The 72,089-nt window shown below is 44.2% G+C and overlaps 1 protein-coding gene across 2 annotated transcripts; it reads left to right on the top strand.

The window, feature by feature from the left end:
• Positions 1-15,877: 15,877 nt before the first annotated feature.
• LOC147609643 (uncharacterized) lies at positions 15,878-69,572 on the top strand. Of its 2 annotated transcripts, none has more exons than XM_086787433.1 (7): positions 15,878-16,068; positions 27,020-27,085; positions 27,262-27,391; positions 27,530-27,641; positions 67,722-68,880; positions 69,013-69,066; positions 69,152-69,572. In XM_086787433.1, the coding sequence occupies exons 1-7, from the start codon at positions 15,999-16,001 to the stop codon at positions 69,367-69,369; spliced, it is 1,809 nt and encodes a 602-aa protein (XP_086643559.1). In that variant the 5' UTR covers positions 15,878-15,998; the 3' UTR covers positions 69,370-69,572. The 2 variants fall into 2 exon arrangements, with proteins under 2 accessions (XP_086643559.1, XP_086643560.1); XM_086787434.1 differs by having other exon boundaries at positions 15,990-16,123.
• The last annotated feature ends 2,517 nt before the right edge of the window (positions 69,573-72,089 follow it).

Here is a 72,089-nt window from a genome sequence, read left to right as displayed (position 1 = left end):
TCATTTCTCTTACAATCTAGATTGTTAAAATTGCTATTAGTTTTCATTGTATTTAAAATTATAATAGTGCATAACCTCAAGACTCTCTCACTAAAACCAAAATTAATTGTACAACATCACACCAACTACATTCAACAAGTCCTCATGTCAAATTTTTTGGATGATTATAGCATTATGACTCGGTCATCGCCTCATGATCCTCATATGCTTTCGGAACTCATATGACTCATGACACAATGTACCCGCTTAGCATATATGTCTGAATGAAATCATGCTATTTTTCAACAACTACTATAGATATTCAACAACCGGCAACAAGATGAATAGTCAAAGATCTGGACACATGATCACGCCTCTCTATAAATCCATCATCAGTGATACTCATCATGAAGTGATCTCTGTAGCATCTTCGGTGGAAGAGGCTGTGTAGGTGATATCCATGTCTCTCGTGTATAGAGCTGCCATAGGTCATGTCTCAATACTTTGTTCCTCTCACTATGAGAGACGGATATGTGGTGCATCCCTGTCATACTGGAATGGTGGGTAGATGATCCATGTCTAGGCCATGCTGTGAGAACCAATGTGTGACCTATGCATACCATGATCCTCTGTCTCCTGCCTCAGCCCGCTGTTTAAATGCCTCAAAAGCTCTGTATGACAATCTGTCGTGTGGCATCTCTCTGAATCTGTCTAGCAAGCATATAGTCTGGAATATGGCCTCTACCATCATAGGAGGTGCAACAAACTCTGCTCGGATAATGTCATGAGGTACTGACAGTTTGCTGCATATCATGTGTGCCATCATGATGAGGACCTGTGGTCTCTCTATCTGTGTCCACCAATGGGTAGCAAGTCCTGGCGCCCATACCGCTGCTCCATACATCAATGCCGGTGTGACTAATGTGTCAAATAGCCACCCTTTCGTCCGGGGCTCCTGAAAATGCGCCTGGTGGCACTGTCTCTCTAGCATAGCCAATGCTGCATATCCCCGTGTCAATCTGGCTCTGGCTCTGCTGAACCCATGGTGAAGCGCGTGGCTGCCTGCTGCTATAGAGAAGGTAACCCCTAAGTACACGTATGATGTCACCACCTCCACCTGGCATCCTTCGAGAGTGAATGTCAGCTGACTCTTGCCCTGTTTCGATGTATGAAAGACCATAACCTTGGTTTTCCCAAGGTTCACAGTAAGACCCCTCTGTGTGCAGAAATCATCAATGAGTGCATGTAGATGCTGCTGTAGACCTCTTGGAGACTCAGACACTAATACAATATCATCAGCATAAAGCATAATATGTACTGAGGTACCTGCTAGATCAACTCCATCTCCACCTCCCCGTGTAATGAAGTCAGCCACCTCATCAATGTATAACCCAAATAGCGTGGGGGAAAGTGGACATCCTTGCTTCACACCAATGGTGCTAGCAATAGTCTCGGACATACCTCGTGGGCATCTGACTCACCCAAAAACCTGCTCATATAATGCATAGATGCCCCATGTCATATCTGCTGGTATGCCTCCTTTAGGTGAATGTGTTGAGTTCCCTCTTGGAGGTGTGGTAGCCCATAACATTTTTGGCGCCGCTGGCCGGGGAAACACCTTTGTTTCTTCCATCCTCTTGGAGTTTGAGCTCCCATTGCTGCATAAGATTCATGATTGCCCTTGCATTCTGGTAGTGCATTGTGTAGAAAATGAATGGATAAGATTTGTGTGGTAGGAAGAAATCGTGAGAAACTGGTTGTGATGTTGAGTATATTTGTGGTGGAGTGGTCTTAGGATAGAGCTTCACTATTTTTTCCTGTGACTCATGGTCAAAAAACTACGTAAGAAACATTGGTTCGACAAAACCTTAAGCAAAAAGAACTAGAAACGGGGGACCTTGTCCTCATGTATGATGTCGGAAGCACTAGGAAAAAGAAACTCAAATATTGAGGCCTAGGACCATTCCGAGTATCGAAGATCACACCTCAAGGGTCTGCTCGAATTGAGACAATTGACGGCATCCAAATGGAGGGTTATGTCAATGGAAGTAAATTAAAAAAATATTTTGGACCACTAACCCAAGAGATGCTCTTGTAAGAACATCTCTTAAAACAATAGAAATAGCTTGCAAAGGAAAAAATCTAGCAAGCTCAAGAAGAAGCTAAGGCTAGGGAAACCAAATTCAAACAATTACTGGGGACAATAGATTAATACATGTCAACATGGCTTCTATGACTCTCTTGGATGAAGAGGAACTAAACATTGAGCTAGCACGACTCAAGGTTGGACTTACTACAGCTAAAGGCCATGCAACAAGCATTGCATTAATAGATATGGGGTCAAGTCATAACTTGATCTCATATGAAACCTGGGTAGCATTAGATAGACCACACCTTGAACCCACTGATGTGCAAGTACGTAGTGTTCACTTAATAACCATAAAAGACGAGGGATTTTTAAATGTTAATCCATCAGAAATAATTCCTTGGTCGGGAAGGTGTTTGGCATGCCTGGTTCTATGGGAGAAGAAATGATTCTAGGACGATCTTGGATTTGTGCAAGTAAATGCAATATCCAATGGGAAGAAAGGACAACATTGTTAAGCACGGGTGACAAAGTCATGTCCATACCCTTATGGAGCTTAACAAACTGAGGAAAACACAAGCTTGCCCACACAATACCCAACATCGAAGGGTACACAGAAGTGGGTACCCAAGATTCAACTTAAAGATCAACCAAACAAAAAGGACACCATGAATGATATGAAGACCATAAGAAGAATCTGTAAAAAATTCAAATGTTAGACCTTGTTGACACAAACCAATTGGCAGGACTCCAAGCATCCCAAAGGACCTCAAAGGTTCCATAAGCAATGGATCCGAAAGGACTTGCTGAGCACAAGGATACTACCAAGGCAATACGACAATATGGGTGCCCAAACCCCACTCAGTGGGCTAATACCACAAGCAGTTCGAATCATAAAAAAGAGGGTGGTAAGAGCATACAACATCAACTCCCAACTCCAGCAAGAACCTCGCTAACCCTTGTGTGGAGAAAAAAGACAACTCGGCCAAATGGGTTGGGAATTGCCAAAGCAACAAAAGTACCCACTCCGGTTATTACAGAATTGAACAAGGAACCTAAAGGTAGAAACAAAGAAGTTTAGCAAGGAGACACAGATAGAAGCCCTCCACCACAAGGCACACTGACAACATTGTTCAGTTGGGTGGAAGGAATAATAAAAAACTCCCACATAGAGCTAAAACGACTGCATCATCAACAAATGCCCAAAAGTACCCAAGTGACCCCTTGGTTCTCAAGCAAAAAAAGGGTGTCCAGTGGTTGCATAATGGGTACGAGGTAAGCAAGGTATCATTCACTCATCATGTGCATGTTTGACTGCTTGAGCATGAAGGAAAAAATGAGAAGTATTCGATCTTATGCATTCAAATTTCACAAACGTTCACACCGTGAACAAATTTATAAACGTTTACGCCGTTGAACAAATTTAAAAACATTCATGCCGTGAACAAAATCACAAAGGTTCATGCTGTGAAAAATTCAAAAAAATGTTCACATCATAAAACGATAATTTCTCACGGGCCAATCACGTAGCGCCACGTGGTATTCTTCATTAAGGGTATGATAGATCTAGACATAAGGAGGTTATGACCATCTCTACATGATGTTGATGCCGTGAACAAACGTTCATGCCGTGAAAAAATTTAAAAACATTCATGCCGTGAACAAAATCACAAAGGTTCATGCCGTGAAAAATTCAAAAAAATGTTCACACCATAAAACGATAATTTCTCACGGGCCAATCACGTAGCGCCACGTGGTATTCTTCATTAAGGGTATAATAGATCTAGACATAAGGAGGTTATGACCATCTCTACATGATGTTGATGAGTGTTGGGTCACAAGGCAGTGGACCTAGTAGACAATATGCAAGATACGGATGTATAAGTCATCCACCCAAACCAAGAGATAGGGGATGCACCATCTAAAGCCTCTACAACTAACAAAGTCCAATCACCATAAAAAAAAGGGCTCTATTCAAGGACATGAACATCAAAATATGCTCAACCAAGGATAGCATTGGCAAGGTTGGGGCGACCTAAGGGCAACCTTAAGGCCATCCCCACTAGCAGTTTTGCGAACACCCACAAATATAACCATGATAGATATGATTTGGTTTCACAGTTTGCCACCAAAACTATACAATTTTGGAGCTAAGGCTAAGGTGGTAACAGATTTATACTCATTTCTAATGCTAACAATGCTAAGGCTAAGGCTAAGGTGGTAACATATTTGTACTCATTGCCAATGTTGCACAATGGAAAGAGTCACGATATATAGCTCATTTACCATTGTACACGAACCATGATATATACTCACTATTAGTACCAGGTCACATAATGGATTTTAGCCCCACAATAGATGCTCTTTGCATGATAAATTTGAAAGAGTGGATCCCAACACCACAAATTAATTATCTTGGCACCAAACCTAACATAGTGGATTCCAACACCACAACAGATGCTCTCGGTGTGCTAAGACAACCATTAGCCTTACCCCAACAAATTCTGTCAATGCTAAGGCAACCATTAGCCTTATCCAGCCTCTCAACCGACATAGGTTCCAATTTACTAATTTTGGTCATCTTGTACCTTTGGGCTCCATCAATGGAGATTTGGCCTTCCATGGTCAAGTTCATGGGGGCTAACTTGAAAGCCATCCTCTTGGTGAGAGGTTAAACACACTTAGGCTATTTGTGCATCTTCTCTTGCTACATGCACTTATAGATTTTCTCTCTCTTGTATATTCATGTGATGAGCCATTTGATAACTAATCTCATTAATGGATACTAGATTCTTGCTTTGATGTGTTTGATTCAATATTTTACTCTAGATCCATTTTATTTGGTATCAGAGCCTTGATTTTGATCCATTATCAAGGTTTTGGACATGAGATTAGTCATTTTCTTAATAATTTTTTGAATTTTCTCTTGATTTCTTGGAGTTTTGGCTTAATCTTGCTTAATTTCTACTTAATCTTTTGAGATTAGTGGAGGAGAGGTATCACTTCATGTGATTTCATGGAGATTTAGCTCAATTGGACCTAATTTGGGTACCTTGGACCAATTATTTGGGGCGGGGTACAAAAATTAGAAAAAAATTGAATTAATCACCTGTTAATCTCTCTGTTAATCATGTTTATCTTTTGTGCTTCTACTCCAAGCTTTCCATAGCCATTACTTCTCATCTTTCCCCTGTTTTGCTTCCATTTGCTAGGGCTTTTTGTTGATCTTGAGGAGAGGAACACATAGAGTACCAATTTACATGCATTTTTCCGAAAATTTCTGAAATTTTTTTTCCCTTTTCCTTCCCTTTGCTCCAAACCAATCTCTCTCACATAGCTCACCATTGTCCATCTCCACTCACTCTAAATGGCTGCAAATGTATTCTATTGCTAATGAGGGCTAAACATGGTGTTGATTTTGCTCCTTTTTACCCGTGAGGCTAGGTGTAGCTGCGCCATTTTCCCATGCATCCTCACGGCCTAAAATCATAAGGAGATGGTCAAGTGCATCAAACCTAAGCTAAGGTTTATGAAGTTTGGTTGTTAGATATGATGTTTGGCATCTTTTTGGTGGATTTTGGGGAGTTCTTCATTGCTATTGGAGAGGGAGAAGAGGAGGTTTGAGCAGCCCTTAGAAATTGCAAAAATCTTCAAGATTTGGATCCATTGGAGGCTCTATCAAGCAACAATCCAACCATTGAAGCTTTCGGAATACCATTGGTGAGTTGCTATGGCCATTTTCTCAAGCAATGGTGAATAATCCTCATGCTATAGACAAATTGGGGTTATTCATGAAAGGAAACCCTAATTTACAGAATTTTAACATTCCTACATAACTCATGATCCATTGGAAAGTGATTACATGCTCTTATTGCACACATCTTTCTTTAATCACACCCATTTGGATGTCATGTGGCCATTTGTGAGACAAATGCAAGATTCTTTGATGAATCCATGCATAAATGGATGAAGGAATGCATATGCTTAGATGCATTGATTGAGCCACATGCATGGAGTGGATGTTGGGTAATAATGAGAAGGTTTTTGCTATGGACATGATGCTTTTATGCATTGGTATGATGCTATTGAGCATTGGAAGAGCTTGATGTGTGATTGGAATCAATTGGTAATGCTACATTCAAATGTAAGTTGATGCCCTTGAATGCCATTTGATGCCAATTACTCATAAGCAATGCTTTTGGGAGTGATACCAATTGGATATTGATGTCATTGGTATATGGTATTACCTCACTTATGCTTATTGATTGATGTTGGATCTTTGGATGAATGGTGGACATTTGGAGCTATGTGGATAAGCATGAGTTCATGCATAATGGTTTATGAGTATATTGTAATGGGCATGAGTCATGCCACATCCTTGTAAGTGATCCGCCTCATTTTCATATTCAAGCTATATGCACCTCACAATTGTTTGCACTCACTTCAATTTCTAGAAACTAGATATGTTGGTGAGGGTACCTCGGGTGTTGGCAGAGAGGCTCGGGGGGGGGGGGGGGCAGCATGGCTTGAATCCACCGTGCCGTGAGTGCCGTGGTAAAGCGGTACGGTGAAGGATTAGGTGTGGAGGTGAAGACTTGGCCTCAACCCGTGCCTTGGTTCGGACTAGGTACGAGGGTGAGAAGAGCTTGGCCGGGAGATCGGCAAGCTTCAACGTGCTACACCGACGATCTTCTTCGCACAATCATCCTCTTGGTTTATGTACATGGCAATGGAGCCTTAATATGGACATCTCATGGGAATTGATCTTGCATTATGCCATGGGAAACGTATGGTGAATGCTTGGAATTGCAAGCAATTTGTATGTCTTTGGGTGATGCAAGTTGAGGCACATGCTATGTAATGGATGGGAATTGATAAGAGGATTATGGATTTTTGCATTGCTACTTGAGAAAAATTGAGATTTAGCTCCTAAAACAAAGGAGACTATGTCAAAATTTTCTCAAAATTCTGGTCATACATGGACAATTGAAGCTTGTGGAGCATAATTTGCAGACCTTGGGATGCAATGAGGTGCGAGAGGTGTTGACATTGGTTTAGGAGCAAACAAAGATCCATTGGGCACAAAAAGGGTCACTTTGGCAAAAATCTACAGATTCACAAAAACCCTAATTCAGTCCCAAGCCTTTTAGACTGAATTAAAAGGGACCATATGAGCTCTTAGTGCTTCCTTAGAGCTACCCAACGAGCCCTTAACCTCCGCATTTCGATATCTCTTTAGGGTAGAATTTAGGTTTTTTACAGAAACAGTAAACCCTAATTCAATCATCACAGGGGTTTGAAGGTCTTCTAGATCTAATTACATACGCTTGTAGTACTCATCGAAGACTTCCATTTGAGCTAAAAAGTTTTGCATTTGGATATCTCTAGCTCAAGTTGTACCCAAAATATCGTTTGAGCCTATAACCCTGTAAACCCTAAAACAGAGAATAGTAGCACATCTCATCTCTTATGGGTCTTTGCATAGTGGTCTAGTACACTTCATTAGCTCTCCAACAAGCTTTAGATCACTTCAATTGGACATCCCTACCTCAATTTAGAGTCAAATTTCTGAAACCGAAGGTTTCCATGGGGCTGAAGCCAAAAGGGCGACCGAGGCGCAACACTTTGGCTTCCGACAAGGTAGAGGGTGAAGAGGCAATGATGGAACAAGGAATTTTGGATGCTCCGGAGGATACTCTTGGGCACACTTCAAGAGAAGGGGATACTTTTAGGCATACTTCAAGAGAAGGGAATGAGGAGTTGAATGTCGGAAGTGCCCATAAGCACACCCCACAATCTTCGCATGCCATTCCCATCGATTCGATCATTCAAATGCTTATGAAAATGAATGCTAAGATGGACACGATGGCTACAAGGGTGGAAGTTAATGGTAGGCTTGACACTATGGCTACAAGGATGGAAGTTTTGGAAGAGAGGGTCGCTCGGCCAATGAGCCAACCTTCTTATGATAGTGGTCATGGTGCTTTACATGAAGGCAAGCAATTTGGGACAGCTTTTGAAGGCCGTAGGGAAGGCAAGCTACCCATGGTACAAGAGGTTTCTCCCAAGGTAACACATGAGCATTCCACCAAGAATGTCACTTTCGGATTCATGGCGGACGCTAGGAGGCCTTCTATGCGGGAGATGAAGCCTACTACATTCCAAGCGGGTTCTTCTCAATTGGATGGAAAGCAACATGCACCTACATTCAGACATGAGGAGTCAAATCTTGGGGATCCGAGGAGAGTACCTTTGCATCCCAAAGCAAATCAGTTCTCCATACTTGAAGAGGAGGTGTATGATATGGATGATGTGGTTGAGCTTGATTGGGAACATATGTCATTCATTAAGAGACAAAGAGAAGCTCATGATAGGTGGATGGAAATGCCAAATTTCCTCAAGAGGGAGTACAAGGATTTTGCACAATTCCTTGGATCTTTTGTGCAAATGCAAAAGCACAAGCCCTTGCACCATCATGAGAATGCATCGTCAACTGTGTCAAAGGATATTAAGGACAAGATTTCACTGTCTAAGTTCAAGGGTGATGGTTCAACCCCACATGAGTTGGAAGAATGGATGAATAAGTTGGATACATACTTTCAGCTCTATTCGAAGAGTGAAAGGGACAAAGTGCATTTTGCATCCTTGCATATGGAAGACTATGCACATCAATGGTGGAGACATATGCTCAAGGAAGGAGTTATGCCATATACTTGGGAAGAACTCAAGCATGAAATGAATATGACATTTGTGTCGCCTTTGGTTCTTGACCGATACCATGAAGAATGGTATGAACTCACACAAAAGGGCATGTCGGTTAGAGAGTACATCAAGAGGTTCATGAAGCTCTCTATGTTTGTGGATGGACTCAATGAAGGCATGCGATTGAAGAAGTTTGTGCATGGTCTAGATTCATACATCAAAGCGGATGTCTCGGCACAAAGACCAAGCACTATCAAAGAGGCTATGAGGTTGGCGGAGCTATATGAGCCAAAGTATAAGAGGGTTTAGCCCAATGTACCTTTTCATAAGCCATTTCACACTTCTTCAAATGTGGGGAAAAGTCTACCTTCTTCTACATCCACTTACACATCCAAATTCCATACATCTTTTGGAAGTGGACAATCCACAAGTGGAGTTTATAATGATACTAAGAAGAGCAATGGGTTTGTCAAGAAGCCTCCTCAACCATTCAAGAAGACTCAACAGATGGATGATCCTAAGATTGAGGAATTGAGGAGCAAAGGCCTATGTTTTAAATGCAAAGAGAAGTGGTCACCCGGGCACATTTGCAAATCAAATAAAGTGGTGGCTACTATGATCATTATGGATGAGGATGACGATTCCAAGTCATCTCATGATGTGGAAGAGTTTGAAGATTGCAGTGAGGAGACACATGAAGAAGACTTGGAGGGTCATTCTTTTGTCAAAGAAGAGACACATGAAGAAGACTTGGAGGGTCATTCTTTTGTCAAAGAATGAGACACATGAAGAAGACTTGGAGGGTCATTCTTTTGTCAAAGAAGAGGATGAGTTTCCTTTCGACCCCGGTAGAAGGGATCATGCATGCATTTTGAGGGACAATATGCTAAAAGATGCAGAAAATGTAGCCCATGTATGTTCCATTTCACAAGAGCTTTTGGCGGGTTACAAGAGTCCGAACACCTTGAGGTTGGTGGGCACCATTAATGGGAGAGTTGCACACATCTTGGTGGATTCAGGGAGTACTCATAGTTTTGTTAACTCCAAATCCCTCAACTCTCTCAAACTATCTCCGACGGAGCTACCCATAACCTTCCAAGTACAAGTAGCAAATGGAGAGAATGAAAAAGTCAAACTATTTTGCCCTTCAACAAGAGTGAGTTTATCCTCTTCATATGCTTGGGAAGGTGACTTGATAGTATTGGGCATGGGGCCCATTGATGTGATTATGGGATGTGATTGGTTGGCTTCTCTTGGTGATTTTCACATGAACCTTCAACAAGGTGTTATGAGCTTCTCACATGACAGCTTGTGGTATTGGCTAGAAATACACCAAAAGAGCTTTCTTTGATCACTCCAAAGAGACTCAAGAAGGAACTCAAAACTCTTGGTACAGTCTATGTGTTGCATGTCACTCAAGAAGGGATGGATAGCAAGGACAGCACATAGACAAGGATATGGCATCTCTTCTCAAGGATTATGAGGACATTTTCCAAGTGCCAAAGAGTTTGCCACCAAAGAGGGAAATCGACCATGCCATTGTACTTGAGCCGAATGCAAAGGTTGTGAACAAACCTCCTTACCAATTATCAAAGGTGGAAAGGGAAGAAGTGGCAAAGCAAGTGCAAGAATTGCTTTCCATGGGTCTCATTCAACCCTCACAATCTCCGTTTGCATCTCCCGTTCTATTGGTGAAGAAGAAGGATGGTTCCTTTCGTATGTGCATAGATTACCGTGATTTGAATAAGGTAACCATCAAGAATAGATACCCCATACCTCGCATCGATGATCTTCTTGATGAGCTAAAAGGGGCAAAGCTCTTCACCAAGATTGACTTGAGATCGGGATACCATCAAATAAGAATGAAGGAGGGTGATGAAGAGAAGACGGCATTTAGGACCGAAAGAGGATTGTTTCATTTCATGGTTATGCCTTTTGGTCTCACGAATGCCCCGACCACCTTCCAAGCACTCATGAATAGGGTGTTGGCTCCTTTCTTGTTCAAATTTGTACTTGTGTTCTTTGATGACATATTGGTCTATAGCAAGAGCAAAAAAGAGCATTTGGTACATGTGAAGCAAGTTTTTGAGGTCATGAGGGAGCATAGATTGTTTGCAAAGGAGATCAAGTGCACTTTCATGGTGAATGAGGTTGAATACCTTGGACACTTGGTGGGAGAAAATGGCATTAGGGCTGATCCAAAGAAGGTGGCATGTGTCAAAGAATGGCCAACCCCTACTAATACAACTCAATTGAGAGAATTTTTGGATCTATCTTCTTTCTATAGAAGATTTATGGAGCACTATGCATCAATTGCGGCACCTCTTACCGATCTACTACTTAAGAGGGAAGCTTTCTTTTGGGATGCCATTGCCGATAAGAGTTTCAATGAGCTCAAGGCTTTACTTACATCAGCTCCTATTCTTGTTTGTCCGGATTTCTTAAAGACATTCTATGTGAGAGTGAATGCAAGTGGAAGAGGTCTTGGGGCAGTTTTGTATCAAGAGCATGGTGTCATTGCATTTGAGAGTAGGAAGCTTTCCGAGAAGGAGATGGAATTGCATGTGTATGAACAAGAGATGTTGGCTATACTTCATGCAATCAAGAAATGGCATCACTATCTTTATGGTGCTCATTTCAAGGTGAGAAGTAATCATAGGGTACTGAAATTTTTCCTCTCTCAACCCAATCTTTCTCCCAAGCAAAAGAGATGGTTGGCTAAGCTTCAAGGATATGACTTTGAGATATCCTATACTCCGGGAAAGGATAATGTAGTAGCGGATGCATTGTCTAGAATGTGGGCTTGCACCTTGACATCAATTATGGAAGTGTATAGTGAAAGGGATACAAGAGGAGTATCTTGTCAATGAGAGTGTTGCCCATATTTACAGAAAAATTACAGCAAGGAGATGGTGAAGAATTTCCTCATTTAGAATGGTCTACTATGGCACAAAGGATAAGGTGTATTTGGTTCCAACCTCATCCTACATTCCCAAGGTGCTTCATAAGATGCATTCTTCACCGCTTTCAGGTCATCTTGCTCAAGACATTTGACAAAGTGAGCAAAAGCTTCTATTGGAAAGGCATGTGGAGGGATGTCAAGAAGTTTGTTTTGGAATGTGTGTCATGCCAAAGGAATAAGGATAGTCACCAATTGCCAAGTGGTTTACTTCATCCTTTGCCTATTCTGGATAGAAAATGGACTCACATTTCCATGGACTTCACGGGCTTACCAAAGACGAAGCATGGATGGGATCAAGTATTTGTGGTGGTGGATAGACTCACCAAATCAGCTCATTTTATTGCTTCCAAGACTACTTATGGGGCCTCTCACATTGCCAAGCAATTTATGGAGCATGTATTCAAGATACATGGTTTGCCACTCAACATAGTTTGTGATAGAGATACCAAGTTCATGGGCACTTTTTGGAGGACATTGTATGAGAACTTGGGGACTCAAATCACTCCTTCTACAGCCTATCACCCTCAAACGGATGGGCAAACGGAGTGCACAAACAAATGGCTCGAAGTGTACTTGAGGCACTATTGTCATCATGACATGCAAGCATCATGGGATGAATGGCTTTACCTTGCTGAATTTTGTCATAATTCAAGCAAGCATTTGAGTATTGGGATGTCACCTTTCGAGGCTCTTTATGGGTATCAAGTGCATGTGCCATCTATTGCCTTCCATGAGGATAAAATGGTTAATTCTTTAGCCAAGGAAGAGTTGGAAAGGATGAGACAGCTTCTTTAATTATGCAAGGATAATATGAAGAAGGCACAAGAAGTCATGAAGGCAAATGCGGAAAAATGGCGTTCAAGGAAGGTGATTATGTGTTGCTCAAGCTTCCCAAGAGCCGTCACAATATTCTCAAAGGGTCTTCCAATTCCAAGTTGGCACATAGATACTATGGACCATATTCGGTAGTCAAGAAAGTGGGTGATTTGGCTTATAAGCTTGACCTACCTCCTTCTACAAGGATTCATAATGTGTTTCATGTATCCAACCTTAAGAGGTTTGTGGGCTCTCTTCCTCAAGAGATTGAAGAGTTACCACCGATGGATGAAGAAGGAGAGATATGAGCCGGAGAAGATTGTGGACAAGAGGACAAGGGTTTTGAGGAACCAAAACATTGATGAATTCCTTGTGAAATGGAAGCGCTTGCCCATAGATGAGGCTACTTGGCAATCAATGGAGTATGTTCAACAACATGGTTTACTTGATGGAAGTATTCCTTGATCAAGTGGCATGGTTATTATGTGAAGAATGGGCATATCATGAGGTTTTATATGTGCTGTAATTTCTGGACAGCTTTGGTTGGATCTATTGTTGGGGTTACCAATCTACTCCAACACACTTGGAAGATCATTTGGTTCGATGACAAATATGTGGGACCCTTTTTGGGTGCGGCTACGCATCATTTGCAGCTCATTTTTATGGAGGTTTCATGAAGAATTTCAAGGGAAGCTTCATCGACAACATGGCTGCCATAACAGTCCTACATGCTATTTTTGGAGAAGGAGTTTGCCGGCTTCACTACATTTGGTTTCCCTATTCCAAATGTATTCGAGGCGCATTTTTGAAGACCTCTTTACTTCCCGTGGGTTTACATTGAGATTGCGATTTAATTGTAAATATCTTGTATGATTTTGAGGACAAAATCTTTAGGAAGGGATGGTTTGTCATGAACCATAGAGCCTGATTTCCACATGTACATAGGGGCCCATGGGCAAAAGGAGAAAGTGACTATAAATAGGGCTTGGGGTACATTGGTAGGATCTTTTGACACTTTTACTAATTTTGGTCATCTTGTACCTTTGGGGTCCATCAATGGAGATTTGGCCTTCCATGGTCAAGTTTATGGCTAACTTGAAAGCCATCCTCTTGGTGAGAGGTTAAACACACTTAGGCTATTTGTGTATCTTCTCTTGCTACATGCACTTATAGATTTTCTCTCTCTTGTATATTCATGTGATGAGCCATTTGATAACTAATCTCATGATTAATGGATACTAGATTCTTGCTTTGATGTGTTTGATTCAATATTTTACTCTAGATCCATTTCAATTATGGATGCTTTGTTGCCACGTAGAGGGCGCTTATTGTCTTTTCAAAAAATTGTCAATATTTTTGGGTTCCACGTGGATATGTACAGTTATGGGAGAAGGTGAGGGCAGGACTTACACCGTTTGGTAATATTCCTTAGTTGGAGGATTAGAACCTTGGTTAGATTGGGCATTTAGAAAGCTTGAGGACATTATCTAGTGTACAACAAATCAAGTGTGATGATGGAAGATGTTGAAATATACAAGTGAATAGGGTGTGTGCGGGAACAAGCCCTTGGCTAGAGGCTGTAAAAGAGAATTTGTAAATGTGAGAGAACCTGTGAAAAGGTGAGAAGAATCTACTGGGAGAGAATAAAGGGTAGCATGAGGAGATTTAGGAGGTGTGGAGATATTTTGGGAGAGGTGGAGAGAATCAAGCAAAAGAGGTGGAGTGAATCAAGGAGAAATCAGTGGGATTGGATGCTTGGATGTAAACTCTATAAATTGAGGCATTGGCCTAATGAGAATTTGCTGGTTTTTGACTATCCATGCCTACATTAAGCTATCAGTTAATTGCTCACTAATCACGTCTTAATTATCATCTAATCTCTTTGTTAATGATATTGATTCTAGCATTTGATTCACCATAGCTCATCACATTGCTGTAATTTTAACAAAAGATAAGCGCTAGATCATTGAATAGGCTAATAGGGTATGGAATATCAGGAAAAGTAGAACCTGGTGGAAGGAAGTAATCTTACAGGGCTAGTTGTCTAAGATTCCATATCAAGGGAAGGTGTTCCTATGGCACATGCTAGTTGGAGGCGTACCATTGGGGAACCAGTTGTGAAAGCGGCGGATTGCTTCTGGTAATTGTGTGTTTTGTACTACATGCTTGGAAACATGCCCATATCTTTTCATTTCGTGTCTGGTGGCAAAGAAGATGTGGGATTTCCTTTCTCACATATGGATTTTGTTGACAGATAGGCCCGTAAAGATTAAAGACTGTATTTTTTGCAAGATTTCGAATGGGCTGGATAACGCAAAACATTCAGTTTTCTTTCATTTTTTCAGGTGGATAAGTTTGTGGCATATTTGGTTAACTAGGAATGCCTTCATATTTGATGCAAAAGTTGGTATTACAGCTCACATAGGTCATATAAAAGGGCTACTATTGTGGCAAGTCTCTTTCTTGTAGTCAGCTTATTTGGTGGATAATGACACAGCTATATATTGGATGAGGGTACTCTAAGATACATCTATGGTTCGGAGTTAATTGGTTTTGAAAGCATTCCGCCAGTTGAGTTGACGCCTTTGACTTTCAACCTGATTTAGTGCCCTTTACGCCAAGTCATTCTGAATAACACTTGCCCCCCGTCTCACTGTGGCTGCTTGCATGGAGTTAGCAGAGGCTTCTTCTTTCGAGTCTTGTCATAATTGCGCACTCGACGAAAAAGCTTTACAAGCGGCATTGCCCTTCAACACGTTAGCGACGTGAAAGCTAGTATATCACATGGCGGCCATGTGGAAGTAATTTTGGAAATATATCTTCTATTAAGAGAGAGAGAGAGAGAGAGAGAGAGAGAGAGAGAGAGAGAGAGAGAGAGAGAGAGAGAGGTGTTTACTTCAGTTCATCAAAGAGAATGCTCCGTTTCCCTTCTATAGAGAGAGAAAGATCGTTTGTTCTCACATATGAGAGAGAGAAAGAGATGCATGGCAAAGAAACAAATACCACACTTGGCAAGATTTAATGTTACATTAAGTAGACCTTACAAAAACAAAATTTTCGGTTGGAATATTTGTAGCTACTTATTTATTGAAGTCGCGGAGGTGGGGTGGTTATATTAGTCTGGACGTTTTTGCATGAGGATCCGTTGTGCTCTCTTTTATTCTACACAACCTTTTCACACCTCAACCTTGCGGGCGGGTAGGTACCCTCTTGTGATGCCCATTGCCAACAACCTCATGTGAACGTGGCAAGAGAGGCTTTCCTCCATGTAAGAAGACGCGTTATTCAGAATCAATCCTTGACTATATATAGGCCCATTTGCTATACTTCTTAGGAATATAGGCCCATTTGCTCTTTTGCTTTGAACGTGTAAGAAGACGCGTTATTCAGAATAACCCTGAACACAAGCTCTTTCCAAAACACATCGTATATGTCATGTGAGGGAACCTTGCAATGTCGACTGGAACCTTGGAAGTAACCCTGATTTCTGCTTCTATCTCTCCTCATACTGGCTTTGATCCTGGTAATCTCCCTCTCTCTCTCTCTCTCCCGCGTCCCCGCGAGCGCGCGTGTGTAAGGTAAAATCACAATTTCCGTATTTTATTTTCAGCTCTAATCAGGTTGTATACGTGACCAAATAGGGTATAATCCATGGTCATCTCATATTAGGGTTTGAAGCTTTTAGCAACCGAATCAGGGCTTTTTTGATCCGGAAATTTAGCGATCTGGCAATCAATTCCGTGATCTCATTCCTTTGTTAAATGTGAGGCTGCAACTTGCAATTACATTTGAACAGCAATAATCATACCAAATCAGCATCCTCACATAAGTCTCTGCAAGACTAATGCATAATACAGACATCGCCTATGTGTTGAATATGTTCTAGCAATCAGTACACCAGCACGCCTTCCGAAGCTGAAATCTACGTTGCCCATTAGACTCGGGTGAAGAGGCAGTATGTGATAACTCTGCATGATGGGGCCTTGGAGCAGATGGTGCTGCAATAAAAGTAGGTAGAGGAGGTGTGTGCACAGAGGAATCGGAGTCAGTACACGAATTTATAATGAAGGAATTAGTAAATAATATATCATAACTCTCACTCTGTCTCTCTTTTTTTATAGTTTTTCAAGCCAGGAAGCCTGCAATTTTGCAAGCCAGTAAGCCTGCAACTGCCAACTTGTGAGCCCATAAGCCGCAAACCTGCTGCCAGGTCCGCAAGCTAGAAAGCTCGCAAGCCCATGAACCCATAAGTCCATCCGTGTCCGCGAGAAGCTGATAAGCATGCCAGTCTGAAGATCGTAAATTGGTAAGCTGATAAGCCTGCAAGTGAGCAAGTCCGCAGCTGGCAAGCTCACAATTTTACAAGCTGACAAGCTTGTATACCCACAATTTTGCATGTTGGTAAGCCTGCAAGCCTATAATTCCAAGCCTATAATTGTGGAAGCCGGCAAGCTTGCAAGTCCACAACCCCTTAATGCCGGCAAGCCTGCAAAGCCTTATAGTCCATGCCGGCAAAGTCGGCAAGTCTATAACCCGTCGCAAGCCGGCAAGCTCGCAATTCTCCAAGCGAGTAAGCCCACAAGCTGGCAAGCTCGCAATTCCGCAAGCGAGCCCACAAGCCGGCAAGCTTGCAATTCCACAAGTGAGTAAGCCCACAAGCTGGTAAGCTGGTAACCACCCGCAGTTCTGTGCAGAGCATTACGAACGCCTACCCAACTCATTACAAGGGAGGACAAGGGGGGAAGGGGGGTGCGATTATGTAGTCTGAACATTTCCATATGCTTTTCACACCTCGACCTTGCGGGCGAAGGCGGGTGCTTTCTTGTGATGCCAACAACCTTATATCCATACTTCTTAAGAATATAGGCACATTTGCTCTTTTGCTTTGAATGTGGCACCAAAGGCTTTCCTCCATGTAAGAAGACGTGTTATTCAGATTCAACACTGAACACACGGCTCCAAGCTCTTTCTTAATCCATTTTCGAAGTGTCAAAACATATAATACAGAGGGAACCTTACAATGTTGATTGGAACCTTGGAAGTATTTTTGTTCCATCTCTCCTCATGGTGGCTTTGATATTGGTACTCTCTCTCTCTCTCTCTCTCTCTCTCTCTCTTTGATACTGGCTGATACACTAGTACCCATCCTCCTCTATGCGGATGACATTGTCCTATTTCATATTCAATGGAGGGATTGTAGAGGCATTTGGATGCTTTGGGGGATTTTTGTGATGAGCATGATCTCAAGGTGAACGTGGGAAAAACCAAAGTCGTGATTTTCAACACATCTAGGCTAGCATCAATGAGAAATCGGTTTACATATGGTGGCAGAGTGGTGGAGACAGTCTCATCATACCTATATCTCGGCATTACTTTCTTAGGACCGATCTTAGGGCATGCGGCTTTGGCTAGGCTTGAGAGGCAATGTTTCCAGGCCCACTTCCAAGAACCAAGCACAAAGATGTGGCTCTTTGATACCTTGGTCACTCTTGTAGTATCTTATGGGATAGCCTTTTGGGGACCAGATTTAGGGCTAAAAGACTTGCAAAATTTAGGGGGTATATAGATCTTGATGTTGTCCAGGATGATCTGGAGCAAAGCATCAATATCCCATGAGATCATCAGAGTAGAGTTTGGAGCTGTCCCCTTGCCAGTGGATGCCCTTTTCCAAACAGTGATATATTGACACCGGGTATACACACTAGGTATAGACCGCCTCCCCAGTGGAGCCCTAGAGTCCTCCATGAGACTGGAGACACAAGGAGCAATTTGTTCATGGTATACTCGCGCCAAGAGATGGTTCGCCTCACACTCCCGAAGCATTGTTGGTCTTACCACCTTTCCTTGGTGCCCCTGTCATGTGCATCATAGATGCCATGGACATTCTCAGGGCTAGATCCAGAAAAGGCAACCAGATAAAGAGTATGAACCAGGTAGATAGAGCACAGAGCACCTTTTACAGTGTAGATTGAAGCAAGGCATGGATCAGATGGCTGTCGGCTGCAGGACAGAGGATGCTAGCTGCCAGAAGAGCTGTCGGCTGATGTCAGCAGAGTGTGGGCAACAAGTGCATCATGAACAAGGAGTATAAGCAGTCGGCTGCATAAAAAGGGGATTAATGAATATATGAACTGGCCGACCAGCAGTCGGCTAGTTCCCCAAGGATCCCAAGGGGCTATAAAAAGGCCCAAGAGCTCATTGCTTTAATCATTCTCTCCCTAGGGGATTGGATCATTAGAGGTCCCATAGGGGAGAGATTTAGGTGTAATCACCCTTTATGTAAGGCAGCCCATGGCTGCAGATTCAGATACCTTTTTGTATCATAGAAATATACTGAATTTCCAGCACATCTCTCTCTTTCTACTCTCTCTCTCTATATCTGCGTTTTTGCATTAGATGGTGCGTTTTTGCATCAAAAGGTTTCCAAGAGTGTTTAGGGCTGAAAGAAGACTCCTAGAGCTTCCGCGTGTTACATTGGTATCAGAGCATCAGGCTCAGCGAAGCTAAACACTGATTCAGTCCCAGATGATGGTGTACAGGTCCAAGGTACAGGAAAGTACACGGATTCGAAGCCCGAGGCAGGAACATAGATCGGGAAGAACTCCCAGGAGGTTGGTTGGTGGTGTTCCACAGTGCCAGAGGGGATGGCAGTCATGTGAGCCTGATAGGTTCCCGGGCAACGGTCCCAAGGGAGGTTGATCCTCCAAGGGTGATGTGAGAGTGCCAGACTCAGTTCTAGGAATGAAGACCAAGACGGTGTTTAGAGTCAGGGCAGGAACGGATTGTGGACTAGAGGAACCAGATGCATAGATCTTCATCAGAGACAGAGTGGTTTGGAGAACAGGTCGGGTTTTCAGAGAAAAGGTTACCAGGGATGGATGATGACAGAGGGACTTCAGGACAGGATTGGGATGATGACAGTCATCCAAGAGCAGGTTGGATTCCCGTCATCAAGTTTAGCAGAGGGGGATGTCATGTGCATCATAGAGACCATGGACATTCTCAGGGCTAGATCCAGAAAAGGCAGCCAGATAAAGAGTATGAACCAGGTAGATAGAGCACAGAGCACCTTTTACAGTGTAGATTGAAGCAAGGCATGGATCAGATGGCTATCCGCTGCAGGACAGAGGATGCTGGCTGCCAGAAGAGCTGTCGGCTGACGTCAGCAGAATGTGGGCAACAAGCGCATCATGAACAAGGAGTATAAGCAGTCGGCTGCATAAAAAGGGGATTAATGAATATATGAACTGGCCGACCAGCAGTCGGCCAGTTCCCCAAGGATCCCAAGTTGCTATAAAAAGGCCCAAGAGCTCATTGCTTTAATCATTCTCTCCCTCTAGGGGATTGGATCATTAGAGGTCCCATAGGGGACAGATTTAGGTGTAATCACCCTTTATGTAAGGCAGCCCATGGCTGCAGATTCAGATACCTTTTTGTATCATAGAAATATACTGAATTTCGAGCACCTCTCTCTCTCTCTCTACTCTCTCTCTATATCTGCGTTTTTGCATGAGATGGTGCGTTTTTGCATCAGAAGGTTTCCAAGAGTGTTTAGGGCTGAAAGAAGACTCTTAGAGCTTCCTCGTGTTACAGCCCCCCTCTTGCCCCCCACGCACCCAGAGATCAGCCGCCTCATCTGCACAGACCTCACTCAATTAGACATCCGTATTACATGGCTAGATCCTTAGGAGCTGAGCTGCCCAACAAATCTCGGTTCTAAAGTGAGCTTTTCCTCAAGCTCGCATGAGATGGATTCATGCAGCGGCCGCACTAACTACAAAGACACATGTCACATGCCATGAGGATGTGATTGGTCAAATCCGAGTCTCATCACACTCGCTGAGGATAGAGATAGGGGATATGTTACCAACATATGTTCTATTGTTGACGTAAACTCCACGATCGAGTTGGGTCAACTGGGATACAAAAAGTAAGTTGAGGCCCAAGTTAGGAACACGATAGACATTCAACATTGTCCAAGGTTGCTTGGTTGGGGCTGTGGTAGTTTCAAATAATACAGTGCGAACAGATTTGATGGGCATTAGTGTATTGTTGCCACATCGAACTTCACCCTTAGCAGGATGCTGAGAGATGAAAATGTCGGCATTGCGTGCCATATGGTGTGTAGCTCCCTTGTCGACTATCCAAGTGATTGGATTGGCATAGGGAAGAGTTGGTAGGCTTCGATGTTTGGCACAGATGGATCATCAGGTAACTGATAGATCTGAACGAGGGCAGAAGCTTCCATACGCTGATTGCCTTGTCTAGCCCGACGTTTCTTCCTCCATTCGGAAGGCCAAAAGGTTACATCATGTCCATGAAATACATCATCATGGGTACTAAAAATAAAATCAAAGAAAGTAATAAGAGCTGAAATGTTAGATCTGATTCCAAAACAAAAAGTGTCCAGCTCTCATATCACCCTAAAATATCCCACATAGGATGCTGCAACATGGCACCCAATGTAGTAAAACTAGGCGGCCGGGAGAAAGTCCTGTGGTAGTGAGAGATGATGGCTCTGATCCTCCTGTAGTGATGCGGGTGTGGGCGGGGACCACGAGGTTGAGGGCGTAGGGCATAGTCACATGGAACGTAGAACGGGAGCGAGAACGAGGCATGATTTCAGAACGGGGAATGGGGACGTTTGGACTTGGAACGGGTACGAGAACGACATCATGAAAGAGAGAGAGAAATGAAATGATATATTAACGTCTCTAAAGGCCATAATGGCCTATGAGACCAAAACTGAGAGTACATATGAAGCTGGTGTCTCATCAAAGAGAACAACTAAATGAGACTAAAAAGTACAATAAACTGATTGTCCTATAGTTATAAGAACAGAACTGTAAGACTCCGAGATGATACTGAGTAGAAAAGAGAGAGAGAGAGAGAGAGAGAGAGAGAGAGAGAGAGAGAGAGAGAGAGAGAGAGAGAGAGAGAGAGAGAGAAATGAAATGAAATGATATATTAACGTCTTCAAAAGGCCAAAATGACCTATGAGACCAAAAAGGTTACAACAATTGGTGGATTTGATACAATGTCTGTGTAAGAAAAGCTAAAACAACTAAACAACTAATTGAAACTGAAGCAACAACTATGAGGAAAAGTAAGGTACTAGGAGCTCCTAATGGATAACATCTGGGAAGGAAAACTCTAGCAACAAAGGTAAGCATCATATACATCACTATCCAAAGATGTCTCTCATCGGTCGATGGCGGATATCCTCAATGTCCTCCATGGTGAGTACTGTGACTGGACGTCTCCCATGCTGTGCTAGTATGGTCCTGATTCTCCGTTGTAGTCTCCGCCGGTGTCGAGATGGGCCTCTCATCTTGGGGCGCCTGGACCGATCCAGCTCTATAGCCTGATCAATCAGTGTACCTTTGGTGCGGCTATACTCTGGGGCTAGCTGCAATGCCTGCTGGCCTGACTGCTCAATCTCTGGTCGAAAGAAGTTTGTAATTTGCCTCTGTAGGTGTCTCTCCCTCTCTGATCCCCTCCCTCTCAAGAGACCCTCTCTATGTCTACGTAGCTCCAGCAAGTATAATCCGAGGCATTTTCTGATCCTGGTATCTCATTACTCTGGAAAGTGGTTCGAAACCCCCTCTGAACAGGCAGTGAAAACGGCCTCGTATCTCATAATATACTGGACAGTGACATGTAATGTAACTTTGTCTCTGACTCCATCTGGCACAACTGACAAATCCTGGCCTCAGTTGGTACTCCTCTGAATCTGCCAGTCTCAATCTCTAGTTGGTGTGAGGATGTGTGCATCTGACCAATAGCACACCGTACCCCATGAGAAAGATGAGTATCCATGTAGCTGGGTCTAATCACAAACCCATCCTTCGTGAGCTGGAGAAGATGATCTCTATAGAAAGCCATCTTTGTACACCAAGCTCGTGTGTCGCCTGTATCCATGTCCTCCTAGTGTCCAGCTGAGTCAAGTTACGTCTAATAAGTCTGGTAATCTCTGCCTGTGTGTGTGTGTGTGTGAGAGAGAGAGAGAGAGAGAGAGAGAGAGAGAGAGAGAGAGTTGGTAGAGAGATTGCAAGATAGAAAATGGGGTCATTCTGTAACTTGATAGCTATAAGAATGAGAGGTTATGACATTCCGTTCCATTCCACGCTCCCCACATACATCCGTTCCCGGAACGCGAGTTGTGTGACTAGGCGCCTCACGTTCCATGACGTTCCCACGCTCCCGACATGTGCTAAGTGGTGTTCCCATGTTCCAAGCATTCGGGAACGACATTCCATGCAACTATGGCGCAAGGCTATAGCTCAATGGCTCTGTCTAGTGTCACCCCTCGGCGGCGCTCCTGCATCAGCTTGAAACTCTGGAGAAATGAAATGAAATGATATATTAACGTCTCTAAGAGGCCATAATGGCCTATGAGACCAAAACTGAGAGTACATCTGAAGTTGGTGTCTCATCAAAGAGAACAACTAAATGAGACTAAAAAGTACAATAAACTAATTGTCTTACAGTTATAAAAACAGAATTGTAAGACTCCGAGATAATACTGAGTAGAAAATACTGGAAAATGTATATCAGGTAGATCCATGTATGCTGATCAGTTGAAGTGTTGCCCTCTCCTTAGATCAAGTATCTCCGCCATGGGGCTGTCTAGAATGGAGAGGTCGTAGAAGCGAGGTAGGCGCCTCCGATGCTGAGCAATAATGGCTCTGATCTGGCGATGGTGAGGATGCTGTGGTTGGGATCCTGGTGGGTGTGGCCGACAAGCATGACATAAGATGACTACTCTATCAGTGGTGACTCCCTGGGAGCGTGGTCGGTGCCCTGATGGCCCAATGGAGAAGGTATCAGGAGGTGTGTGGGCTGGGTTGCTGGTGCTGGTGCCGAAGAAATCTATCAGGGTCCTCTGTACATCATGGCTCAGTCTCCTGTCTGCCAAGAGGGTCTCTCTGTGTCTCCTGAGCTCAAGTAGGTGTCAGAATACGCAGCAGAGATGATGACCAAGTCTGGGAACACTAGAGCAAAACGCATGCAGGAAAAAATACAGCACAAGAGAGAGAGAAGTAGGCGTGTAACTCTGCTCTATATACACAAGAAAATCCCGGGTATGATACAAATGTGGCAAGGGGGCTGGGGGCCTATTTATATGCCCCCACATGAGCAGTCGGCCTGCTGTAGGGCAGCCGACTGGCCCTGAAACTCCACGACCAGCACATGTCCTGAGAGGGCAAGTGCGACAACAACGTTATGGCCATGTCCTCTGACGATATCTCCTTCCCATCCTGAAGAACTTCCTGCTGAAGAGCCTGCAGCTTGTTAATATGCTCCCGCATCGTTGACGACTTTGCAGGGTTCATAACCCGCATCTGCACTTCCAATATGCTTTACATGATTGATTACCTGCGGTGTGCAGTTGAGAAAGATAAACGAACGGACCCTGGCGTCCCCTTCCTCTACTTCCGGCCGTGTATTACCAACGACGACGAAATCTGCGAGGTCATAAGACTCCAGAACAGATTCCATCATAACCTTCCATATGCCGTAGTTGCTCCCGTCCAACTGACGGTCCACAGGGAACGTGGGGAGTGCCGGGATCTTCACATGCCTCTCAGCCATCTCTAGTAAATCTGCCATCGCGGGGATGTACTCTGAAAAGGGTGGGTGGGTGGGAACAAAGAAGAACTAATACCTGCAAACTGGCTGTCTAGCAAATTAGCCCGCCGTCCTCTTGCTTCTCCTCTTCCCGAACAGTCCAAAACAGTCCACCAATCAGCCACACAACAGTCCCTCTCTTGCTCACACAAATCCCAAGAACTATCTAGAGCCTAGGGCTCTGATACCATGTCAGAATACGCAGCGGAGATGATGACCAAGGTCTGGGAACACTAGAGCAAAACGCATGCAGGAAAAAATACAGCACAAGAGAGAGAGAAGTAGGCGTGTAACTCTGCTCTATATACACAAGAAAATCCCGGGTATGATACAAATGTGGCAAGGGGGCTGGGGGCCTATTTATATGCCCCCACATGAGCAGTCGGCCTGCTGTAGGGCAGCCGACTGGCCCTGAAACTCCACGACCAGCAGATATGTCCAGTCGGCCAGCTTGACATCAGTCGGCCATCACACACATGGAGTCGTGGACTAGTTCAGCAGTCGGCCGGCACACAGGCTGCCTCCCAAGCCACAGAAAAATGGGAAAAAATAGGGGAAAAATGCGGAGAGTGGGGAAAAATGATAAAACACCTCATAAGGGCGGGCACACCCACAACAAAGGCCCTGGTGTATAAAACTGGACAGGAGATGACTTTTAACAGTAGGAACAATCCTAGGCATCTCTGATCCTCAAACTCCATGACCCTGCGTAGGCAGTGATATCTCCCTCGGATCTCATAATAGATTGTACATCGGCAAATGTAGTGCTCCTCTGTCTCAAAGATGAGTAAAATGTTGAGTACGAAGAGGGCAAATGTGACAGCAACGTTATGGCCATGTCCTCTGACGATATCTCCTTCCCAGCCTGAAGAACTTCCTGCTGAAGAGCCTGCAGCTTGTTAATATGCTCCCGCATCGTCGACGACTTTGCAGGGTTCATAAACCGCATCTGTACTTCCAAGGAAATCCTCTTCATGGGTGATACCCTGTTGTAAAGAGAGGCCAAATGCTGCCATATACCTCTGGCCAGTGTCATATGCTTTACATGATTGATTACCTGTGGTGTGCAGTTGAGGAAAATAAACGAACGGACCCTGGCGTTGACACGATCCCACATCTGTGTCTGAGCCTCCCGGTCCTATCGGATCGACGGTAACTCCCCTTCCTCTACTTCCGGCCGTGGAATACCAACAACGACGAAATCCGCGAGGTCGTAAGACTCCAGAACAGCTTCTATCATAACCTTCCATATGCCGTAGTTGCTCCCGTCCAACTGACGGTCCACCGGGAACGTGGGGAGTGTCGGGATCTTCACATGCCTCTCGGCCATCTCTAACAGATCTGCCATTGCGGGGATGTACTATGAAAAGGGTGGGTGGGTGGGAACAAAGAAGAACTAATACCTGCAAGTGGTTGTCAAGCAAATCAGCCCGCCGTCCTCTTGCTTCTCCTCTTCCCGAACAGTCCCGTACGGTCCACCAATTAGCCACACAACAGTCCCCTCTTGCTCACACAAATCCCAAGAACTATCTAGAGCCTAGGGCTCTGATACCATGTCAGAATACGCAGCGGAGATGATGACCAGATCTGGGAACACTAGAGCAAAACGCATGCAGAAAAAATACAGCACGAGAGAGAGAGATGTAGGTGTGTAACTCTGCTCTATATACACAAGAAAATCCCGGGTATGATACACAAGTGGCAAGGGGGCTGGGGGCCTATTTATATGCCCCCACATCAGCAGTCGGCCTGCTGTAGGGTAGCCGATTGGCCCTGAAACTCCACGACCAGCACACATCTCCAATTGGCCAGATCATCAGCAATCGGCCACCTCATAGATGGAGTCGTGGACCAGTTCGGCTAGCACATGGGCTGCCTCCCAAGCCACATAAAAAATAGGAAAAATAAGGGAAAAAATGCGGAGAGTGGGGAAAAATGATAAAACACCTCATAAGGGCGGGTACACCCACAACAAAGGCCCTGGTGTATAAAACTGGACAGGAGATGACTTCTAGATGCTTAGAGTGGAACCTTGGCTGACTCGTCCTGGACTGGGGCTCACATGGGACGAGTTTCCACTCTAGGTCCTACACATGTTGTACAAATATGTCCATGTGGCATCCAAGTGCAGGATGCATGTGACAATTTTAGACCTCACATTAGGGTCCATTGTATTTTGTTTTCTATGGAGGGTTGTAGTTTGGATTATACGGATGTTTTCTTTTGACTAATGAAGGTTTTTTTCCTGGGACAAAAAGTCTTAACCTTCAATTGAGATAGTTTGACCCCGTCTAGCTTCTCATCTAAAGCATATCACCGTTGTCTAAATGGTTAGCCTGTGTCACCAAAGTGAATGTTGATTAAAAGGAAATGGCTCTCAAACATGAGAACGATACTTGGCACTGTGCTCTTTCAGGTGTGGCTGACTAAGGAAACCCTAGGGTTTTTCAAGAACATAGAATATGTCAATATAAACCCTACTTGCCTGCTGTTCCTTGGGGAAAAGCACTTTCAAGGACCCAATAAGGATGCTGCCTTGTTGAAATGGCCTCAAAATCCACACACCATCAAACTTGAGCTGTCAATATCTTGTAGTGCACAGACAATCATATACTTTTGTTAACAACTTTCATGGCTGGTTGACGTGCTGTGTGGTATAACCAAAAAATATGTCCTGATACTAGCTCTAGCATCACATGATTTATCCACTAATGCCTTCCTTTTTTAAAGCAGTGTGCTTGCACAAGAAAGGACTTGAGAAAGGGATGTTTTCACTTAATTGTTCACCTTTATCTTTGTTCTAAGATTTTTTTTTTGTTTGGGGGGGGGGGGGTGGTTTTCAGAACCTACAAATATCTATGCTGTATTGAAATGCATCAAGGAGCAGCGTTGCACCAAAACTGCCCGAGGTTAAGCCTCCTTCAGTGCAGAACAAGATTTCTTTATTTTTTGTGACTGCATTACAAAGCACCTCGGCATTAAGCCCAGCACACAGAACATTCACACACATGCATGTGCATCGCATACACAATACATAAGTGTGCATGTGCCTGTTGAAGCAGTGTTTTAACTTTTGATCTCGCAGATCAAGGAAGACTGCCAGCATGGAACGAGACTTTTGCATTCAATCTCCAAGAGCAAGACATATCCAAAGACATTCTTGTGCAGGTTTATAGTGTAGGGACTGAAGTTGATGAGCTCTTGGGCCTAGCCAGGTATACTTTATTTAGGACCTACATGTATATTTGGAATGTAAAGGTGATATGAGTGAAGGGTGAGATGCTGAAGCAAGGTTTTAGGCTTCGAGTTCACTTGAGAGCATAGATAATTTCTTAAGTTTTTTTTGATTGCAGGATTCCCATCCTCAATATGATAGGGAAAGAGGAAGCTACGTTGTGTTCTTTGATTAGCCCAAGCAAGGGTGAGACTGGGAAATTGAAGGCTGCTTGGAAGTGGAAGCCAGAGGTTCGTGTTAAAGATCAGAATAATATATTAATAAATCATATCATCGTATCAGATACATCTGATAATATAGATTAATTTTGTTTGTGTGCGCATGCGCGTGTGTGCGGGCACTCTTCAAATTGAAAGCTTAAATTTTTTTAAGACATTTAGACTACTTTTTTTGGTACTCTTAATTAGATATAACATTATATGCATTAAATGATAACATTATATTTGATAATGTAATCTCATAAATAAAAGCAATTTAATAATTAACAAGCATGTCACACACACACACACACATATATATGTGTGTGTGTGTGTGTGTGTGTGTGTGTGTATAAATAAATAAATGAATACATACATAAATAAACAAACAAACAAATGAATAAATTAATGTATGTGTGCATGTATGGGTGTATATGTGTGTGTGTGTGTATGTATGTATGTATGTGTACACACACTTTTTTTTTTTGGTAATATCCAGTGCAGTATATTTATATGCTCATAAATTTACAAGATGGGAAGTCTCCGAAATGGAGAGTATCCCAAATGTCAGAAACATAAAGAGAAGCTCTAAGCAAGAAGCATCCATATCATCCTCATGGCAGGCATCATATAAGGATTGCCGCAATGAGGCTCGGAAGGATTCATATGACTGATGATTCTGCCGACCCAAGTATGCCAAATTATGCTCACTCCAAATTGTCCAAAGAGTCCAATATCTCACCCAAGAGAGAAATAGTGAGTATTGGGACAAGGACCGCATAAATCTGCCAAAAAGCCAGAAATGTTTCCCAAATCTGTGACTCGGGAAACGGAGCCGAAGAAAATCTGAAATTCTCCTGAGGAGGATCTTGGAACAAGGGCAGTGCCAATGTCAGGTTGATCTTTGTGGAGCCAATCCATTCCAAGGATCCCGTCAAAAACTCCCAGCTGAGGGAGCTTGACATCTTAGACATGTGGAAGGTGCAATGTGACGTTTAGCAAGTGTGACCCCCATTGACAATGTGTCTGTCAAACATCTCCAAAGAAAAAGTCTTTGTTTCAATGGCATTTTCCGCCACCATGAGAGGGGCTTCCTTATATGCCACAGAGAATTAGCATGTTGGTGAATCCATGGGGGAGGCTGAAGAAGCCTGTAGGCTTTTATGGAGGTTAAGGCAGGAAGGGGAATAGGATGAATGCATGTAGTAGATGGCTGCAATTGCCAATCCATAAGCCTGTCTGTGTCAGCCACCACAGGTGGAATAGGTAAAAAGGGATGCAATAAATCAGCGATTTTCTTCCATATCGACCTATGATGCATTCCCAATGCATAGGAAGCAGTGGCCCGGGGAAAGGATAAGACATATTCCCGATCATCTACCACATCATGTATGTACCTAATTCCCAATTTCATAAGATTGTATGCCCGAACAGGTTCCTGTAAAGCAAGTGGAGTGTCAAAGATGGCACTCCAATGAATACTTTCTTTCCTCATCGAGTTTGTCCCCAAGCAATTATCAGGAGCCCATTTGACCTTAGAGAGAACTTGTTTCCAGTCAAGTATGAGGGCAGTAGAGAAAGGACAACCAGGTATCCTCCCTACAAATCTCCCAATAACAACCTCCCAATAACAACCTCCCAATGATCCGTAATCCAATGACCATAAGCACAAGTTCTCATGTTGACACACATGGATGCTAACATACAAGTCCATGGCTGCTGTTGACGGAAGAAAGTATGCGACATTGTAGCCTTCCTTGCAAGTACATGATATCTTATATTGAGGACATTAAGTCCACCATGCATCCTTGGGGAGCACACCATTTCCATCTTCATCAGTTTCAATGCTTTCACAACAGTTTTTGTCTTCCATAACATCTCCATAGCTTGAGACATAAAAGCTGAAATATCCCTGGAGGACCAATGCAGCAAGGGCAAATAGAACTGGACATAGGACATGACAATGGATTGTACTATTCTGAGCCTGACATGAAGAGGCCAAGTAGAAATCTTCCAGTATTCCAGTTTATGTTGAAGTCTTTGGAAAATCCATTTTAACTGCTGCTTTCTGGTGATATGCCATCCTATGGGATATCCCAAATGCCTGACAATATCTCTGGAATGCACCACGTGACCCGGCCAAAGAATAGAATGCCAGTCACATTGTTTCAGGGGGAGTAATTTAGATTTGTCAAAATTGACACGCAATCCCGCTGCCAACCCATATAAAGAAAGAGTGGCCATAAGCATGCGAAGTTCCTGAGGAGAATTCTGTGGCATGAAGAAGGAATCATCAGCATATGCTTGTGCCAAAAAAGATGTAGCCCCTGGGATTTTAAGACCAGTCATGTGTCCTGTGTTTGTAAGATGATCAAGATACATCAAAAGAGGATGGGTCGCAATGGCATAGAAGAGAGCACTAAGAGGGCAGCCCTGTCTAACTGATCGGCCCAATATCCATGACCGGGACAGATAGCCCCCAAGAATGCACTGAGCAGTAGAGCCAGAATAAAGCCAGTAAACAGCATTTGCCATCTTGGGACCAAAGCCCAACTTTGTCATGATCTGAGAGATGAAATCCCATTGAACATTGTCAAAAGCCTTAGTAATATCCACCTGCAATATAAGCACATCTTGATGCGAATACTTAGCATATTCAATTGCAGTCAAGGCATTGGATATATTGTCATGGATTTGTCTTCGCGGCACAAACCCATACTGATGAGGATGAAGTCCTGCATGCAGTATCCTATGAAGCCTATGTACAATCATTTTGGCAATAAGTTTGTAAAGTACAGGCATCAAAGTAATAGGCCTCCAATCTGATATATGATCACACAGATGTTTTTTGGGAACAAGCTTGACTATGCCATGCTTCCAAGAGTGCGGCAACTGATTTTCTTGCCAGGCCACATTGATCATTCGCAAAAGGACCTCTTTCAAATCATCCCAAAAAGAAATATAAAATTCCACCGTAAGGCCATCCCAGCCAGGAGATTTGTATTTGCTGAGGTGGAACAATGCATTATCAAGTTCCGTGTCAGTAAAAGGCCTCTCCAAGGTAAGAGCATCATCCATTTCAACTATTCCAGAAACATATTGAAGAAATTCAGTCGTGGCATCAGTCACTTGATTTGATGGGGAAACAGGAGCAAAAAACAATTTCTGGAAATAATTGTGGCATTCGTCTTGGAGATCAGAGAAAGAGTGAGTCCAAGAGCCATCCAGTTTCCTAACCCTTAGACATGAATTTTTATTTCGAGTAGCATGCAAGCCCTGGAAAAAGGATTTTGAAGAGCAGCCCTTATCCACGAGGGGCTTCATTCTTGCCCTAATCTGCCATTTGTGCAATTTCCTCTGATCATTAACAATAAGTTTAAATTGTGCATGTGAAAGGGAATCCTTTTCTGAATCAGAGAGTGGCCTTGACTGAGAAAATTCAGTCAACTGTTGTGCTGTCCTTTTTGTCCATTTAACCTCATTCCTCCATTCTGTCATATGCCATTTGCCATGCTCCCTAATGACATTTTGCATACGAGAGACGAAGCTGTCCCAAGCGTAATTCATGTCCTCCTGGGCATGAACTGTCAAAGGATGAATGGCAAATCTGATCATTTGCTGATAGTTGTGATGTTGGAAATAAGCCCGATTAACATGCAATAATCTACTGGAGAGAAATGGCAAATCATCCTGAGGCATGCCAAGTTGCAAATTCATCCACAATGGAGCATGATCTGACAAGCCCAATGAGAAATCTATAAGGAGATGAGGGCTAAAATCTGCAAATTGTTGTGGATAAAACAAATACCATCTGTCAAGTCTTGCCCAATACGTAGTAAGTGCATTATGATGAAAAGTATATCTAGGGACTGACCCTTGGAGAAGTACCCATAAATCTTCAGCCTGCACAGAAAGAAGCATGTCATCCCATTTCTGCCTTTCCAATGATAGCATATGAGATCGTGAAGTCGTATTATCTCTAGGCAGAGGGGAATTATTACAAAACAAGCACCTGCAAACACACCCCACTTTAATTTAAAATACTTTTTGCCCAATTGCACTCCCTCAACTTCCACCGCAATAGAAGGAGGGGTAGGTATGTCAGTGTCCCAGAGAATGCAGAACCTGTTACGGTTTCCCATGGGGCGTGGAGGACAAATGACCTGTCCCAAGGAAGCAGCCAAGCCAGGCAATTCTTCACGCATATAGTCCGGGAAGTTAGCAACCTCAACCCATACAGGGCAGTGATGCCGTATAAGACTTTGATAGTCCTTGTTTGGGGACCAGGGCATAGCATGTACCATTTGCCTCCCATAAAACAGGGGAGAGAACTCAGGAAGCCTCTGCTTGCATGAAGCATCTGATAAATGCACCTCATAAAAGCCTCTGGAAGCGAAATACACTCCCTCTACAAAGCATCCTCCAAGGATGGACTTAATCCACTGCGCGACATCGCTGGCCGCGGGGATTTTTCTTGGAAAGAATATTATAACCGTAGTTTGAGACAACTTTCTGAGGGGGTTCACCAGGGACGGCAACTTCAATTTGTAGGTGACCTCTGGAATCGGTTTGCCCCATTCTTGTCGTGACTGCTGAAAGTCATCCTTAAGGGTATCAAACACATACCGAGCTTCCAACGTAAATGCATCATCTTGTAAAGCCGGCTCTGATAGGCGGCGCTTAGCATCTGCAGATCTTCCTTTTCGGGCATATGTACAAACATCTAAAGCTGAAGCCATTGATAGAACCACGGAAAGGGAACGGTCAGAAGGGCTGTGAAAAGGAAAAGGCTGATATTGACAGAAGGAGGCTGTGAGGTTACGAAGGAAAGTGGAATAGAACAGTACGACAGAAAAGGTGCAGGAAGACAGCAGAAAAGACTGCGAAAGGTCTCCTCCTTGTGCCCCTCTGCCCTCCGCCTCTTTTGCGTCGCTGTCCTGCTTTCCTCCGCCTGCTGTGGCCCTCTGGGCCCTCCACCCTCCTCTCTCTTTTCGCTGCCCTCCTTTTCTTTGCTTGCCGCCGTGTGCACCCAGCCATTTCTTTGTCCTGCCTCCTCCTTTGCCCTCTTTGCAGCCTCTTCTGCTGCTTCAGTGTCGCCTCCCTCTCCCTCCTTGTGCCCCTCTGCCCTCCCCTGGACCCACCCCCTATCCTTCAGTGTCGCCTCCCTCCACCCCCCCTGTGAGCCCCCCTTTTGTTGCCTTCCCTCCACCCCACTTCCGCCCCGTTTTTCGCAGCTTGTTTTAAACATTTGGACTGCTTTATTTCCGCAGGTGTCAGCTTCCTTTGGTCTTCACCCCTTTAGAACTCCATGGCAGCCGCTCTGTGATCAGTGTTCGAGGCCGCCACCCCCTACCTCTTTTCTGAAGGGGACCTCCAGCTTCTAGCTTCAACAGTAGCCTCCCTTGAAGCCTCTACATTTGTTTGCAAGATTGTGGGTAGCTGCCCAGCATGCAGCTAGCTTCATGACTTGCTCTAGGCCAGCCTCCTTGGCGAGCCGGGCAGATCATAGATATCCATACCCTCGCGCATGCTACTACTGGGTGGAGTTGGACACCTCACCAGTAGCTTTGGACTGCGTGCTTCATTTTAGCCTTGTTGCGTTACGCACGGCCTAGGCATTCTTCGCACATTGGCAGCATGGTTTTTATCGTGCTTTCGAGCCTCTTGCTGGAGTACATGGATTCCCGGTCACATTCTGTTTTACAGGTCTCAAGCAGGAGTATTCCTTCACTCCACATCAACATTTCCTCTCCAGGAGAGTACCGCAGCCCATCTCGCTTCGATGCCTCCAAGGGGGACCCCATTCTTTAGCGGGTGGAGTACTCAGGCCTTCTTGGCTAGTGCTTCATCTCAGGCCATCAGATGGGTCACCTCGCCAGAGCTTAACCTCTTTGCCAGGCTAGGGGAGCTCCACACGTCGGTCTAACCCCCTTCCCTCTCGCAGAGTGGGGAGAGCGGACAGAGCGTCTCAACACCACCTCCCCCCTTTGGTGAGACAGCCCAATGACGAGGGTTGGGGTAGGTGGTAGAAGAATGGGTGGAGGCAGCGTAGACGTCTAGCTAGAGCTGCGCTGCTGCTATGCAAGTTAGCCCGAAGGATCCTAGGTGAAAACAGTCATGTTAGAGAACCATTTCAAGCATAGAAGCATCCGTGTGGAGAGCGGAGGCCCCACCCCCCAGAAGGTCCTAGTGTCAGGTACTGCTTGGAAACCGGTTCCACGTAGTTGTTCCCCCAACAGCAGCAGGTGTCCTCTCAGGAGTACCATCCCTCCCCTCTCCACAGGATCTCCCCTCCCCCACTTTCTTCCTCGGTCCACCCACCCCTCCCACTTCGTTGTTTCTCTCCTTTGATCCGTCCCTCCACCCTCGCTCTTAGCCTCTCCCCCGTTCTCCCCTCTAGAGCCTCCTTCGCTCCCCCGTAGCCCCTAGCGGCCTCTCCTGAGCACTCTTGTTGACCGCTAGCAGCCCGTGACCCTAGGAGGAACCGCCAAGTGGACTCGGTCCACAGATTGATTCCTCTCTCTTTGGAGGCTGTAGCGATCACGGAGTTACTTCCCCGGTGAGAGCCCTCCCCCCGGAGTCTCTGGGTGGCCCTCCTTGAGTCATGGGACAATCAATGGACTACAATTTCTTCAAGCGTCTTCCAGTGGATGTGAGCGCTTTCGCAGAGACTTCGGCTCCTCTCTGAGTCTCTTGTCATTTTTCACTGATCTAGAGTGGCCTCCTTTGGAGAGTGGCGCAATGATCTTCTCATTCCCCCCTAAGTGTAGCAGCAGAGTGTGAGTGGTGTCTAGAGTCTATCTCCTCCTCTATTCTTGGATAGGAGATAGAGCTCTCTCACCACATGGGAAACCTGTGCCTCATAGACATCGTCTCCTACTTTTGGTCCTTGGCACAAATGGAGCTCGACGGATTAGGCCACAGCAACTAGGATGGCAAGCTCGTGAGCTCGAGCTTGGAGGTGATCCTCGTCGTTTACCTTATGTAATGTTTGTAGTCCCTCTCTACCTGTACTGTGATAGTTGGAGCCCAGTTTATGCATGCAGGTGAGCCAGAGCGGAATGGGCCCACACGGAGCATAGGATCGGGGAACACCTTGGTCGGCTGCACACTAGGACAAATTGTGACTACTTGCGATCCAAACCCCCCGCCCAACTCTCACAGGGTGGAGGGCAGCACAGAGAGATCTCACCCCGTGATGCGGATAGTTAGAACATTCAGGGATTGGGCGGCCTGCAATGTTGATCTAGGTGGGGAGTCCTTGAGGAGTTGCAGAGAACCTTAGTAGGAGCTCTATCAACATCCTCTTTCTGCAAGAGCATCATTTGTCAGGTGGTCATACCTTCAAATGTGGGAAGATTTTGCAAGGTAGGAGTCACACCTTGTATTGGCAATGTACAACAAGTTGATCCGTGACTTTCTTTGGGTAGGCGATGGCAAGCAGGCATGGGCCAAGGTTGCATGGAGAGTCATCATTCAGCCTCGTCGCCACAGAGGTGGCGTGATCCTTCTATGTAAAGTATAGCCCTTTTGGGTAAGCTAATCATCAGAAGCCTCCTCCCAGGTGGTGAGCCTTGGAAGGACTTTCTCATGGCCTATATCTTCACCCGCACTCCAGATCTTGATGACGATCCTTGGCCTCGAGTCTCGAGATGGATCTTTACAGGGATGAGAACCCGTGGCGTGAGCCCAATCTTGGAGGGCTACTTTGCGACTAGCCTTTTTTGAGCCTTGGACCAGATTCGTTCTGCACTTCACTAGTCTTCGCTAGCAGTGGACGAGGAGAGACTCTGTCAGCCACTGATCTAGAACCCCTTGATTACCCTCTATAGTGGCCACATGCTAGGCTCCCGTCCTCACGTCTCTTGGGGGGTATTGAGCAAAGGACTGGCCCAATCTCTTGGAGAGTGGCTCACCTTCAGGTGGCTCCCAGGAGAGGCCCTGGAGCAGAGCCTCACTAGGATCTGAGGCAAAGACAGGCTCACCTTTGACATAGACTCTTTCATCCCTCTGGAGTGGCTCGCACGGGTAGAGATTTTTACCAGACATGATATCTGGATAGTGGTCCATAGTGCAGATGGAGGCACCCTCGTGACCTTTTCTATTGGGCCACAATGCAGACTGAGCCATCCCCCCCAACAGAGGACCTCATCAGCTACACTTTATAGAGAGTGAGAGTGATCAGATTCCATGACCATATATGGCATGCTGACCCTCCCTTGGCTAAAGTGGCTAGAGAGAGATTATGGAGATTATGGTTATGGGAGGGCTGAGCACTGATGTGAAGGTACTGGGCTTAGGTTAGGGTTTTGGATAGACATGGCTATAGTGGGTGAAACTCCAGAGTCCCTGGTGGAGAGGGAGAGAGTACATGGGACACATGTCATACACACAAATCTAATGATATGTGGCAACTTGTCCAGATCTAATGGGTTGTTCACACCTAAGCAAGTGTTTGTTGGGGTAAAGGCGTTATGCCCACCCTTATAGTGTGTACAAGCCCATAAGTTATAGTACATAGTACACTTAGTACTTTTAATGTACTAAGTGCACTATGTGTACTAGTGCAATATACATGTGTGATAGGGGAGTCACACACTCATGCTTTTTATGAGTTGACTTATCCCCACAACTCTCTCTCTCTCTCTCCCTTGCTTCTCTGTGTATGTCTCCCATGAATGAACTCTAACCCTAATTCAGGTTTCTCCCCATCAACTGGTATCAGAGCTAGTTATTTTTCTAGGGTTTTGTCGCTGCAGAGAACAGGCGCGTGCTGCATCAGAACTTGTCGCTGGTCGCCCTTGTGCAACGCTGGTTACTGGTCGACTGTGTGACCAGTCACAGGCAGGTGGGTGGAGAGAAGCAGCAGCGTGGGCAGGCGCATCCACGCTGCCCAGCAGACTTAGCCACGCTGCCTACGTGTAGCATTACACAAGGCGCATAACCACAAGGCAGCGTGTAGCGTGGCTGAGGCAACGAGCGAAGGCGCATCGTAGCGAACCCAGGCGAACAGCGTGAAGCTGGCGAACGTGGAGTTCCAGCGCACAGCGCTAGGCGAAAGCAGCGTGTGAATCGTGTAGGCTTTGGCGTAAGCTATGGCCTGCTGTGTGGCACCTTCAGAGTCGTCAAGGTAGGAGGAGCCCGTCGATCTCAGGCTATTCGGCTGCAAAGCGCATTAGCACTGGAGCCAAGCGAGCGAAGAAGACAAGTCGAGCGAACTGAAGCGAACACAAGGCAGCGTGTGAACGTGTGCGCTAGGCGAAGGAGACAGCGCCAGCAACAACCAAGAGTAGCAGCAGTCCCTGGCGTCGGCAGCAGCAGCACTTCCTCGTGAGGAAACGAAAAAGCACTTCCTCGGTATTTTGTTACAGAGCAGTAGTCGGCCAGCCCAAGCCCCCAACTACTAATCAGCAGCAGCATCATCATCCCACACAACTGTGTGGGAGAAGCCTTAACCTGCAACCTGCAAAACCTACACAGAACAGCAGGAGCATCAGCACCAAATTCATCAACCCGCCTGCAAATCAGAGTAAATCAGAAAATTACAAGGAAATTGGTGCCTCCTTTCATGTCACAGGTTGCAGAGACTTGTTTGTCAGGTATACTGCTGGCAATGAAGGAGTGGTTTATTTGGGTGATAACCATGCATGCAAGATTCTTGGCAGAGGCTTTACAGAGGGCAGACAAGGCTCTATGGGAGCGTGCCATGAAGTCAGAGATGGATTCTCTGCATAAAAATGGAACTTGGGAGTTGGTGCATTTGCCTGCAGGCAAGAAAGTTTTGCCATGCAAGTGGGTATACAGGCTCAAAGTTGCACCAGATGCAAAGCCAAGATACAAAGCCAGGTTAGTGGCTAAGGGCTTCAAGCAGGAATATGGTGTGGACTTTGAGGAGATCTTCTCTCCAGTGGTCAAAATGACCACACTTAGAGCTGTGTTGGCTTTGGTTGCGCATGATGATCTGGACTTGATTCAGATGGATGTGAAGACTGCTTTTCTTCACGGTGATCTCCATGAGGAGATATATATGCAGCAGCCAGAGGGTTATGCAGTGAGTGGAAAGGAGAAGCTTGTATGCAAGCTGAAAAAGAGTCTTTATGGGCTCAAACAGGCACCACGAGAATGGTATCATAAATTTGATACATTCATGAAATCACAGAAATTCAGGAGAAGTGACATAGATCACTGCTTGTACACCAAGAAAGCTTTGGATGGCAGTCTCTTGATTCTCATTTTGTATGTTGATGATATGTTGATTGTCGGGAAATCTCGTAAAGAGATGGATGCTTTGAAGAAGAGGCTGCATGAGACCTTTGATATGAAGGATTTGGGTGATGCAAATCACATTTTGGGTATGCGGATACTTCGGGACAGAAATCAGCATGTGTTGTATTTGTCTCAGAAGGAATACATTGGCAAAGTCTTGCAAAGGTTCAATATGGACGGGGGGAAGAAAGCTAGTACTCCTTTGCCTCCATATGTGAAACTCAGTGCTATGGACAGCCCACAGTCAGATAGAGACAGGGCTGATATGGCCAAGATTCCGTATGCTTCAGCTTGTGGCAGTCTCATGTATGCCATGGTTGCTACTAGGCCGGACATTGCATTTGCAGTGGGAGTGGTTTCTAGATACATGGCCAACCCTGGCAAGAAGCATTGGGAAGCAGTGAAAGGTGTCATGAGATACCTGAAGGGCACACAGGATTTGTGCATTTGCTTTGGCAAACAGGATGCATTAGTGCATGGTTACACGGATTCGGATTATGCCGGTCATCCAGATAACCGGAAGTCTACTACCGGTTATGTATTTACATTCACAGGAGGTGCTGTGTCATGGATATCCAGGATGCAGAAGTGCACAGCCTTATCTACTACAGAGGCCGAGTATATTGCAGCCACAGAGGCTTGCAAGGAGGCATTATGGCTATCTCGGTTAGTGGTTGATTTGGGCTATACAGGGGATATTCCATTGTTGCATTGTGACAGTCAGAGTGCCATCCAGTTGGCAAAGAACCCTGTCTTTCATGCAAAGACGAAGCATGTGGATGTGAAGTATCACTTCATCAGAGAGGTGATAGAGAACAAGCAAATTCAGCTTGTTAAGATTCACACGGATGACAACCCGGCTGATCTGTTGACAAAGAGTTTGCCTCCGGAGCGTTTTGCTCATTGCAGACACTTGATGGGCATTGGATGAGGCCATTTTCAGCCTTGATATGGCCTTGTATATTATCATGTACATGCTGATTTTTTCTTTTCCTTTACTTAAGGGCACTTTGCCTTTAAGTGGGAGGTTGTTGGGGTAAAGGCGTTATGCCCACCCTTATAGTGTGTACAAGCCCATAAGTTATAGTACATAGTACACTTAGTACTTTTAATGTACTAAGTGCACTATGTGTACTAGTGCAATATACATGTGTGATAGGGGAGTCACACACTCATGCTTTTTATGAGTTGACTTATCCCCACAACTCTCTCTCTCTCTCTCCCTTGCTTCTCTGTGTATGTCTCCCATGAATGAACTCTAACCCTAATTCAGGTTTCTCCCCATCAGTGTTCACATACACTTTTTTTTTTTTGTGAAACCACTGTTTATATTAAATAGTAAACTGTATAGTCATAAGTGTTCACACACGCAGAATAAGATTACTCACACACACAATCCTTTTAGGGGCTGTTCACACACATACACAAGCGGGTACACAGAGGATGGACACACACGGGATGGTACACATACATGAAGCTTCGAAATACCCAACTAACCTCCCTTCGGAGTGATGGTGGAGTGACTTAAGACAACCTTCAATAGCCATAATGATTTGGGCTCAACAATGTACTCTAATGCTCCATCTAAGACATGTTTCCTGCTACAGAGTTAGAGGCTAGTAAGCATGGTTTAGAGGCCGGTGAGCTTGGCACAAAAGGCTTAGAGGCTCAAGAAGCATGGCTCAGAGGCTTAACAAGCATGGACGCGCAGAGACTTAGAGGTCTAGGGAACAAATGCTGCTATTACACTTAGAGGTCTAGGGAACATGAGTTCGAAGGTGTCAACAACACTAATAGCAACATTGAAGTGGCGCCAGGTAGTTGGATGTAACAGGCGGGAAACGAGAGTCATAGTTGTTACGAGGCGCGCCTCTAACAGATCGAGGCGTACGACTGCCTGATCGAGGCGTCCACTTTTTTTTTTTCGCTGGTTTCAGTCTTTAGACAGGGGCTTTAAGGGCCCAAGGCAGCCCCTCACACACACACTCTCTCTCCCTCATTCTCTCCCTCCCTCCCTTAAGCCTTTCTCAAGACCCAAAGTTCAAAGTTCAAACTTCAAACACACTAGGATGATGATGTTTTTTATACCCACTTTTGGAACTCTCTCTATACTCTACCGGTTCATTTCAGTTCATTTCATTTTACTTTGTACCCTTGAATCTTGATGATGTATCCAGATGATAAGGATGGACTATTTTGTCTCATAGGTCATTTTGGCCTTTTGCAGACGTTTAATACAGCTTTCTTTCTTTCACACACACACACTCTCTCCCTTCTCATACACACCCTCTCTCTCCCTCCCTCAAGGCTCATACATACACACTCGAGTCTCTCTCTCCTCACCATCGCCAGATTAGAGCCATTATTGCTCGGAATTGGAGGCGCCTACCTCGCTTCTACGACCTCTCCATTCTAGACATCCCCATGGCGGAGATACTTGATCTAAGGAGAGGGCAACACTTCAACTGATTAGCATACATGGATCTACCTGATATACATTTTTCAGTATTTTCCAGTATTTTCTACTCAGTATCATCTCGGAGTCTTACAGTTCTGTTCTTATAACTGTAGGACAATCAGTTTATACACACACACTTTGACCTTTTTTTTGTGAAACCATTGTGTAATTAATTACTCAAGGTATGGTACAAGCATAGCTAGCTGTCCATGAGGAAGGACAAGCTAGAAACAATGGAAAAACACGTCTAATTGCCTAGTAGTGATCTCACCCAAGGCATTAGAGTCCTAGAGAGATTCACGCAAAGAGCTCTGATCGGCTCGTTGATTTCTATCATGCCAGAGAGTCCATAGTGCCCAGAATCTTATCCACGATAATTCATTGGAATGTAACGCCTATCTAATTTCCAATCCATCAGCCTGTTTTGTGCATTAAGCGATGGAACAGGTTGCAAAGATTGCATTATCTGCACCATATTGGTCTGCGATCCATGCCCAAATCATATGGATGATTTGCTTGAGGAAAGCTGCGAACTTGTCCATTCGCATCTCCATCCAGAGCGGACACCGTACACACCCTCCGTGGCCATGGGAGAAGTTGTGAGGTGGCTCTGAGCGTACGCGGAAACGTCGAGAGGCTTTTCTGCGGATCTGGAGTAGCGGTTTACGGTTAGAGACAATGAGGTTACTTGGCATTACATGCCACATGTTTGGCTGTTCCGATTCGGAGAGAAGTGCTCGAACCTTAGGTGTTGCCACCTGCTCGATGTATGGAGGATGGTTCGGGAACTGATGGTGGCTCTGCACAACTAGGCATTTGTGCTCCTTGGTCGACCTTGGAAAGATGCCCTTGGTCTTCAATTGGAGCACTCTTGTCGACTTCTTTTGGCGTCACCACAATTGCTTCCACTCTTGGTTCTTGTCTCCTGTTTGAGGCAATCAGGCTGATAACTCCTTGCTTTGTTCTTCAAATATCTGCATTGTACTTTACCATTGCTTTCATGCTATTGACAATTATCTCTTCTCAATGAGGATCTATAACCGACCGGGACCTGGAACAATAGACAAGCACTTCAAATATGCAAACAGAGTATGAAACACAGTAGGAAGCCCCAAAAATATTGAGACACCGCACTGATCCGGACCGGCCGGCCCTCCGTAGGAACTTCTTTATTCAGTAGAAGCTTTTACAAGAACTCAAGGTGCGGGTGCTGACTTGCACCCGATTTTCCACAAAGCATCAGAATGACTTATATCCAAATTTCTGTCTAGTGCAAAGATAAAAACAGCACCAAAAGCTGTCCAAAGCTGCCCCAAAAGAGTTAACAAAATCAGCCCCAAACACAGCCTGTTGTACGGCCAGGACTCTGAGAGAAAAACACCGGCTAAAACCACACGTGTGGCTGCTGTACGGCTGTTCTATGGGTGCTTGTAATAAGCGACCAGCTCCAGAAACAGGTAAAAGAGGGAGAAGTTGCTGCTGCTGCTATGCTGTGTGCAATCAAACAAAAGAGAGGAGAGAAAAAGCACCACTTCTGCAGTCGACCAGCCCAACACGAGAGAGAAAACAAATCAGCTGCCTGCTGCTATGTATAGCCAGTAGTGTCACCAACTGAGAGGCGGCTAGCGTAAACTGCACTGCAGCCCACCAGTATGACCAGCACACAGCGGAAAGAGAGAGAACAGTTGTTGTTGGCCTAGTGAGAGAGAGAACCACTGTATGGCCTGCGCTGAGAGGAGAGAGAAAACAGTTGCAGCCGGCTAGGAGATGTATGCGCATGAGGATCAAAAACAACTCTCCTTGCTTTTAAATAGAGTTGACCAGCTCCCCTTTTGGATGTGCTTTTCCCTTTTTGCCAAAAGTGGCTTGGTTGCCAAAAATATATGCTGTTATGCTTTTCCCAAACTTGTTCCCCAAGCCAGAGCTAGGTGCCTCCTTCTGTCCACTTGTACATGCCCAAAAATAATATGTCCAGCCAGCTTTAATAATGTGTGAACCCACTGTTTTATAAACCTTATAAGTCACTCTAATGTTTAAATTCCCATGTTGCTCATGTTCAATGGCTATCTTTCATACCAATCTTTGCCAGTGAGAATGCTTCAGCGTTCTTCTGTGGAAAATCCTTGTTCTTACTTTGGCTTTGTTGTGTGTATGGGCTTTGCCCCAAAACACTGATCAAGACTAGTGAAGGGACCAAATGGTAACATCCCCTCCGTCTTTGAAAACAGTTGTCCACAACTGTATAAGCATGATACCACTGAAGTACTCTTCAAGTGTAGTAGGTGCACGTATTGAGAAACAAACTTTGACCATATCCCGAGTCAACAACTCTAATAATAATCAAACACAGGCACAAGAGCGAGTTGTGTGCCAGATCAGATATTCACAAATCCATAAGTAGCTTTAAGTTCTTGCAAAAAGCAAAATAAGTAGAATATAGCCACAGCTTCTTGCCATGCCATTGAATTGCATAAGAGCACCACTCCTATGATCCATATGCATGTCTAAGCCTAACATGCTTTACATGTTCATGTGGTTCACCAAGGCAGTGACCCTTCCATGAAACCATAGATGCTCACTAGAGTTTCCCCTTTCCACGAGACTTCAGTCACTAGGGTCACCAACCCTTCCATGAGTTCTGATACATTACCAGAGTCACCAACCTTTATATGAGTTCAGATACTAACTCACTAGAGTCACCAACTCTTGTATGAGTTCACAAGGTCACCAACCCTTAGTCACTCACTAGGGTCACCAACCCTTCCATGAGTTGACATACTCACTAGGATCACCAACCCTTCTATGAGTTTAGATAGTGAGTAATCAGAGTCACCAACTCTTCTCCCTGATTAGAGTCACTAACTCTTTTGACTCATTAGAGTCACTGCTCACTAGACAAAGTCACCAACCTTCCATGAGTTCAGATACTCAGTCACCAAAGTCAACAACTCTTTAGATGAGTTCAAATGAATCACATGCATAGTGATCCTGGTTCTCCATAAGCATGTCTGCGATTGATAGTTTTATAGGCATTTTGGCCGATAATAGAGATCCATTGAAAAATCCTCGATCCATGAGATATCCATGAGTTTCATAAATCCACTGCATCCCAAATAAAGGGAGCGAAACACATACTCCATCCCAGTAAAGGGAGCCATAGAGCTTTAGATTAAGTCCAAGAAATCACCGAGCCAATGGTAGCCATATAGATGCGCCAAACCATCATATATGTATAAATCCTCGAGCAAATATATGCCAAAAATATAGTCCATAGTCCTTGGACATAACTGAATGAAAAACCATATAAACCAGGCTTTTCAACCATAATGTTTACGCGAAACAGTTCAAGGCAAACAACACACAATTCTCCTTGTACGGGCATACAAGGGTTAAGTGTCCAAAATCACTTTCAATAAATTGCCAAAAAGCATCAACTTTACAAAACTCAAAGTATACTTAGCTTTTCTTTGCCAAGTTCGACATAAATTCAAAAGAAATATCTCGTCACCATATTGATAAGATATCCTGAGATATATCTCCATATAACTTGCCTATAAGCTTGATATATAATCCACAATATCCATATGGAAAGAATGCTGAACACTGGCACATAAAACCAACTGCATACTTCGAGGATAAAATAAGTGAATCCATAAATCCTTAGACCAAGCTGTCTACTGCTAATGCTCTCGATACACAAGTCTTCCATAAGCGAATAAGTTGGCCATAGTTGTTTCCGTTCGGCGTACGACGCCATACCGTACGGTACGATACCGTACTAACTTGTACGGATTTTTCAAAAAAAATATTTTTTTTTGATTTTTAAGTTTTTTTTTCAAAAAAAAAGTTATTATTATTATTATTAATTTTTTGGGGAGTACTGGTCTTGTTTTTTCTTGTCTATGGCTGTTTGAGCTTCCTTTGTACTATGATGCTCTCCTCCTCTTTAAAATACTCCATATCTCGAAATTGGAAATACCTAAAAGTTTATAAGTAGTTTTTTAAAACACCGTATTTTATCGCACGATAAGAAAAAAATTTATATCGTACCATATTTTCGGTACGGTATCGTATCGTACGGTATTGTACTTGACAACTATGAAGTTGGCCATGCTCAATAGCAAAATTGTTGGTCAGTGTGGTCCCCACTTTTGATCTTTGCTCTTCCTCGTTGTTGGAAGGAAGCCTATGCTCTGATCTGTAAACTGACCGGGGATTGGAACAATAGACAAGCACTTCAAATATGCAAACAGAGTATGAAACACAGCAGGGAAGCCCCAGAAATATTGAGACACCGCACCGAGCCGGAACGGCCGGCCCCCCAAAGGAACTTTTTATTCAATAGAAGCTTTTACAAGAACTCAAGGTGTGGGTAGAGACTTGCACTAGATTTTCTGCAAAGCATCAGCATGACTTATGCCTAGATTTGAGTCCAGTGCCAAGATAAAAACAACACCAAAAGCTGTCCCAAAATAGTCCCAAAATCAGTCCCAAACACAGCACGTTGTACAGCTAGGACTATGAGAGAGAAAAACACCGGCTAAAACCATACGTGTGGCTGCTGTATGGCTGTTCTACGGCTGCCTGTAAGTGACCAGCTCTAGAAATAGGTAAAAGTGGGAGAAGTTGCTGCTGCTGCTATGCTGTGTGCAATCAATAGAAGGGGAGGAGAGCTGCAGTCGACCAGCCCAACACAAGAGAGAGAAAACAAACCTGCCTGTTGCTATGTACAATCATTAGTGTCACCAACCAAGAGGCGGCCAGCGTAAACTGTATTGCAGCCCACGTGTACGACCAACACAAAGCAGAAAGAGAGAAAACAGTTGTTGTCGACCTGTTCAGAGAGAGAACCACTGTACGGCTTGCGCTGAGAGGAGAGAGAAAACAGTTGCAGCCGGCCAAGAGATGTATGCACATGATGATCAAAAACAGCCCTCCTTGCCTTAAGTAGAGTCGAGCCGCTTTCCTTTTGGATGTGCTTTTCCCTTTTTGCCAAAAGTGGCTTGGCAACCAAAAATATCTACTTTTATGCTTTTCCCAAACTTGCTCCCCAAGCTAGAGCTAGGCACCTCCTTTTGTCCACTTTTACATGCCCAAAAATAATAAAATGTCCGGCTAGCTTTAATAATGTGTGAACACACTGACTCATAAACCTTATGAGTCACTCTAATGATTAAATTTCCATGTTGCGCCTGCTCTATAGCCATCTTTCAGGCCAATCTTTGCCAGTGAATGCTTCAGCTTTCTTTTGTGGAAAATCCCCATTCTCACCTTGGTTTTGTTCTTTGTATGGTCTTGCCCCAAAACATTGATCAAGACTCGTGAAGGGACCAAATGGTAACAGGATCCATATGATGTGCTGGAAACCCTATGCTAGACCTAGGCTATGTATATATATATATACATACATATACGTATACATATATATGTATGTGTGTGTGTAACACACACACATGTATACATCATACGTGTGTGTGTGTGTGTATACTTAAAACTAAAATCTAAAAAAACGATAGCATTTAGACTACTTATTTTGGTACTCTTAATTAGATAAAACGTTCTATACACTATATCTATCATTATATCTCTATCTCATAAATAAAAACAAATTAATAATTAGCAAACACGCACACACGCTCACACTTTTTTAGAATCCATAAAACATCATGTTGAATAAGATATGGAGCAACAAGAAACCAGGGAACTTGCTATAACTCAAGAGTCAAATGAAGCATTCCCACAAGAACTATTGTTAACAAAGGAAAGCACTCCACCACCGATGGGTGGGATACACCACCAACTTTTTTTCTTAGTGAAATGTCAATGTACATTCATAGTTGTTCTAGAGTGGTGCAGCTACTACTTAGTTGAGAAACAATAGGAAAATACTTCTAGTTGTTGAATGGAAAGGTCTCCAAGTTCATGGAAATCTCGGAAGGATTGTCAAAGGGCTCTCCAGAAGTAAGCAAAGAGCTGAAACAAATCTCCAGAGAAGAGCAGCTGGCTGCTGATTCGAGCATGGTAGATAGTCCACAATGCCCTGAATCTAGATCAGGGAACTGTGTATAAGCTGGTAGTGGAGGAGAAAAATAATCAAAAAGCCAAAAAAAAAGGTGAGGCGCTGTCTCTCTAGGATGGGAGACCGCCTACAAGATGCAGTCGCAATATGCGTTCGTGCCAAAAGAGTTTCCATTGGGAATACCCCAACCACACATCCCCATAGAAACATTCATTGCTTGAGGGACAATCCGCTCTTCCAAATTCTTTTGAATGCATATCCCAACCACACATCTCCATAGAAATAGTTGTTGCTTGAGGGGCAATCCGCTCTTCCAAATTCTTTCCACTAAGCAAGAGATTTCGACATATGCCGAAGGTGATTTTGCATGGTCCTCAATCCATGGGGGTGGTAAGAGCAACTTGTAAGCCTTGGCCACAGACAATTGGTAAAAAGGCAGAGGAGTATATCCTGAAAGGTGCCTATCAAAAAGCCAATCTTGGAGTCTCCTTGCCTCCTCAAGCATTGGGACTGGCTGAAAAGGTTGCATCATTTCCAAAATGACTCTCTAGATTGGCGTGTGATGCATCCCCAAATTACATTGCCTGACGGCAGTGGAAAAGTGAAAACATGACCATTTTCATCCACGATGTCACATATGTGACGAATCCCTAATGTAGACAGATTGTAGGTCTTTCTTGGATGAGACAAAGCAAGAGTGGTCAATCAAATACCGTGCTCCAATGAATACTTTGTAGCAACATTGAGTTACCCTGAGTTGGAGGCCTACCGGATCATTGTAGATGGCATAGGATAGTTTGCCAATCTTGAATAAGAGTAGTCACATATGGAGAGCCCGGAATACAACTAGTGAAATGCCCAAAGACTATATCATCATAATTTATAATCCAATGGCCATATGCATCTGTATGCATGTTAGTGCACAGAGCTCCCAACATACGTGTCCGTGGCTTCACTTGCTCTATAAAATCTAGTAAAAGAGTGAGGCCATCGGGTCCGCCTTTGAGCTGGTTCTTCAAGTGCCCCCTCTCCACGCCTTGCTGACATCTTCTGCCTAGGTGGTCACTGCCTCGGCGGATGCTGTCCCCAGGGTCATGGTTCTTGCCCGTGACATTGAGCTCTTTGAGGACTATATTTTGCTTCCGGGCCCTTGTGGCCCTTTGAAGGAACGTATGGAGATTGCAGGTAAACCCGATCAGTACCAGGTTTGTCACCAACAGGGTCACTTTGCTCGAGATTGCCCTCGGGCTCAGGGTGGCAGGAGGCCTCGCAAGCGTGCTTCTCAGGCGCCACCTCCCTTGGTTCCTTCCCGTCCTTCAGTCCGCCTGGTGTGGCGAGCTGTCTCTCACGCCCGCCTCCCTGGTGCGATTGTTGGGAAGGCCTCCTCGCATTATGTACAGATAGATGATGTTTCTGGTAAGAGGGATGTGTCAGCTGATGCATCTTTGCAGAGAGATGATATCTCAGATCAGGATGATTTTGTTGAGTCCTCTCTACTTGGAGGGGCGATATGAAGGATGTTCAGCGCAATGGGGATCATGTATTGTAGGATTTTCAGCATGATGCCATTGCTCTTGATGTCCCGTCGGGCGAACAGGTTCCTCGTACATATGCAGGTACTGTGCAGGGCCTTGGAGGGCTTCCCACCCGTGGTGGGAAGCGCCTTCTGAAGGACCAGCTTCACTTTGCTGTTACAGGAGGGTCTATGGATGTACTTTTGTTGCAGGAACACAAATTGGATAGATCTCAGTGTGGCAAAACTGGTAAGATGCTTTCTGGCCACACCTTTTGGTCCTCGGCAGTTGGGACTAGAGGGGGTGTTTGCATTTCAGTGGGGCAGCATCTGTTATGCCTCATGTTATTGGGCATGGTGTTATCATCCCTGCTAGAGCGCAATGGATCTTGATCATGCATGAGGGTCAGAAATTGGGAATCTTGAATATTTATGCACCTAACGTGAGAGGTGAAAGGGTGGCCTTTTGGGACACCATTACAAATGTCATTCCCCAGGTTGATCATTGGATAGTGGGAGGAGATTTTAATATGGTTGAGCAACCTTCTGACAAGAAGGGTGGACGCGAAGGGGGTTTACACCCTTTGGAGCGAACCTCTTTGAGGTTCACGCTTTCCTTTTTTGGCAGGGATTGCTGGACTGAGGATGACTTCGAGAGAAGGCCAAACTCCTTATCTTTCTCTTGGCATAACCGCAGGAGCGAGGATGAGAGCATCTTTGCACGTCTGGACAGGTTTTATGTGGATGATTGGTCCTTGGACAGAGGAGGCACCATTGCTATTATGCCTGGCACCACCAAATCCGATCATTTCCCCGTCGTTTTGTCTCAGGGAGCCTGGGGCTCACTCGGCCTCTCCTCGTGTCCGTATCCCTGACCCTCTTTATCTAGATGCTGACATCTCCCTTGAGATCAGAGAGATATGGAGATCTTGTGACGGTCCTGATCCTCCTCATAATATTGCGCTGGCTCTTGAGAGGACCAGCCATCATTATCATAGCACTGCCTTGTCCAAGAAGAAGGAGGCTCTGGACAAGGAGAGAGCTATTAGGCGTAGGATTGCTGCTCTTCAGAGGGAACATGAAAAGCATCCACATGCGTCTTGGATTACAGGCCTCTTGATCACAGCTAGAGCAGAGCTGCAGTTGGCCATGGACAGGAGGGTTGAGTTCGCATTTCATGCGAACGAGGCTTTTTGGACTTAGATGGGTGGCAGATGCAACAAAAAGTTTTTCTCAGCACACAGGCCTTCCCATAGCAGGGATTCTGTGAGGTACTTGCAGGATTCACAGGGTGAGGTTCAGATTGAGCCTGATAAGGTGAGGGGTATTGCTTTAGATTTTTATCGGTCTTTGTTGACTGCAGAGGTGCCCTCTCCTTAGAGAGATGTGGCACGGTAGAAAGTTTGGGAGTGCATGCCCAGGCTCATTACAGATGCTATGTGTTCTTCCTTGGATGCCCCTTTCTCGAAGGATGAATTCCTTCACGCACTGCATGCTCTTTCCAGTGGTTCATGCCGAGGGAATGATGGTCTTTCTCCCGCCTTCTTTATTCTTTTTTGGGATCATATTGGAGATGCTATCAGTGTTGCCCTTCAAGAAATGTTCTTGTCGGGTATGATGCCGCCATACCTCACGGAGGGGCTGATTCACCTTATCCCCCCAAGAGTGGGGACAAGACTGACATCAAGCAATGGAGGCCCATCACCCTCCTTGGATCTGCATATAAAATCTTAGCTAAAGCCTTGAGTACAACGTTGCAGCCGATTCTCCAAAGGACTATCCATGATATACACAGAATGGGTTCCTCCAAGGAAGTAGTATATTTGATAACATCTTTTCTTTCTGGGAAGCTGTCGAGTGGGCAAAGTCTAGTCAGCAGCCTCTTGCCATTCTTTTGCTTGATTTTGAAAAAGCTTATGACAGAGTGGATTGGGATTTTTTGGAGGGCACTATGGCACACATGGGGTTTTCCCAAAACTGGATCAGAGGGGTGTCCTGCCTATACAGGGAGGCTCATAGCACTGTTTTAGCTTGTGGGGAGCGCGGCGAGTGATGGGGAGAAAACTGAATTAGGGTTAGTTCATTCATGGGAGACATACACAGAGAAGCAAGGGAGAGAGAGAGAGAGAGTTGTGGGGATAAGTCAACTCATAAGGCATGAGTGTGTGACTCCCCTATCACACATGTATATTGCACTAGTACACACAGTGCACTTAGTACATTAAAAGTACTAAGTGTACTATGTACTATAACTTATGGGCTTGTACACACTATAAGGTTGGGCATAACGCCTTTACCCCAACAACCTCCCACTTAAAGGCAAAGTGCCCTTAAGTAAAGGAAAAGAAAAATCAGCATGTACATGATAATATACAAGGCCAAATCAAGGCTGAAACTGGCCTCATCCAATGCCCATCAAGTGTCTGCAATGAGCAAACCGCTCCGGAGGCAAACTCTTCGTCAACAGATCAGCCGGGTTGTCATCCGTATGAATCTTAACAAGCTGAATTTGCTTGTTCTCTATCACCTCTCTGATGAAGTGATACTTCACATCCACATGCTTCGTCTTTGCATGAAAGACAGGGTTCTTTGCCAACTGGATGGCACTCTGACTGTCACAATGCAACAATGGAATATCCCCTGTATAACCCAAATCAACCACTAACCGAGATAGCCATAATGCCTCCTTGCAAGCCTCTGTGGCTGCAATATACTCGGCCTCTGTAGTAGATAAGGCTGTGCACTTCTGCATCCTGGATATCCATGACACAGCACCTCCTGTGAATGTAAATACATAACCGGTAGTAGACTTCCGGTTATCTGGATGACCGGCATAATCCGAATCCGTGTAACCATGCACTAATGCATCCTGTTTGCCAAAGCAAATGCACAAATCCTGTGTGCCCTTCAGGTATCTCATGACACCTTTCACTGCTTCCCAATGCTTCTTGCCAGTGTTGGCCATGTATCTAGAAACCACTCCCACTGCAAATGCAATGTCCGGCCTAGTAGCAACCATGGCATACATGAGACTGCCACAAGCTGAAGCATACGGAATCTTGGCCATATCAGCCCTGTCTCTATCCGACTGTGGGCTGTCCATAGCACTGAGTTTCACATATGGAGGCAAAGGAGTACTAGTCTTCTTCCCCCCGTCCATATTGAACCTCTGCAAGACTTTGCCAATGTATTCCTTCAGACAAATACAACACATGCTGATTTCTGTCCCGAAGTATCCGCATACCCAAAATGTGATTTGCATCACCCAAATCCTTCATATCAAAGGTTTGATGCAGCCTCTGCTTCAAGGTATCCATCTCCTTACGAGATTTCCCGGCAATCAACATATCATCAACATACAAGATGAGGATCAATAGACTGCCATCCAAAGCTTTCTTGGTGTACAAGCAGTGATCTATGTCACTTCTCCTGAATTTTTGAGATTTCATGAATGTATCAAATTTATGATACCATTCTCTTGGTGCCTGTTTGAGCCCATAAAGACTCTTTTTCAGCTTGCATACAAGCTTCTCCTTTCCACTTACTGCATAACCCTCTGGCTGCTGCATGTATATCTCCTCATGGAGATCACCGTGAAGAAAAGCAGTCTTCACATCCATCTGAATCAAGTCCAGATCATCATGCGCAACCAAAGCCAACACAGCTCTAAGTGTGGTCATTTTGACCACTGGAGAGAAGATCTCCTCAAAGTCCACACCATATTCCTGCTTGAAGCCCTTAGCCACTAACCTGGCTTTGTATCTTGGCTTTGCATCTGGTGCAACTTTGAGCCTGTAAATCCACTTGCATGGCAAAACCTTCTTGCCTGCAGGCAAATGCACCAACTTCCAAGTTCCATTTTTATGCAGAGAATCCATCTCTGACTTCATGGCACGCTCCCATAGAGCTTTGTCTGCCCTCTGTAAAGCCTCCTTATAACATGAGGGCTCCCCACAGTCAGTGAGCATCAAGTAGTCAACCCCTGGAACAAACCTGTCAGGGGCTCTGGAGGGTCTTGTGGACCTCCGTACCCAATGACCATCATTTGCAGGTTGCTGTCCAGCCTGCATATCACCCATTGGTGGCTCCTGTTCCATGCCATAAGGCTGAAAAATCATGCCCGGTATTTCCTCTAACTGTGGTATATCCATAGGGATATCTTCTGCCATCTTTGGCTGTCCATTTGGACCATTTTCAGCACCATTTAAGGGCTGGTTTTCTTGCTGTAATGGCTGATTTACAGCCCTTTGTTGTTGTCCATGATGTCCATCATCATCAAAGATGACTCTGCCAGGCTCCTGTTGCCCGGTATTTCCTCTAACTGTGGTATATCCATAGGGATATCTTCTGCCATCTCTGGCTGTCCATTTGGACCATTTTCAGCACCATTTAAGGGCTGGTTTTCTTGCTGTAATGGCTGATTTACAGCCCTTTGTTGTTGTCCATGATGTCCATCATCATCAAAGATGACTCTGCCAGGCTCCTGTTGCCTTGCAGGCTCCTTATACATGCATGTTTCATCAAAAATGACATCATTGCTGCGTATGATCTTTCTATTCATGGGATCCCAAAGTCTATACCCCATTTCACCTCTGTCACCATATCCTAGGAATATGCATTTGTGAGACTTAGGATCAAGTTTGGTGCGCATTTCCCTGCGTATGTGCACGTACGCAACGCAACCAAACACTCTCAAGTGCTTGTATGACGGAGGCTTCCCTGTCCATACTTCTTCTGGCACTTTCCCACCAAGCCTCGTGTTAGGTGACCTGTTTATAAGGTGAACGGCTGTCATAACAGCTTCAACCCAAAAACCATGAGGTAATGCAGCATGTGACAACATAGAACGGACCTTCTCCTGAATGGTCCTGTTCATCCTCTCTGCTGTCCCGTTTTGTGGAGGATCATAAGGAGTAGAGAGCTCCCTCTTGATGCCTTTAGCATCACAAAAGTCCTGAAACTGTTTGGACATATACTCTCCACCATTGTCGGAACGCAAAGCCTTCAGTGTTTTGCCAGTTTGATTCTCAACAAGAGCAACAAACTTCTCAAACACTGAGAATGTATCACTCTTCAAACGAAGAGGATAAACCCACACCTTGCGTGTGGCATCATCAATGAAAGACACAAAATATTTTGCCCCTCCCAAAGAAAGCTGCGGCATCTCACATACATCTGTATGCACAAGCTCTAACTGAGCATCTTTCTGTCCAAGAGCTTTCTTGTGGGGCCACTGTAGTTGCCTACCATATATACAATGCTCACAAAACTGAAAACTTGAAAACTTTAGAGAAGGCAAGTAACCAAAACGAGACAATTGCTCCATTCCCTTGACACTCATGTGTCCCAACCGGCTATGCCACATAGAAATTTCCGGCAGCTCGGTTGCATTTACATTAGCATGGTGACAAACACCTGCATGCATGAAATAAAGAGTGTCCACCTTAGAGCCTCTGGCAACAACCAGTGAGCACTTACTAATTTTCCACTTTCCACTACCAAATGTGGTAACATAATCAGCATCATCAAGCTGTCCAGTAGAAAGCAGATTCTTCTTGATCTCAGGCACATGCCTGACATCATGGAGCATAAGCTGTGAGCCATCTGAAAACACAAGCCTCACATCACCTCTGCCAAGAATCTTGCATGCATGGTTATCACCCAAATAAACCACTCCTTCATTGCCAGCAGTATACCTGACAAACAAGTCTCTGCAACCTGTGACATGAAAGGAGGCACCTGAATCAATGATCCATGAGTGCATACCATGACCACCTGTAAGAAGTGAATGGGCATCAAGTGAAGAAGTAAATAGGACCTCATCCTCACTGCCACCTACATGTGACACATTGATTTCTTCAATCTTGACTCCACTTTTGCCCTTTGGCTTTACATCTTTGGCTTCATCTTTCTCTTTGTCTTTGCCTTTTCCCTTTTCCTTTTGATCATTTTTCCATTTGTAGCATTGCTTTTTAATGTGTCCCTTCTTGCCACAATAATGGCATTCCAAATCCTTTTTGGAGCGAGACTTGCTCCTTCCCCGTTCTTGGCTTTTACCCCTTTGTTGGGATCTCCCACGTGCATTCATTGCATTGGACTTTCCAACAGAGTTGTTTTTCCTGTTCATCTCTTCTTGAAGAAAAGCACCCTCAACATCTGCATATGACAGCATAGCATGCGAATTGCTAGTGGCTGTCCTGAATGTGTCCCAACTCTCTGGCAAAGAGCATAACAGAAAAGTGGCTTTGAACTCATCGTCCATTGCCAACTTTTGATTAATGACTTGGCTGACAATACCATTAAACTCATTTAAATGGGCTGTCATAGACGCCCCTTCCTTCATCTGAAGGCCTATGAGTTTCTTCAACCAATACACTTTGCTTGAGGCACTTTGTTGGGCATACAAGTCCTGCAATCTCTGCCACATTCCCCAAGCTGTCTTCTCTTCACGAATGCTGAAAAGTAAAGAGTCTGACACAGACAACATGATAGTAGATCTTGCCAGCTCATCCATATCTTCCCACTCTTCAGCAGTAAGAGAAGCGGGCATTACACCCCTTTCTTTGATAGGCTTGTGCTGCTTTTTCTGGAGCAACACATTGTAGCACTGGGTTTGCCAAATATCATAATTATGCGAGCCTTCAAGCTTCTTGATGTGAAGCAATGAAGAGCTCTCACCTGTGGTTGCCATAGCAAAATGCAACCTGTCAATGCCTGGCTCCCTGCAAAATGTGCAAACACTGTACCAAAAGCACACAAAGTGCTCACAGTTTTTCTCCCAAGCTTTATCTCCCACTGCGGAAGCAAGAATGCAACTTTTCTCCCACTTTATGTGATGAAATCACCAAAATCTGGTTGCTGCAGATTTTGGACAGCACCTTAAATGTGCTCTGTTGCCCTTCCAAAGTACTGTACAGCAGTACCAAGTGCTCACCAATGATGTACCAAACCTGTACCGGAAAGTTCAGCAGCTGAAATTGAACCTTTTGGTCACTCAAAACAGTGTACAGCCATGCCAAAACATGCACAAAGCTGTGCCAAATCTGTACCAACAGGTACAGTAGCAATAAATGCTCTCCTGGCTGTCCAAATGAGTGAAAATCAGACTTTTACAGTCCTGTACACTGCATACAACAGTCCCGAACAGAAATTGGGCAAAAGCCCCTTGACTGCAAGCTGATTTTTGAGGATTTAAGGCATAAATGTCTTGCCTGCTGCTTTGCCAAGCTCAACAAGCATACAAACTTGAAAAGCCCCTTGATTTAAGATCAATTTCTGATCATACATGGTACATTGACGCACATGAAGGCATCCAGAGTGTTCACGATGCTTCCCCCTGGCCACATATACATCAAATACATGAAAGCCCCTTGATTTACAGGCACATTGAGTGCTTGTAAGGCATCAACACATTATCCACAGCATCAAATGCGATTGCCTGCATGCAAATCGACCAAATCGGCACAAAAGCCCCTTGATTTGCACTGCAATTTGCTGCAATTTTGCCCAAATGTGCGATTTCTCACATCATACAGCATGTATGAGTGCTTAATTGCACAATTACATCAAAAGCCCCAAATTTCGACATCCAATTTCCTGCAAATTGATCCTGATTGTGATCAATTTCCTGCAAATTGATCCTGATTGTGACCAATGTCACCCAATTTTGCCAATTTTGCTCAAAAAATTGAGCAATTGGGCACCTGTACCTGCTCAATTGATTTAATTGATAAGAAATTCGCAAAAATTAAAGGCAAGTACCTATGAAATTCTGAATTTCTCTGATTTGCAGGTTGATTTCTGTTGCAGGAGGGGGGGGGGGCGTGATGAATATGCTGGTGCTGTATTGATGCAGGCAGGCCAGGGAGGCGCTCGACAGCTGTATTCGTGCAAGAGAAGAAATAGAGGGCAGCTCAACAGTGCTCAACTGATAGGCGACGGGCAAGCGAACTAGTTGTGGCGGATGTCGACTAGTTCGCAAGAAGCAAGGCAACCAGTCGTCAGGTGTACAGGGAGAGTCGGACGCGTAGCTCTCCTCGTGGGTGATAGGACCTCCTCTACGCCCAGCAGCCAGCCGTCTAACGCTGAAGGGCCAGCGCTGCCTGTGGCCTTCGCCGCTGCTTTCGCCTAGCGCATCTACACGCTTGTAGTCGACCCCTGCTGCGAGCGCTGCTGAAGGCGCTTGGCAGCGCTGACACGCCTGTGTGTGTTCCAACGCCCGCCACTTCTGTTTCGGCTCACCTGCCTGCACTTCACGCCAGGTGCTATCGCCTGAGTATAGACAAAGGCCTACGACTGCCTAGTCTACCGCTTCACCAGCTCCACGCCTGTTGTTGGTGCGCTGGCTGCTGTTGCGCTGACTGTCCTGCATTCGCCTTCTTCTCCACCTGCGCGGCCTGGGAGAGCAGCACTGCTTAAGACAAGTGATAGGGTACGACCAGCAGAGAGATTCAAATGGGCACCAGCTCTGATACCAGTTGATGGGGAGAAAACAGAATTAGGGTTAGTTCATTCATGGGAGACATACACAGAGAAGCAAGGGAGAGAGAGAGAGAGAGTTGTGGGGATAAGTCAACTCATAAGGCATGAGTGTGTGACTCCCCTATCACACATGTATATTGCACTAGTACACATAGTGCACTTAGTACATTAAAAGTACTAAGTGTACTATGTACTATAACTTATGGGCTTGTACACACTATAAGGGTGGGCATAACGCCTTTACCCCAACAGCGAGTGTTTTCAGATTTCCCGTTCAGTGAGGCAGGGCTGTCCCCTCGCCCCTTTACTATACCTCATTGTAGCTGAGGCTATGAGAAGGTTTCTTCGGGCTGCCCCTGGTGTTGTGGGTCTCAGGCTGCCTTTATGCACGGACGAAGAGTTTTTGGACTCTGAGTTAGCAGATGATACGGCGTTGTTCCTTGAGGCTTCACATGCTTGTTTATGTGCTTTCCGGACAGCCTTGGAGGCCTTTTGTTTGGCAGTAGGAGCTACTATCAATTGGCTTAAGTCAATTGGTTTTTGGATCAGTGATTCTCCTCTTGCAGATTGGGGTATAGATGTTGGTTTTACTTGGATTGAGAGAGGATGCTCTGCCAGATACCTTGGTTGTCAAGTGGGCGTTGACATCTCCCCTGCACAACAGTTTGCTCCAGTGCTCTTAAGCATTAAAAGCAAACTTCATCACTGGAGTAGGAGGAAGCTCGACTTGGCCTCTAGAGCTTTGGTGGTTAACCAAGTTTTGCTAGCCACGGGTTGGTTTATCGCTTCGTGCTGGATTTTTCAAAAGGGCTGTATTGGCTAGCTTCGTCGCCTTATTCGGAACTTTCTTTGGTCAGGACTTGATGGAAATGCACACACCAGGGCCAGAGTTACTTGGGAAACCATTATTAGGCCTAAGCAGGAAGGGGGATTGAATATCATTGACCCTGAGGTGCAATGTAAGGCTTTGCTTTGTAAGCTTGTTGTTAGGGGCTTTCTTCCAGGCACTTGGCCATGGAAGGACTTTCTCATGCAGCAGATCACGAAGTGTGTCCCTGTTCTCGGAGGTGACGGGACTCTCAGCTCATGCTTTATTTTTTCGGATGCAGTTCACCACTCCCCTTCTTCCCCCCCTGGTTAGGTCCCTCCTACGGGCGTGGGATTGCCCGAGGAGTTTTTTAGTGCACATCCCCCCGCCTTCAGTGGAGGAAGCTAACCGGCAGCCCATTGTGTGGAATGATTTGATCTTAGATGTGCATGGTAGGCCTCTTGGGGCAGCTATGCATATTCTTTGGGCTGGCTGGGAGACCCTATGCCCCATAGTGCTGGCTTGGAAGAGGCTTCAAAGCCTCACCGAGGTGCAGAGATTGGATTTCACGCAGCATTTGAGAGGCTCTAGCCGGAGGATTGCACAGATTGATGCAGCCATACCCAACCACTGGATTATTGGATCTTTCTTGGATGGCCGTCATCATTCTTGGTTTGGGTTTTTTCTAGGACAGGTGTCCTTCTTCAAGTTATGGGTCTCCCCTTGCCTAGGGAGGATGATTTACTGGTCGTTGTACAGGATGGATGGCAGCTGGAGAGATGTGATGTACAGGACCTTATTGAGGGCCCCCAGATTCGTCCAGTCAGAGTTGTAGGGAAGCAGGTCTTTGTTGACCACCAACCCCCCCCCCCCCCCCCCCCCCCCCCCCCCCCCAGGGATGATCACAAAGAGTGTTAGCCTTTGGTTGTATGGTGGCTGCCCTATCAGACATTTGCATTGGGACCCCGGTGAGTGGGAGTGGAAGGATGCTTGTAACCCTTTGAAAAGCATGCCTTTTTTCAGTTATACGGTGCGGAATGCCATACATCTTATCTTGGGACACAATCAGAGTGTCCCTACTCTTAGACCCCATTGGGAATCTTACGGCATTTCGACTGACAGTCAAAGGGGATTTTGGCGGAGATTGTGGCATTCTTATAGGAAGCCACAGATTTCCTCTTTTATTTGGGTTTCTCTTCATGGTGGTCTGGCCACCAATCAGTGGAGGTCTGTTACTGGTGCTTGCCCAGCATGCCCTAGATGTGCAGGAGTTTCGGAGTCAGTTTACCATTGTTTGTGGGAATGCAGGGAAGCACATAGGGTTTGGCCTGTGATTGCACACCTCTTTGGTAGGATTAAGAGGGATGCTATCATTTCTTTTGGTTCTATCATTTGGTTGACACAGTTTGGGCCTCAGCTGAGATTCGAGGGGACTGACAGGAGCTTGGCCATTATGGTTAGGCAAGGAGTTGCTCGGCAGTGTTGTCTTCAAGATTTGCCACTTTCACACTTTGTCCCTTTGGCACAGAGGTTAGACAACTCTTGGGAGATTATTGCTAGCATTTCAGTCTGGAATATCTGGAGGGCTAGATGCACTGAGGCCATTGAGGGTACTTCCATTCTTGTTTCTTAGTGTCTTTGCAAGATTTGGAGTGATATTATTCACACCATTATGGCTACCGGGGCCAGAATCGAGGGATCTTCGAGGGTTGCGGAGAGGAAGCACGGCCAGTTTATGAGAGAGTGGGACATTGGTATCTTTTTCACATCCTCTCATTCGGAACCCTATTGGCAGCACGGGGCTCTTGATTGGTTGAGATCTCCACCTTGCTTGGTGTGAAATCTCCATTTTGTAAAATTTTTTCATACTTAATAGAAGTCTCCTTTTTGGAAACAGAAAATTTTTTTTTTGGGGAAAACATTTATTTTGGAAAAAAAATAAAAATTTGAGATTTTTTTCTTCTGAAAAGATATTGTACGAGTACATACGGTATCGTACTGTACGGTATTGTCCAAATGTACTATGTCAAAGGCCTTGGCTATATCTACTTGCATAATGAGAACTCGTGTTGCATATACTTGGCGTGGCGCGCGCGCACGCACACACACACGCGCACACACACACACACACACACACACACACACACACACACACACACACATGTACATGTACATGTACATAGATATACATCTATATATATATATATATATATACACATGCATATATATATACATATGTGTATCTTTATATATATATATATATATATATATATATGTATGTATAGATATATGTATATATATATATATATATGTATATATGTGTATATATGTGTATATGTGTATGTATATATGTGTATATGTGTATATATGTGTATATATGTGTATATATGTATATATATGTGTGTGTGTGTGTGTGTGTAAATATATATATAAACTCGCAAATGCATGAATTTGTGAGTGTATATGCACTGCCAATGTCAGCTAGAAGGGCAGAACTTTGGAGAAGACTAGCTGTCCATCCGTGGTTGACAAATGCATTTGTGTTAGGAGACTTCAATAACTCTCCATCAGTGCAAGATAACACCTGGGGATTCACACATGATTGTAGCAGAAAAAGTGGCCTGGCAAACATTATTAGAGACACTATAGCAAGGGACATGTGGAATATGAATTGTTCGGACAAAAGAGGATTCACATTTCAGCATAATGCTAGATCAGAGTATCAAGCGAGGCTTGATAGATGCTGTATGTTAAATGTGCACAATGGGGAGAGTTTCCTAGCATGATTCTCTTCCTATTAAGATCAACACGCATCCATTACATGACAAAAGACACACACATATGCACACATGCTCGATTTTGGGTTTAATCGGGTGTCCCCGACCCTTGGCACATACTCAGATATGTTCACAACAAATAAACAAATGAATGCACAAACAATTCCTTGGTTTGACACTAATTTCTTGGTTTTTACACTAGTTCCTACTTTAGTCCAACTACACATGTCAGTGTCTGACTATGATAGACTAATAGTATTCATATCCATGTACTCAGTTCCGATTTTCTTCAGTGGTAAATAGTGTCTCCATGACTAGTCCCATGACTCTTGTACAAAAGATTTAGACTTGTTCAATTTAAAGTTGCTCCTTTTGGATATAACTTGGACAACAACTCTTGAGTTCTAGAATACTCAATTGCTTGCAGTGGAATATAAACCTTGAGCATTCTCCTTGGGTCCTAGTTCCTTGGATGTCAAAATACAAAGGCCAGCGACACATTTGTGTCATCAGTAGTGGAAATGTTATGGAAAACAAGCATTGATAGGAAGGCTTTAAGGCTATTGAAAGTGGAGCATCTATGCAGCCCTAAAATGCATGGTGGGCTGAATATCTTGAATGTGCATTACCATGTACTGGCTCAAAAAAGTACCATGATAATAACTTTTGTAGAACAAGGATAGCCATTGCCACGGATGTTGGTTGCAATGTGTACGCATTATAAGGTTGATTCTTTTGGGCATTGGAATCTCTCCTACTAGGATATCTTGGTAGGTCAGGTATAAGGAAAAATCCTAGGCTGTCCCTACTCTTTTAGATTGCTTCAAGATTGGAAGTCTGCGCTCATACATTTGCATTGGGCATATAGGCTAGTGCCTCCTAGAAACACATTGGCAGCTCAAACTGTGCATTGGAGAAGCATTTGATATGCCATTAGCAGTGGCTGAGCCAAGAAAAGCTTATTTTTTAGCACAAAAAGGATTTGCACAATGGGAGATGTCATATCGATTGAAGGCAGACTGTTGTTGTTTCCACAAGCACGACGACGATGGCAATTGGGACTCCATTACTGGCTTGTATGGAGACTTGTTGTTGCTCAGCTAGTAGGACATGGATATATGTCGTATTTATCGGTTGGGCAACGATAGGATTATTGGATGCTAAAGAAAAGCCAACTAGGTTATACTATGGAGTTTCCTCCTTGTAGACTGACAGTAGCAAGGGCATATAGATTACTGCTTCCACAATCGTGGATAAAGGGACATGCGGATCGGGTGTGGCATATGAACAAGTCCTTACTTAGGCTGGTGGAAAGGTAATTTGGGAAAGATATGGCAAAGTGACTTGGCAAAGCAGAAAATTGCGGTTGCAGCGCAATCATTATATGGAGAGTATGTATCATTTGCTATGGGCATGGACTGACACAAGGGATTTTCAGAATCGTCTATTTTCGGATATGTGAACAAGATTCCCTGGGATGACATTTGGCTGAAGTGCTTTTGGTATGCCTGGTATGGGAGGTGGTATGATGGGCATGGGGTCTAATGCTGTGGGCAATCCTTTTCTCAAACCACATTCCTATGATAATCTTGTCCCAGGCGAGAAGCCAAAAGATTATAAAGAGGGTGGTGCTGCAATAAAGTTTGATACTTTTAGTGGAGCAAAGGATTGTTTGAAGGCTCTCACCTTCATTCAATAGTTTGATGCGGCATTTATTGGTGGTAACTTCACAGAGGCATCTAAGGTACGGAAGGCGGTTTCTTTCCTAAAGGGAAATGCTCTTCAATGGTGGTTGACACTTCTTCATCAGGGTATAGCACCAAGTACTTGGGTGGAGTTCAAGCAAATCTTCTCTTCTTTATGGTTGACACCGACTTTTGAGGTGGATGTTATGACGGCTTGGCATCGATTAGATTCCAGAGACTGTAGCAATCTGGAAGAATATAACAAGAAATTTTGGGATGCTTTGCTACCAGTCACATCCTTTAGGCCAGTGTCACTGGTTGAGCAGGTAGAGACGTATTGCTGTGGATTACCCAAGGAGCTTCGTGACTATTGCATTAAAACAAAGGTCACCAATATGACTCAGATGATAGAAAATGCTCAGATTGGATATGCCATGCTTACTGGTCAGATGTCAGGATTTAAGGATCAACATCTCTTCTCAAAGAAAGCATTTAAAGAAGCAAAGGAGTCAAAGGACCACAAAGACACTGAACCACGAGAGAAGGGGCAATCCAAGAAGAGGAAATTTCAGCCCTTAGCTCAAAGAACAAATGAAGAAAAGAAAGAACTTATAGCTGCCAACAAATGTTTCTCTTGTGGAGACGAGGGACATCGGTACTATAGGTGTCCAAAGAGAGTACTTAAAAATGCAGATGACTCACAGGAAGAGCTTAAAGCAAAGAAACAGAAACCGTCTGTTGGACTGATATCTGACTTGATAGGGTTGAAGCAAGGGGACACATCTTCAGAGTTTTGCAGAGCATGGGAAAGACTTCGAGATCAAGAGGTTTTAATCTTTTTCGATCCTAGAGCTCGTGCAAACTTCATTACCCCCGAGCTTGCCGCAAAGTTGGACATCAAACCAGAAGAGATGGGTGTGTTGCATGAGGCTACGTTGGTTGTCCTGGACATTCGGTTGAGGTTACACCGATCATTGGGAAACTGCGTCTCAGTGTGTAGACTTACACGGACAGAGAGGATGATTTCTACATTATGCCGTTGGATGGTTGTGATGTTTTGTTGGGTATGCCTTGGCGTCATAAAGTTAAAGTGGTGGTGGATACTTTCAATAGGAAAATCACTCTTACTCACAAGAATAAGGAACACACCCTTGATGTAAAGCTTACAGGAGAATCTATTCCTGTTGTATCGGCCTCGGCCATTTCTCGTTTAATAAAGAAACATCTTTCTGTTTACTTAGTGTTTGTTAAAGAGAATCAGGATACCACAGATTCCAACCTGTCTGAGTTGGACAAGGAAAGAATGGATTTTCTCAAAAGTTTTCAAGATTGTTTTTTAGAGACTTTGCCAGGGGAGTTGCTGCCTGTTAGGCCTGAGGATCATGCGATTGATTTGATCCCTGGAAGTTCACCACTGAATAAGCCACCCTGTAGGGTGAGTGCAGCCCAACAAGAAGAGATAATGAGCCAAGTGCGTGATCTGTTGGACAAAGGGTTGATTTAGCCGAGCTCTTCGCCTTATTGTTCACCAGTGCTTTTGGTACAAAAGAAAGATGGTTCTTGGCGGATGTGCATTGATTACAGGGCACTAAATAAGATTACCATCAAGAATAGATTCCCTATTCCATGAATCGATGATATCTTGGATCGGTTTACAGGGAGCAGCTTACTTCAGTCGCATTGATCTGAAGAGTGGATACCATCAAATTCACATCAGACCAGAAGATGTGCACAAGACAACCTTCAGGACAACTTTTGGACTTTATGAGTTTTTGGTTATGCCTTTTGGTCTTATGAATGCTCCAACGACTTTCAACAGGACGATGGATCGGATTTTCTAACCCCCCCGTGCTTTTGTGGGCACCTTCTTTGATGATATGATTGTGTTTTCTCATTTAGAGGAGCATCGGGAGCATTTGACCAAAGTGTTTGAGGAACTCAAAAAGCATAGGTTGGTTGTCAATGGAAAGAAGAGTGAATTTTTCATGTAGGAGATTCATTTTCTTGGGCACATAGTGTCTAAGGATGGCGTCAGGATGGATCCAGCAAAAATTGACGCAATAAAGAATTGGCCGGATTTGCAGTCTATACATGATGTGCGAAGTTTCTTAGGACTTTGTTCATATTATAGGAGGTTTATCTTATTCTTTGCAGAGATTGCTTCACCTTTACATCACTTGACCAAAAAGGATGTTAAGTTTTGATGGACAAAGAAGGAAGTGGAAGCCTTCAACAAACTTAAGGAAAAGCTTACCTAGATCTACATAAACCTTTTGTGGTACAGTGTGATGCATGTGGGAATAGCATTGGAGCTGTTCTTATGCAGGATGGACATGTTATTGCTTATGAGAGTAGAACTTTGTCAAAGGAATCTACAAGTATATGAGAAGGAGCTTCTTGCGGTTATTCATGCTCTTTCTACTTGGAAGCATTACCTTCTTGGGGCTGATTTCATTGTTCAGAGTGATCATCAGACTTTACGATACTTCCTTACTCAAACGAAGCTCTCAGAGAAGCATATGAGATGGGCTAACTTTCTATCCATGTTTCACTTTCAGATTGTTCATGTGGATGGCAAAAAGAATGTGGTTGCGGATGCCTTGTCTAGGAAACCACATGTGGCCGCCGTCTCTATTATCTTTCATCATGAACTTGATGATATGCAAGAACAGTATGCTCATGACGCAGATTTTGAGCAGATTTTTGATCATTTGACTGAAGGAGAGCGAGTTGATCATTATTCTCTCAAAGAAGGATTTTCGATGATGCATGACAAATTGTGTTACATCTCTCAGCTAAGGCAGAAGGTTTTGACAGAATGCCATGCTCCGCCTTATGTAGGCCATCGTGGTATTGAGGCTACAATGAAAGCTTTGGAGGCATTCTTTTATTGGCCTAGTATGCGCAGGGATGCTGATGCTTTTGTTCGTGATTGCATCATTTGTTAGAAGGTGAAGTATGACCGCCAAAAGACACTTGGGTTACTTCATCCTTTTCCTATTCCAGATAGACCGTGGGAGAGTATTGCTATGGATTTTATCTTTTGATCTTCCTAGGACAAAGAGTGGGAATGATGGCATCTGGACTATCATGGATCGTTTCAGCAAGCAGGTCCATTTCATTCCAGTAAGGAAGAAGATTAATGCAGAGCAAATGGTGAGGATATTCTTGACAAATATCTTAAGTACCATGGGATGCCCACATCTATTGTTAGTGACCGAGATTCTTGAATGACGAGTTTATTTTGGAGAGCATTGTTCGAGAACATGAAGACTTTGTTGAAGTTCTCATCGTCTTTTCATCCACAAACAGATGGGCAATCGGAAATTGCCAACTTAGTTGTATTGGATCTTCTAAAGTGTTATGTTTCGGATCATAAGGAGCAGTGGGAAAAGTATCTTCCTTTGGTAGAGTTTGCTTCATAGTAACCAGAAACGGCGTTTCCGCCCTCTGGAAACGGTTCGGCCGTTTCCGGAAACGGAGACCGGCGGAAACGCCGTTTCCGTACATTTTTTTGGGCAGCTGGCATGTCGGTTATTTTGTAGTTTTTAAACCATTTAATTTTGAAAATTGGCAATGCCACAGTGGGCACCTGTGACTCCCAAGTTTGATGATCATTGCTGATATGTATGATGTATTATGATCACAATTTGCAGCTCGCTATGTATGCTTCAGCCTTCAGCCTTCAGTTTTTTATGGTTCACATGAATTTGCCGCGACATCATACATGTCCATTATCTACATTCTGTTAAGTGTTATGATTCTAATGTCCACTTGAGTCTTTGATGTGTCTTGTTTGAGGTCTCTATGCATGTTTTTTGCATCTCTTGACATAAGTTTATTTAATAGGATGTCTCTATGCATGTTTTTTACATGTCTAAAATAAATTCAAAAGAAACTCCGGTTCTTGCCGTTTCCGACCTCGCGGAAACTCGGAAACACCGTTTCCAACCCGGTCCGAACCGACCGTTTCTGCCGGTCCAGGTTACTATGGTTTGCTTACAACAACACCATTCACACTTCGACAGGTAAGGCACCTTTCGAGATTGTGGAAGGCGGGAAGAAAGTACCTCCGATCTTGCATACAAAAGATAAGATCTTCGAGGCAGACCGTTTTGTGGAAAATATGGATGAGGCTTATAAGAAGGTCAAGTTGGCTCTTCAAAGGACTTAAGAGAAACAGAGGAAAGCAGCAAACCTTCACCGTCGATCATTGGTTTTTGATTTGGGTAATTGGGTGCTTTTGAAATTTGAGAAGGCTAGACTCAGGAAAATGAAGGGTAAATAGCACTTATATCCTAAACTGAGTATGCGGTACTATGGGTCTTTTTAGGTGATTGAGAAGATGAGTGATGTTTCTTATCGTCTTCAGTTCTCGAATCATTGGAGGATTCATAATGCATTCCATGTGAGTCTGCTTAAACCTTTCAGAGGTGAAGTGCCTACAGATCAGGTTGACGAGCCACAACCAAAAGTCGAAGAACTAGATGAGATTCTTCAACCGGAACAGATTTTGGCACATAAAGAAAGAAAAGTCAGAGGAAAAGTTTCACGTCGATATCTGGTGAAGTTTGTGAACTATTCACCTATGGATTCGAAGTGGATGGAGGAGGGTGACTTGGCAGATTCACCGAGGATACTAAAACTTTACCTCGAGGCTTTTGGTTTGGAGCCTACCTTAGAAAGTGCTTCAACAGGTTCAGCTGTGGATTTTGGAGTACTACTTGTTACTCAAGAGGGGGGTGACTCCGCTTCCTTGTCACAGAGGTCACTTGGATGAGATCTAGAAGTCGCTTGGTGTTCTTATCAGCACACCCGAGATATTGAACTGACAGTATATCTGCCTATGGGATTTCTATGATATATGTGTACTGGTCACATGGTTTGGTTCATGGATATACGGATCTTTTGAGAGAATGGGGACGCCTATTCTAGACTTTCATTTGATATGCATCAGTGTTTCCTCATGTTCATGATGTATTGCCAGGTGACGTGGCGGTTAACTGCACAGTCAACTGACGTGGCACAAACGGCTGGCAGGGCACTGGCGCTACCACGTGGCAGAGGCATAAGGACTGTAGGCGAGCCGGTGCCCAGAACAGTCGCGAATCCCCAAAACGCAAGAGAAAAAAAGCGCCGAAGAGAAACGCCGGGCAGCAAAAGTGCAAAGAGAAAAACGCCGAGCAGCCAAAAGCAAATCGAAAGTTGCATGGAAATAAAAAACGCAACGCCATGTATTTTTTTATATAAAAAAAAAGAATAATAATGAAAGCACTCGTAGCAGTTTTTTTTTTAAAAAGGGGGAAAAGCTATGCTTTTCACCCCCAAACTTGTATAAAAAGGGGGCCAAGGCTCTTGTATCCAACAACACAAATCCTGGGTGAAAGTTTCAAGAAGACTTCTCCACGTGAAGCAAGGAGATATCTTCTGGGGAGTTGTACAAGGGCTACGCGGACTTCAAGTGAGAAATAAATACCTGCGGGGGCGCCACGCTTTGGGGCCAATTGGTCTCTTGTGCAGGAGCACTCTAGCTCCACCTTTTTTTCTTCTTCTTCCAAGTTTGTTATTCCAGTTCATAAAGAGTTTTTAAGTGTGATTAAGTGTGCTCACCACCCGTCAAGTTTCAGAAGGCTGGTTTTCAGCATGTTTGGAAGATATCCTTCCAGACTGCAGGAATATGCTCTTTTCTTTGCCTGGGTGAGATATTGGGCTATATGGATAATATAGTTGGATTGTAATTATGAGGTGTTTGCACAACCTCAGATTGACAAGTTTGTATACTTATGTCGATCATTACGTGAGTCATTGCATGACAGTTTTGAGCTGCAGCAGATCAATCAGCAGAACTATGAACTGTTTTTACACCGGTTTTAGATGTACTTTAATGAGAGCCTCTCACTTTGAGGGTTCTCGAATATAAGATAAAACAGTGGTTTCAAAAAAAAAAGTGTAAAAATATGTGTGTGTGTGTGTGTGTGTGTGTAAGTAGGTAGGTAGGTAGGTATGCATGTTTGTATATATGCATGCATGCATTAATGTAAAAATTTTACGCAATGAGGTATATTTGCGACTTGGTTAATGAAAATTTTCCTACAACTTTTTACAGAAATCACTGAAAGCTACAAATTTTGAGGGAAAAGCGTCTGGAGTACAAGAATATATTGGAAGCGAAAGCTACACATCAGCATCATTTGATTCCAATGTGCCATACGTAGGTGATTACAGCCCCGTCGCCTACCCCTATGCACCCCCCAAAAGCAGGGATACAGAGGCATATAGCAAATTGGATGCTGTAAGTGATGCCATGTCAAAGTTGACTGTGGACAAAGGGTCTTCTGGAAGATCCACACCATCTGCACCCCCTTATCCAGAGGATATCGGAGCTGGCGGGGATGTGAAAGCCCAAGGTGGTGAATATTACCCTTATTCTAACACTGCTGCATTTGGGACATATCCTACTGAACATATTCCTATCTCTGAACCTCCGGTGTATTCGGGCTATCCTGACATTAGGGCATCAAGCGAAAGCAAAGAGGAAATCAGTACCTATAGCTCACGAGTGTACTCAAGAGCTCCTTCTGAGTACAGCTATCCACCGCCACCTGCCGATGTGGTCCCGGCCTATCCTCCATATACAGACACCTACCCCCCTTATTCCAGCTATCAAAGCTCAACTTCAGAGTTTCCTCGTGATAAAGGCTCTACTTATCCACCCTATCCTGACTATTACAGCTCTTCATCCTTAGGCAAGCAGGGTGAAGGTGTTGATTCAAAGGAAAAAGGTACAGGGCATGGTTCTCGTTCTCCTTATGATCAACCCCCACCTGCTGGATATCCGCCATCATCATATCCTCCTCCACCCCCTGGCTATCTTCCATCCTTGTATCCCCCATTATATAGCCATCCTCCAGAGGCTGCAGACGGCTATCCTCCGGTCCCCTCGTTAGACAAGCAGGGTGAGACATTAGTTTACACTGAGAGAGGTGTTGGTGGTCATACAAAGGAGAAAGGTAAAGGACATGGTTCTCATTCTCCTTACCATCAACCCCCACCTGCTGGTTACCTGCCATCATCATATCCTCCGCCACCCCCTGGCTATCCTCCATCTTCATATCCCCCACCATATAGCCATCCTCCAGAGGCTGCATACTGCTATCCTCCGGCTCCGCATGGGTATCCTCCAGCTCCGCAGGGGTATCCTCCGGCCCCTTACGGCTACCCACCAGCTGTGGATCATCATTCAGTACCTTCATATCCACCATATGGTAAGGGCTCTTCTATTCTTACAAGAGCTGTCTTTCATATCCTCGTATTAACACTGGATATTATGTTTCTTTTATGATATGGATGTTACGGTGTAAGCTGGTACAGTTGTCTCTAACAGTACTGATTCACAGGATATCCGCCGCCAGCTCATGGGTATCATCAAGCATCCTATCCAGTAGACCACGGTAGGTCCTCGAAGAAAAATGACTGCTAGTCTGCATGCACCATAGTCCTGGCCAAAAACTGAACTGAACCACTTTTATAATGCAGGGCATGGTTCGGGTTATGCTGCTGCCGGTGCATATGTGGGCCATTCTTCCTCAGGCTCAAAGACCTCTAAGAAGCATAAGGAGCCTAAACATTCCTCATCGCATCAGCATGGCTATGCTCAGCCTCATTATGTGGTGCATGGGGGCCATAACAAACACAAGAAGCACAAGTCCTTTAAAGGCCTAAAGTTTAAAAAGTTCAAGAAGTTCAAATTTTGAAGGCTGAGAGTATTCAGGGATAAATGAATGTGCTTGAACATAGAGACCCTTACTTAACAAGAAGATTTATTAGTTTTGGTCTGGAGACCTCGTCTAGGCCTTTTTGATCTTGCTTGTTATAAGTTGGAGGATGACTTTTACCGGATGATTTTGTTGAATCATGAGTAGTCAGAAGAAAAATGATGTCCAATGTTGGATTTGCGGTAGAGCAGGCTTGACTACTAGTGTTCTCTAACCATTAAATTCATTCTTAGTTAAAGGGTGATTTCACAAGAACCACCTCATCCAAAGGATGTGAGTTTGAACCTTGACACATGTGGTGGTCGTGGTCAACCCACCAATTAGAACAGACGTGAGCCTAGCGTTAGTCATCACGCTCTTAGGTCTCTCTCTCTCTCTCTCTCTCTCTCTCTCTCTCTCTTTTCTCTGCACTAGAGAGCAATGACCCTCAAGCCTTACTTAGGATACTCAAGCTCTCATGCTGTCTAGTGCAATGACCCTCAAGCTTGACTTTGGATTCTCAAGTTCTCATGCTGTTACTCAAGGCTAGAGCCCGCCATTTATTCTTGTGAAACAGCTACTGCCTCCGTGACACCAAATGTCTTTCTGCATGCTGCTTCGACAAATACATGCTTTTTCTTTTGGCTCTGCATGAAAGCCAATTGAGTTGGGCAACATGCTGCTATCGAATGTAGTGTGTTGTTAACGGCCCGGCAACTAGTTGGCATCCCAGCCTAACCTTCCCTCCATCATTGCTGCTGCTTGATACTCTTAACTCATGGTGATGGTGGCCCTTAACTGTGCATGTCAAGTGCACAAAGATGTCACCTAAATCTTATGGCAACAAGAACCTTAACTATGGCGTGTAAATTGACTGTGCATGTCAGTGGATAGAGCTCAAGCTGGGTCACCGGATGGAAGAGATCTATGTCAAGAATTAGGCCGGCCGGCTGGCCGGCGGGGACGGTTTAGTCCACAAATAGTATGAAAGGCATAACTCCACAAATTAATGCCAACATTTTCCAGTTTCACGCTCTACAAAGTGAGCAAGTAAAAATTAAAAGAACAATTTCTCTCTTACCAAAGTACAAATTAAAGTGAGCAATAACACTTTTGAAGAAATTTTATTGAGGTCTCACATGGGATGTATGTGTTTTTTTAACACTACTCAAATAGGGGTTTGATAATACTGTTGGAATTTGAAGCTTGTGATGCATATAGGCATACTTCAGGCCTCAAATTTGAAGGGCAAGGCTGAAATTTCACTTGCAAGGCTCTGTTAAACCTTCATTTCTTTGTGAAGAGATGTTGAATGGACCTCCTAATGATTTTTTGAAAATTGTACCTTTCTTTATAAGGGTTTTTTTTTTCTATCCATCTTTTGAACCGCCGTAGCCTTGAAAATCTAGGTTTGAATGGAGTTTCTTAATGAGGTAAGTTTCTTTGACTACGAGCTTGTACCCCCTTTATAGCAAAGTTAGTTTCAAGGGGAGGCTTATCCCACATAGACATACACAATAAGCATTGTTATAACTAAAATTTTGAACTTCATCAATGAATAATATTGATGTGCAAGGATTTCATATATATTCAATTATTGAAGCATCCACCTCATTCTTGACGATTGCTTTCAAAATTTTCATAGTACACTTCTAATAGCATCCTTGTTTCCATGTTGATGAGCAAGCAAAGCCATTTCTTGTAAAATTGCAGTCTTGTATCATTTCATAAAGTTGTCTATGCTTGTTTGTTGTAACAATGATAATAAATTATTGACCTATTAATTGTGCACACTTTGATTTGCATCAATCCTATGTCTTTTCAAAAAGTCCACATTTTCTTTCTTTGTAACAACAATGAGAATGAATTACTGACCGATCAATGCTCTGCATGCATAGTATAGCATCAATGCCATGATTAAGCATCAATACCATGCTATTGTTTCATCTTTTATTTCTTTAAAAGAGCAATTTGAAATGATTATTTAGCAATTAGTGCACTTCACGCTTAGGTTACATTAGATTGCATCAACATCGTGTCCTTTTAATAATTTGTGCTTATTTCTATATAAAAACATTGGCAATAAATGAATGATAAATTATTGCTCCTCATGCTTGGCTTTGCATCATTGCCACCATTCAACGTCACGGGTTCATATGATTTAAAGTTCATGTTGCATTAGGGAATTCTATTTTCAATTAATTAGAAGGAAAAAAAGCTTGGTTCTTTGGTGATTTGCATGAAATTGGAGTCTAAGTAGGTTATATTTCATTGGTTTGACCTAAGTTTATCTTAGCAATTATGATTAGGAGTGGAATCCTTTCTAAAAACATGAGCATTGAGCTCCATTAGTTTGAATTAGAGTAAAATTATTAATTTTTATTCATGTATTTTATAAAAATTTCATGTATTATTGAAATTGTTAGATTAGAAGCATGCTAAACCATAAAAAATAATAAAAAAACACTTAATTAGTTACATTACAACCATTAACTAGGATTAGGACCCTCTCTTAGCCCATCAAGTCTTAAAAAAACATAAAACCATCACTCAGACCGAACGAACTCTTGAGTAGGGGGCATCAGCCCATAGTCCTGCAAAAGATGTGAGTTTGGTCATTTAAGCTTACAAATATGAGCTTGGTCATGAGTTTGGACATGTGAGCAGTCAGTCTGGACACACGAGTCGCGAGTCTAGACACGTGAACTCATAGGCGTGAG

Source organism: Cibotium barometz, chromosome 51, assembly GCF_041138505.1.
Source record: "Cibotium barometz isolate CiBa-2024 chromosome 51, ASM4113850v1, whole genome shotgun sequence".
NCBI classification, from domain to species: Eukaryota; Viridiplantae; Streptophyta; class Polypodiopsida; order Cyatheales; family Cibotiaceae; genus Cibotium; species Cibotium barometz.
This window is presented reverse-complemented; position numbering and strand designations above follow the sequence as displayed.

What these genes read in the sequence shown, in the direction of transcription:
- LOC147609643 (XM_086787433.1), top strand. Translation starts at nt 15,999, where the DNA reads ATGTCGACTGGAACCTTGGAAGTAACCCTGATTTCTGCTTCTATCTCT. An exon ending in TTGCACCAAAACTGCCCGAG is followed by an intron (nt 27,086 to 27,261) that starts GTTAAGCCTCCT and finishes TTGATCTCGCAG; the next exon opens with ATCAAGGAAGACTGCCAGCA. An exon ending in CTTGGAAGTGGAAGCCAGAG is followed by an intron (nt 27,642 to 67,721) that starts GTTCGTGTTAAA and finishes AACTTTTTACAG; the next exon opens with AAATCACTGAAAGCTACAAA.